The following is a 72,089-nucleotide window of genomic DNA, read 5'->3' as shown; positions in this document are numbered from 1 at the left end:
TTTTTTCCTTTTGTTTCGTTTGTTCATGTTTTGTTTTGAACTTGCTCGACCGTTATTCGTTGAATCGTTGGAGGGCTTGCGTTTTCTGGTCATAGGTTATCATCCAAATTTTCACTAAAAACACATTTACTTCATCATCACACGCTTTATTCCATAAACTTTTAACCTTTCAATGTAGTTTTACTCCGTTCAAATTCTAACCCGCCTTGTTCACGCATGCGCATCATGTTTTTTTCTCACAAAGTATTATGCAATATGTTTTGACTACCTGGTCGGATAAACGGACAAGCGTATATAGGACATACTTAAAGTGCTATTCTGCGAGTCACCGTTGCATCCTTTGCATTGGCAGCTTGAAGGGGGTTTGCGTTTGTTGTTCTTAGTTTAATGACTGTGAATCAGCAACATGCAAGATGTAAAGGTCTTTTCAGTGATGCTAACTTCTTTTCCGGTTTTTTTTTGCCTGATTTTAATGTTTGTGTGTTACACGATACACAAATCAAACAAGGGACAGAGAGGCAACACAAACATCATAACTCTTATATAGAATTGGTACATTGAAGTTTAATAGAGGAGTAAAGGAGCTGTACGTCACTGCCTAAGAAACATCATCAAAGGTATTTTTGAAGTATCATAGCGGAAACTTCGTCGAGTTGAATAAACATGATAAAGCTACAACTACTCAAATTAAGGTTCTTTAAATATCTTCACACACAAATTAAGTATTCTGATTAGATACCATGAGATAATCGGCAAAAGCTTTCAAGTGATATAAAATATAAATAGTGCGTCTTATAGAATGACATAATATTTGGATATCCCCCAACCTCAGAAAATGAAATGTTTTAATAATTTAAGTAAACAATTATGTTTTTTCAAACACTAAGTGAAATCATCGCCCATCCTTAAACAATAATATCCAATGTCACTACAAAACATCAATAAACCAGTCGATGATTATAAGCACGCATAATTCTTTCCTCACGCCAATAAACTACGAAATAAATAAATAGAATGTTGTGGCCAATATTTACAGACACCATTGCAGGATAGTAGCAATGCACTTTGTTCTATTAATGATTTAACAATAATCAGACTTTCAATTCAGTGTTGCCTTGAAGGGGCTTACGACGGAAAAAAACGGGATTGCACCTTTCCAACATTATTAACTAAACGCAAACTGTATAATTTCTCTAATCTTTCGTTATTTATGAAAATAAAAAGTTGTACCTGGTTACCACTTTTTTCTAATGTGATAAAGTGTATAAATGATGTTAACTTGGTGTTAACTTTAATCAATATATTAGATTTGATAAATAAATACATGTTCCATTAAGTTGAATGTGGACTGTTTTATAATGACCTTGTATCTTTATTATAAGAAAAATACGGTTTATAAACGCTTTTTAAATAATTGTTGGTGAAGATAAAATACTTTTTATATTTCTTTAAATGTTAAATGTTACATTTTATAAGCCTGTGTATAATATATAACCTGGAAAATGATAAGTTCTCTTCGAATCACAAACAGCTGTTTTCCGCATAATATTTCTTGAGCAAAACAAACTAAGCTTGGCTGTTTCAACTATCCAAACATTTAATTCGCTAAAAGTTGAACGCGTCAAACTTTTTTGCAAGGATGCATAGTTTAGTACTTATTTTAATTACCATGATCTTGATCTTGGCGTTTCCACAACATAATATTCTACGTCGAATATAGTATCGCCTTAGTGAAAATACATGTCTGTACATGTATGATTATTATATCGCTTATTGGTGCAAACAGGTACCATGTGCCTCCTAATTTCAATGGAACATGGTACATTTTTGCACCAATGGGGCAATATAATGATTTTTTCCCACACTATACAACTTGTTGATTAAATAAAGTCAGTGTTTGCAAAAATGTAAAAATGCACATCTTTTTGACGGATGTTATAGTGAGTAAAGTCGAGATATAGAGCGAATATTACTATGAAATAAAAGCCAGTAACTTTCTGCATAATATGGCTGGAAAATGAGCGGAATAAAAAAAATAATACAAGTAATATAGGGTATAAAACGACGAAAAATACATGCCTCGGCATGGACGGCGCCATCTTGTTTGTCACGTAATCACCCCCTCTGGTTTACTAATATTCAATCTTTGATGACAATAGCTTTCAATTAAGGTGGAAACATCGCTTGAAAGGACAATGTGTGTCCGATTCATACACATACATATGATCGGAAGACAGAAAAAGTGTTCGCATATAGAAGCATAAACAAGCTTATAGAAGTTTTGCTAAGTTACCTTATCCAGGTCACAAAATGTAAAAGGGACCTTTTAATAGATTTAGGCATTTATTGAAGTTTGGCATTAAATGCTTTATAATGATAAATGTAAATATTGTATATAAAAAGCTCCAGTAAAAAACAAGAATATAGTTGAAGAAAAAAAACACCCTGAAATCACAGGTACTTGAAAAAATTGTTTGGTCCTTATATATATATATATAATAAGAGTATAGGTATCAAACGATGATTTCACAGGTGTATTGAATAATACAATGCAAAACATGAAAGATCAAACAATGCACACATATGTCGTTGTGGTTGCCAACAGGAAGCGTCCATCTATGATAAAACACCTTTTATTTGATGAAAATCTACCAAGTATGTCCAAAACAGCTAAACGTTTCACAAATATGACCCCAACATCGTAGTGTGTAATTCCGGACGTCCAGCTGTCAATTTACCAAAACGTGAAAAGGTCCCTTTAAATCGATGTAGATTGTGTTCTTTTTCTTTCGACCGGCAGGTAATGCGGGTATACCCTACTAATGTTTCATTAGATTGGTTGTGAAAAAAACACATCATTTTATGGATTTGTCTTTGAGATGAACTTGATAAAAAGCGTTTGGTTAAGACATAAAACACTATATAATCATACGCTTTTAACGAATCACGCATATTAACCAATTTCTAGATGGATTGCTTAGTTACCTAGTAGAAAGGGTTTATGGACTTTGCAATAAACAAATGAGGGCTTAAGCAGGCTTGAGAAATAATACCTGTTTGACGTAAAGACCGCTCAAAACAATAGCTGTATTGATAAAAATAATGGAGCAATTTATCAGACGGATAATTCATTTTCATGCTGTTTCGTTTTTTTTATTTAACGCGTAGAATTACTTATAATACAGGACATGGTTTGTGTGGTTTAAATTTAATAAAACTGTCACGTCACGTTCAGCAAATAACGTGTCACCATGTTAAGCAGAGGCTTAATGCCTTGCCTCACTTGTCTTTATATCGGCTGAAACAATTTAGTCCACAGTTCATCATTGAACAAATGACTAAATGTACATGGTCGATGTCATTGACGAGAAAACATGGTTTTGCTCCTTAACACACGTGGATATATTTAATGTGTAAATGTCTATATTGTTTTGAGAAATAAAGTTTTTAGTTTTGTAATAACATTATAAAAACGTGTGTTATCAAAAATGAAACAACAAATGTTCTCTAACATTGCACTTTAATAATAATAAAATATTTACACCTTTGGTCGTTAAATTACGTTTACAATTGCTATGGTTGTTATTTTAGCGACAAGGTTCGGGAGCACGACGTAGTTATAACGTCGTTCGTCCGACGCTGCCCAAAACCAGTCTCGCGTTCGCTCGTAAATGTTCGGATATCGTGGCGGGAAATTAACATGGAATATACTGTCGCACAAAAAATAAAAACGAGCATTTTGTATTACGTTTAATCTTTGTTACCATAATACATCAAGCGTTGAAAGTTTGGCTATTGCTATAAGGAAAACTTATTTTTATGTGTTAACTTTTTGTGCGAAATATTTGTTGATTTTGAGTATGTATGTTACTTTAACAGTGCTCCAGCTAGAATTTGAAAAGGGCAGGGTGGCTATTCTGTCAAAAGGGCACTTTCGACGCGCAGTATGTTGTGAAAAGGGCACGTTCGAGCGCGGGTGTTTCTGGAATGCTTTCTATTGCATGTGTTAATTTATATGTTATAAATAATTGTATTATTCCCATTATTATTAAACCATTCAAATATAATGTCTACAATGAGGATTAAACTAATTACAATGTAACAAGAGATTTATGAATTATCATATGTAAAAAAAAAAAAAAAAAAAAAAAAAAAATAATATTTTTTTGAGGGGGGGGGGCAGGGCGGAGGTTCGGGGGGGCAGGGCGGAGGTTCGGGAGGGCAGGGCGCGTCGCCCTTCGATTTAGGCCTAGCTGGAGCACTGCTTTAATATGAATTCTATTTATTGATAACAATTATTATAATTAAACTTATTTTTACGCGTATAACATGCATCGTTTGATGCATTTCAATGTCCGTCCATGAAATGAAATATTTATTTTATAGACAAATGTGAATCACGTTTATTTTATACTCATGTTAGGTTCCAAAATCAAATCAGGTGAAATATCTTGTCTGATGATTTGCTGATATCAATTAAAGAAATAACTTGGGCCTTTTTGTGAGGGAAAGAATACCAATATTACATATGCGATTTACCCATCAAACTAATTAAATGCCACACTTCAGTATTTATTAATAAAGCCAATGACAAATGTTTGAATAAGGCGATATTAACTCAAGAACGCTCCCACAGTGGGAATCGAACCATTGACCGCTCGGTCGCTATGTGTACACCATATACAAGACGCCACGGCGACTTTCTTCTTCTTAGGCTAAAATACAACACGAGAAAATATTCTTTTTAAGTAAAAAGAAATGTCGAAATTTATGTTACTTCGTATGTTTTTCCTGTGTCATTAGCTCGATAGAAGATTTTCATTTACATATGCTAGACAATATAAGTGGTTAATTTAAAATTAACGTCTTTTAATCGAAAGTTTAATTGTAAGTTTATGTAATTTTATGCATAACATAGACATACTAGATCGTCCTTTCGAAGACTGTATTATTATCTATATTTTGAACACTACATTTTGATGCACTATAAACTCAAGTCTTCCAAATAGTATGTTATATCCCTTTAATGTCGTCGGTCATTTAAGAGGTTACACCACAAATATTGTATAACTGCATATAACCGTGAATAATAATATACACAATTATTAACCTTAGGACTTAAGATTTGCTGCTTTTTTCCAAATGATTATCGTCTGTAAACATCAAAGTAATCGAATGTGTTTTTAGTGTCGAACCCCCATCTTGAAGGTAAAGTCCTTCTTGATTCGCGGATTTTGATTGGTCGTTTCAATGCCAGTATTTGCATGCTGAAAACACTAAAAGACAAACATTGCAGGGAAGCTACTTTCTATGATGCGCACACCGCCATTTGTGAAAAATGTAAACATACGCCGTGGCATGGAATATTCTCATAAATAAAGGATTTTTTGTTACTTAGAAACAATATGACGAACAAAAAGTGTTTGTATTTGATAAGAACGTATCAATTATGATGAATTACAATATTTACATCTTTTTAACGCATTTTCGATAGGAAAAACGATGATGCTTGTGTCAAACGTTTTACCGAAACCGGAACGAACTGTATTATGTGCGAACGTTCAGGTCATTTCACGCGTTCTCTATAACCACGACACAAAAAGAACACACGACTGCACAAACAATAGCAATACTAAATATTGAAAACGCGTGTTCAATCTCCATGAAGTTTTGATACAAAGCAACGTTCGTGTTTTAAAGAAGCGTTTCGTACGAACTTTTGCATTGAAAACGAACGTATTTGGGCAATTGGGTTAACAATAGTGGCGGACAGGTAGTACACATACGATGCTTTTAAATAAATTCTAAATGTAATATTGTTGGTGATTAATTTACTAGACAATATAATTGATTGTGTAAACGGATGGCCGGGACGATCACACTTCAGGGCGAGATGTTGAAGAAGGTTTGATTGCACAATTCAACGCCGAATTGCCTGCATGGGAATTTGAATTTCAATTAAACGTTACCACGTTACAAAACACACTCAATACCTGTAACAAGCAGCTGACATATTTGTATTTCAGACCACCTGTCTCATTGGTAACCATATGCAAACACAGTACAGCAACATTTAGAGATGCATTTGTTTTATCTGGATAAAAACGGTCTTATAATCTCTTATGAGTAGAATGTTAAGAAAAGTACATTAGACTTTAGACATATTATAGCCGATCGGTGTGTTGTGGATAGCATCGAAGATAAATATAAAATTATTGAAATACAATTAATACCTTTCTGTCAGGAGAAAGTTAGGTTAAAACAATTTAACCTTTTTTAAACATTAAAAAAGATTTCTTATTTAGCAACCTGGACTGTTAATTGTTGCGATATTCACAAAACACAATCCAAATAGTAATACTATTTGCAGAACTGTTGGCAATGAGACAGCAATAACACCTATTTTGCCTTACACGAGACGTTTGGTGTTTTTTTTAATAGACGCGCATTGGGTGTGTGATTAATTTTGGGTGATTGTGAGGTTTCGTTCGCCTCATACGGCTTGTAATCCCAAATTCATTGACCGTTCCAATGCTGTTTAAATCATTTTATGTTAACAGTTAGTGTTCAGTTATTAAAGAAGTGCACATGAACAAGATTTTCTCTCCTGATACAGATTAGATCTTCGATATTGTCTTATTTCAGTCTTCAGAGGTTGAAAGCAACATATACATTTTATTTAATTGAACCATATTTACAAAAAAGAAAGGTAATAAATATAGTAAAATAAATCCTTTTAATTTTACCAAAAAGCTAGAGTTGCGAATGCGACACGTTTTAATACAAATATTGCGAAAATCTCAGGATTGCCTGAACCAGTTCGCTGCCCCAGCGAGTCTTTCTGCTGGATATTAAAGATGACTAGCCGTTTACCACGTTCTAAAATTAATTTGTAAAACATAAAATGTACATTTCATCACTGACGTAAAAATAGCATAAACTTTGACAATATATAAACAGTGTTCCTGGCGAGATGGATGTAATGGTCTCTAGTCAGGATTTATTCAGAAACAACCTTGAAGGTTCTTGGAAGGAGTCTTGCTGTAGTGCTTTTACAAAATAAGCACATAGTTACAAAACACATTAATAGCATTCATTGTACGTTAACACTATTTTAGTGATTTTTGGAGAGTTTTGTAATTCATGTTTTATACATTATACAACACATTTGATACACAATGCAGGACTATGCTGCCTACATTTAACCATAATTGTGGCGAATATGCTACTTTCACTTCCATATGTCTTTGAAGAATTGCAAACGCACATTGCATTATTGTTTGTCTTTACCCTACCAAATGGTGTTTCTACCAATTGAGAGACTAGCAAATCGAGGGACGTCTTTCCTAGAAGATCTTCGTATGGTCCTTAAGTCGGTCTTAGCTTGACAGATATGAGATTTGTGCAAAAAACTGAAAAGAGAAATAAAAAAACTAACAAATTGCAAAATAATCGGGCGAGACAAAATAAATTACATACAGTAATAGTGTTCATGCATATCCCAAACTTTTAGAGACGACTTTGTTATAGTCTAATTGATACAAGCCATTTCACATATTCTTAGTCTAACTTATCTTTTTTATATTCTCGACCTTTACTTAAATCTGTTGCATATGTTTGAACACGTTATGTTTGCGCAGCCGTTTCGAATTTCGAATAAAATGCACGGACATCAATATCCTATGACGTATTTGCATTGTTGTTTATATGCGCTGTAAATGACACATATCCTTTCAAAGAAGAACGTAGGCATTGAGATATATTTTTCGCAATAGCATTACTATAGATAAACTAGATTTTGTTTAATTTCAGCGTTCCCAAAACATTAATGTATTTAATTTTATTTCATCTGAATCGCTTTTTGTGATTTATTATCGACCAATACTGAAGTTAGGAGTACAGTAAAACCGTATTAAACCTCAAATGCTTTGAATTGACCGTTTCAAACCGGGGTACACATTGGACTTCGATATTTCTGCTTCTAAATTATCAAAATCATTCGTTGTTAATAAGAACCACGTGTATTTAAAGCAAACAATTACAATTATTTTGAAAAATGCAAATTAACTTAAAATATGACACGCGCAATTCATCATAATGTGACATTTAGATTGAATTCGTTTGACACTATTAATCGTCTTGGCATCTTCACTATAATGGTATTTATGTGTGCGATCCAGGGTTAATTTTGCTTAACTAAACTACGTTTCCATCATCGAATTATTGGAGAGTGATATGAGAAAAACGCCACTACATGTATATTAACTTACAGTTTAAGTATTTCTTTTCAATTTAGGCGGAAAAATACGATTTTGTCTAGATGCACTGTTTATTGTAACCTTCACTTAGTTGAGTTCAAATCAAATGAAAAAAATACAAATGCAGAAAATGTAAAGAGTAAACTTTCTAAACATAAAATGACAAAAAGATTTGTAAGTTATACCGGTTATATGATATTTTTCGTATTATTTCGGATGAATTCAGTAATTGGTGATACTTAAACACCGATGTATTTACGTATCTAAAAGCTCTATACATGTTTAATACAGGAGTGTTACTTAATGTATTATACTATTCTTGTTTAAATGTATCTATAAGTCTATTTCTTTAATGGCATATAAAAGAAGTAACTCACACAGAGCTAGGGTTATTAAAAACATATTTATAACCATAATCAGTTAACAATTGTTTAATATGTGAGACCCAATTGATGTGTCCTTTACGACAATCTTCAACATTCAAATTATACACAGTATGGAAAATAATATTATTACTCAATATAATTTTAAACCAATATTTTAACATTCATATAAAACGATTAATGTAAAAGGGGTATCTACCCAACTCTCCATAAGCACATGCGTTTGCAATATTTTACTTTTAGTTCCAGTTTTATACAGTTTAACCACAATGCATTTCTATATATATATACTATTAAAACATTTCATCATGTCTACGTATATAATATAGAGCGTTTTATTTTGATTAATATATTTTGTTTTGTACAAATATAATAATATATATTCTAATATATTTTGACATGAACATGTATATAGCATCGATTGTTGAATAACCCTTACGAAATCCGAATTGTGCACCCAATATTATTATTCTCACAAAAGCATTCGATGCGCTAATTAATTATTGAAGTAAATAGTTGTGCGGAAGAACTAACAAGTGTAATTTATTTTGTAATTATTAACCTTGTTTACAGAGCCCTTTTTGTGTGTAATTTTTCAGGAAAAAAAACAAGATTGTAGTATACAATTAAAAATATGAAATAATTGGTTACACACTATATCGCTACATTCTATAAAATATTAATTTAATATAAAATCAACACCAGCTGACTTATTTCTATTGAGTTTAAGCTGCACATACAACTTCATCAACACTAATAGGCTGGTCGAACACTGGAAACACAACATTATCATCACTAAAATTATAACTAGAACAAAATTGTTCTGCCTCGATATTATTGCAATTTAAAGTCCTGTTGTTATGGTTTTCAAAAAATAATTTAAAATCTTCCAATGAAATGTTATGACTGCTTATTTATTCTTTGATTTGAAGAATTTCCAAAAATCGCGAGTTTTTTTTCTTTAAGTTTTCAATATCAGACAATTTAGTACGTTATGCACATCCGTTCTTTTTCCGTATTAAATCTTAATATAGTTTCTTATAATGACATAGCCTTTATCTATTAGCAATGCATTTTTCAAATTTAAACACTTTAAGGCATCTATATATAAATGAAGTCAGATTCACAATCACTATCGAACCAGTCAGCATTATCTAAACTACCGTATTCTTCGTACATGTACTTCGGTTTATTACTAAACGTGTATGTATAGGAAAATAATGGGTCCGCTTCACTACGGATAATATCAGTAAACTTATTTATGGCATTATTTGCTGACAATCTATTAACATAATCAATAGTATGAACAATATGATTAAATTAAGGAAATTTAGCAAATATTTCTGTTCGAAATCAATCTTTGAGGGAACTGTCCCATTTGTATTTTACATCATTAAATTTCTCTTTTTTAGGCGTAAAGTTATTACAACAGAGAGAAAGGTTAACGGGAATGATCGCTCAATTTATTAAATTCGCCTATTGTAAAAGCGACATTACATGAGAAATTTCGTTCGCTGAAAAGACTTAATCAATCATGGATGTCCCGATATGGTCATAGAATGTATGTTTACTACTATCACCTATTCTACCATTGACAATACGTGTACATGTTGACTTTCACAATTCAAGCAAATTACTACCATTGCTATTATGTACATTATCGACCGAGGCCCTATCGAATACGTATAAGAAGCACAGATAAGTGAGTAATGTGCGTTTTATGAACAGTTCGCAATTGTTTAACAAAATAAGCTTGTCTTATTGAAACACACATTATTGCAATAGACCTTTATACATAGATAAGACCGGAATATAAACATTTGTTGACAAAAGAGGAAGAAACATATTTACCATGATTAGTTAGTTTTCTTAAGAGAGTTACACACCAAGTATTTGAAGATGATTTTGCATGTAGAAATAATAAGGGCTAAAGAAGTGCATCTGCCAGTGAACCAGATATAGTTAAGGGGGTCGTTGCCAACAGAAATAAAAAGTACTGAAGTTTTGCATCGGCCTGGGAACCATATACAGTGAATTCATCACTTGCGATTAGAAAAAAGGCAAAGTAAAATAATGATCAAAATTATATAAGAAATTAATTTTGAATTTAAAAGTATTAATAACTATATATACGATAGCTAGTCATCTATTTTGAATGAATATAATTTAATATGTACAATTAAAAGTTAACACAAAAGCTTGTGATCACTGGCGTGATCATTTAAACATGATCATATACATATTATTTATAACGGCTTCGAATTACCGATGAAGAGTATTGTAGTGTGTAGTGTTGTAACTACAGTCTAAGTGCTTTGCAGCATACCGGGTACAATATTAAATAAGCTTATAAGTAATTGCACTTATCAAAGTACATGTATTCACACTAAGTTTTGTATTATTCAAACGCAACATATTATCGAAAACAAGTAAAAATGACCAACGTAGCGTATGTAAATCGTCATCTTATTGATCGACAATACGAGTTCTAAATATGCATCACTGTCCTTTATCACTGCCGCATTCCAGACAAGTCGAGTGTGCCCTTGGGTAATAGTCCCGTACATAGAGGTAAATTGGATAATACATTATGAAGAAACAATAATTATTCTTTGGCCTTTGTCTAAACATTAAAACGTATGTCCAATCAGTCAGTCATTGCATGGGCGCGGATACGAATTGGATACATATAACTTGTATAAAGGAATTTAACGTCGTCTTTAACATGTTCCGTGACATCTCGGGATAGGGCTTTCTTATAAATTTAGCCTTCGCGGATGTTAATAAAGCCCATGACATATGCAATCTCGCTAATTTTTCATCCGAGTGTACTAGCCCTCTCAAAATATGCCGTTCTTTGTGTCCATGGTTCAGTCAAGATATAAATGAATTAATAACAATTAATTGACACTCATTCACATGCAAAGAGTCCACAATACAATAATTGGTATCTTGACAATTGACACTTGTTTTTAATAACATGTGGATTCTTGTTGAAGTCATCATTTTCCAATTTCCAATATCGTATTTTAAGACTTGTTGGCTTATTTCGAAACAAATAAAACATATTCGCTTTGTTCAACGAACTGTTTTTTTTCTTTTTCCAAACCCTGAGGCATCAATTTGCATTAAGTGTTTTTAATAATACTCGTATTATTATATTATTCAGACATGTATTATACAAATAGAGACATATCCGTTTTTTAATTATAACTTCTTTATGATAATTTAATATATCGAATCTGCGATAAATGAATAATGTAATATTGCAGGCATTATTTAATGTAACCATAATGCTTTCTATATACTTCTTTAGTTATTTGTGATTTAATTTGCGCTATATTTTTTATACCACTTCGCATGTGCTAATTTATTTGTGTTGCCATATTTGTGATAATTTGCTATCATTCAAAGCAAATGCATTCAAAGCATTCTAAGAAGGATGATATTAAGTGATTTGAAGGCATGCATTGTTGACGTCCCTTTTGTTCACTGTAATAAATTGGGAACCAGTAAATATAGTTTACACGTTTATAACAATAAGCCTAAAACAATTTTCATATTTTCACCTTATTTTTTAATTATAAAAATCATAAAAAATGTCGGTTAGTAATATTTTTTTTAAACCCCCCCCCAACTTTTTTGAAACTACTGAACTGTGTTCGTGTGTGTTGCTAAAGATGTACATGCACACCCAAGCCTTATAATTTAGCCCTTTACAATCTTATTATTACTTCTTACTGCAGTGCACGACGGTCATCTAAATATAATTGTGCTATATGGTGCTCTGTCTCGTAACCGTTTTAATAAAGACGAGATGTAGTAAATATTCGTTTTGGTTTCATCGTGCCTCAGAAAGTTATGGTTCTTGTGCTCTGGTCTGTATTTAACTGTTGAGAAGCTAAAGCGTGATTAAATTGAAATATTGTTCTATTAAATTTGAAATGTGATGCTATGAGGTATGCTCATTTAAATGTTTAATGAATCATTCTTGACCAAGTGTGAAGGTTGGAGCTCCTGCAGCTAGGGTATCGTTGTATGTGTAATTAAATATGTTAGTATTGTAGTTTATTGCATTTTATTGAATTTTATTTCATTTTGTTTTATTAATTCATGCTTATGAATCATTACCAATTTAAGGCTATACTGTTTCGTGTCCGTGGTATTCACACTGAAACCATTATACTGTCAAAGGGGCCGTCCAACAGATTGGTGAATTGAACAAAAAAAAAATGTTTTAAATTCGCAAATTTTCGTTTTTGTTATATTTTTGAGGAAATAGTAATACTGACCAGTAACCATGCTCTTAAATATCCATTTTAGGCATCTTTTGACGATTTGAAAATCTGATAATTATATAACGCGAAACGGTTGATTAATTTGGAAAGTTCTGTTGTTGTCGTTTTATTTTGGGATACTACGAGGATTGCGTATATAGGTAAAAAATACACCCGCTCTAAGCACGAGCATGGATTGTCGAGTGGTCTAGGCGGAATACTTTTTACTCCAGGACTTCAGTATATTGCATTTTAATTGAACATGCACACACAATGTATGGTTGCAACATTTACTAGAAGTGTTAATGACTAAGTGTCTATGGTTATTAAACATATTGGTGACTTTTGTTTCCAAATTTAAATGCAGAAATAATTTTTTACACCCGATATTCTTCATTCAATATTAAAATTCGTAAATACTCTAGACACTCGAAATGTGTTTTAATTTGAAAGATCAGCTCTATTATTTTTTTATTTCGAGCAATAGCAAATATGTTACACATTTAGTCTGGGTAGCCACACTGTTTTGTGTATTTTTTTTTTTTTTTGTTTCATGGTAATGTATGTTTTTAAGATATTTGATATTGAAACTACCCACATTGTCAGACGGACAGAAAAACAGAGAATACATTGACAGCGATACAGATGACCTTTATCCCATTTTATCCACATTCCCATAAACATTACCTTTTAAAGTTGAACCGTTCTTTTTGTTTTTTTATTTATGTTATCGTGATCTGATATTTTACATAGGTAACACACAAAAAGTAAAGCTTGAAAGGTAATCATCGCAGTGTTAATTATAAGTATCACAAGTTTCATTTAGCTATCTACATACAGTTTTTTTTACTTCCTGAATGGATAAACGGACACGCAAACATAAGGCACATCAAAAGTCTCTTTCGTCGATACACCTTGTATGCTTTGCATTGAACGATTTAAGGACATTTTCATTTCATTATATTCTTGTTTGTTGAATGTTGTTTTTAGTTTAATGACTGTAAATCGGCAACTTGCCATAAGTATATTTATTTTTAGTGTTGATAAATTATTTTCCGGTTTTATTTGGCCTGGTTTTATGTTTGTATATGTAACACGCAACACGAATCAAAAACGTACAGAGAGCAACACAAACTCATGACATTAACCAAACAATTGGTACATAGAAGTTTAATAGATGAGTCAAGGAGTTGTACGCCACTGATAATGACCTACGAAACATTAACAAAGATATAAGTATCCTAGCGGAAACTTAACCTTGATAAATTGAATCAACACGAACAGCGCCACAACTTCTCAAAGTTAGGTTCTTCATAGGGATAATACACGTTTTCGAGGGCATGATCATCTGCGGGCGCTCAAAAAATCCGTTCCTTCCCGAGTGCGCAGCACGAGGGCAAGAGCGGATTGAGAGCGCCCGCAGATGATAATGTAAGAGAAAATGTGTAGTTTCGCTCTTATTGGATAAACAAATCACACAATACCAAAATAAATTAAAATAACATTGAAAACAATATGTCTTGTTCATTCGACATCGACAACATAGTTTGATTATTTCATATGACGTAATACAGTTCAAGGTTGTGATTTACATATGCTTCACTCGTTCATCATTAGAAAAGAGGAGGCTTTACCTTCGGATAGGCAGTTTTCGATTTAAAATGTGTTTAAAAAGTGGATTAATGCAAAGTTGAAATGCAGCCGTGCAACGTAAAAAATGAGGAATTATTTTGGAATTTACTGGTCGTGACGGATAAATATATCGTCAGAATAAGTCATTGTTTTCACAGATGTTTCTTTCGTACAGGTCTATCTTGTTTCGTTCCAACTAAATTTTATAAAACTCAATACTGCCAACATATTGTTACTGAAATATTTCAAGCATACAGCGCAGGAACGTTGAAGGTACATAAACACTTACAATTACATCATAGTCTTTTGAAAGTGTTGAGTAAATAACCTTAACTTTATTGACTTTGCCAATAGATAAAGCAGTTGTCAAGAGAGTGCAGATGGCATTTTTTGAAAAGTGGATTGAAATATTCATTGCCTTTATCCCTGCCTGCATGAGGAAACTGGTGCTTATTCAGTTTCCCATTTATGCTTGGAAAGTCGTCGAAGGCTGGAGTTATTAACAAAGTTCATAATAACTTCATTGAATCCAATGAAAAATGGGTAGTAACTGCGCTTGGACCAGTTTGTGGATATGAAAAACACATAACAGGGCTTGAACGGCACGTGAATCGCATTGTTAATACACGATTTATCCCGTTCAAGCCCTCCTTTTTCCAAGTTTCTGCGCTCCTCGCGAGGGAATTATAGATAGAGTTTATGCAATAATAAATAAAATCACACAGAAATTGAGTATGCAAATAACATACACGGAGATAATCGTTGTTTAAATCGTTCATGTATCATTTAATTTCTATCACAGCTTTCAAATGATATTTAATATAAAATTTGCGTCCTATCGAATGTCATAATAATTGCATGTCCAAGCCCTTTTAAAAAATGCAATATCTGAATGCTGTAAGTGAACAATCGATTATTCCAAACACTGAGTGAAGCATTCGTTAATCCTTAAAAATATTATCAAATAGCACTTCAAACACCAATATATCAGGCGATGAGTTTTAGCACGCATTACAGTTTCAAGTTCAAATTACCATAATTATCTATGAAATAAATGGACATGTTTGGGCACTATTTACAGACCCATATTCCATGATTGTAGCAATATTTATTATTCTGTTATTCAGTTTAAAATTGCAAGAATTTAAACTCAGTGTTGCCTATAAGGGGATTATCGACGGAAAATACAGGATTGCACATTGCCGATTAAACATTATCAACTTAATGCAAACGGCACCATTTCTCTAAAATTTCAGTCATTAATATTGAAAAAAAATTCTTTCCGAGTATCACTTTTTTAATGTGATGAGCTGTATAAATGGTGTAAACGTGGTATTATCTTAATCAATATATTATATTCTATAGATAAATACATGCTTCATTAAGAAAACTTTGGCCTTTTTAATATGACGTTTTATTTATTTTATTCGAAAATATACGGTTTATATACGCTTTTCGAATACTTGTTTTTTGTAGATAACACACTACTTTATATTTCAACAAACCTTTATTTAAAGTTCATTTTAAGGGTTACATTTCATTAGACTTTACACGTCAAAACATGTAAAATTCTTTTTAAATCACATACAACTGTTCTCCGCTTAATATTCCCAGAGCAAAACACACTAAGCTCGGTTGTCTCAACTATCCAAACATTAAGTTTGCTCAAAGTTTAATTCACAAGCTTTTTTGCATGAACAACATACATTACTTAATAACCATGTCATTGACAAAATGTTACATCAGGTTAAGTATCGCCTTATTGAAAATACATCTCTGTACATATATTCCTACATGTAATAAATTTTCCCTCACACTAAAAATCCTGTAAGTAAAATTTTTAAGTGTAAAAATGCAAACGTTTGACGCATGTTAACGTTAGTTTATCGCAAATTAAGTATGGGTTGTTTCAAGTAAGGAATTACGTATAGTCATTTTGAAAGTCATCTGGGATTATATTAGTGTTCAATTAGGGAGGGAACATCGCTTGAATGGACAGTGTGTGTAAGATGTATATACACGGAAGACCAAACAAGATGTTAGATCTTCTGCTAAATTACATTATTGTGGTCATAAAATGTTGGATAAGTGTTGTAAGAAGGTTTATTGATTAGTTTTCGATCGGCAGGTAATACGATAATCACTAACTATATTTTATCATATGTGCTCGGTCAAAATAAAGCATGGTATGGATTTCTATTCGAAACAGATCAGCAGTGTGTTTTCGACAAAAATACTAAATAAAACATACGCTTGTGACGAAACACGCACATAATTCAATTGCTAAGTATATTGTTTGGTTTTTGGTTGACTTGTGGAAAGGGTTTATCAGTCCAGCATTAAACAAACAAGTCTATCGTAAGAATTAGAGCAGGCTTGAAAAATAATACCACGTTGACGTAAAATGCACTTATTACGAAAGCTAGATAATCTCAAGGCATCCCGCCACACACATTGTTCTATCAATGTAATACGGCAATTTATTAAACGGATAAGCATTTTAAGTCTTTTTTCGTGGGAATTTAAAAGCGGACTACCTTTTAATATAAGGCATGGTTCGTTTGGTTCAAACTTGCTAATCCTGTTACCAACAGCAAATATCAGGATAACAACGCTAAGCCGAGCCTATGAATGCATTGATTTGCTTGCCTTTATATAAGCATATTTTTTTAGCCCAGAGTCCATCAGTGCATACATGACTAAATGTTTGATGTCATCGATGAGACGTTATCTTTGAAGACAATAGTAGTTTTGCTCCACATAACATGCTCACATGGATTAATTTAATGTCCTTTATATATTTGTTTTTAAAGATATGGCGTCTTAAGTTTTGTATTAATCTAATAAAACAGATATGATATCAAAATAATAACAAAAACAGTTCTTATAACAAAGCACGTTTATTATAATTAAATATTCACATTTCGTCGTAAAAGTATATGATTTGCAAATATTCCGATTGACGTTTCAAAATACTATGGTTGTTACATCAACGTCAAGACTTAACATATGTTAATATGATATGATTTAATCAATCGAATAGATTGGTAACAGCCAGCTTTAGTACACACTTCATTTAATGATTTACACACAAAATGAATTATTCGAGTTTCAATATCAATTTGAAGGGACATAACACCAGTTTCGCCGTTTTATAATACATGATGCAGTAATTTCTTTGACCTCTATAATTATATTTAAAAGCGTCATCTGATATCTAGTTTCGTTTTAAGAACGACGCCATAAAAATGAAAGTTAAAGCATATAATTATCTAAAAAATATAAATGTTTTTTAATAAGTAAAGACACACAACTACACGTTTTTGAGATGCATTAATAAATGATCCAATACAACTTTCGAGATGGCGCTCAGGCCCGGATATTTTGAAATTGAACGGATAATTTGACAGGGTGATTAGGTTTAATATGTTTTTAACACATTTCGCAATATTTTTAACAAATCGGCCAATGTAGTGCGATTCAGCAATTATAAATTCATCTAAAGATATACAGAAACATAAAATCACAACCCATTTGGAAAAGTGAGGACCTTTATAAGTTGTGGCATGGAATAATTCGTAAAAGCAAATCGATGTCGTTTGCCTGTGTGATGAGCAAATTCCCTGCCAGTTAAATCGCTCATTACATAAAACGATTGCTTTGAATCTGTACATGTTAATGCGTGCACAAAAACATCGGCTTCTTGCCGATCTAATAGATACATTTGCATTTTTCAAAAGAGATGGAGCCAATGCAAAGGAGGTGGCGCTCAGATTAGGAGGGGGCGCCAATGCACATTTATATCTATTTTAAATTGAAATATTTTATGTAATGATTTCTATTATGTTTACGGGATTTACATTATTTTTTGTAAGTTGACTACGTCAGCATATTTGAGTCGCGTGCGTTTTTAATCAGAAAAAAAGTAGTTTTCTAATAGTGTATTGATGGATTTAAACGTTCGTCTTTGTAAGATATCAACATTTAACATGTATTATACAAATATGGTAACGGAACAAGACCGAGCTATCTTCATTTTTTGGAGTTGATGGGAAAAACAACATTAATGAGCCTAATAAAGATTCGTTGACCTTGGCCTTTTAGTAAATTAAGCATTTGGAGTAACGGCCACAAATCATAGTTTCAACAAGAAGTGTTATCTTATACTTATTTCGTGAATTATCATACTGTATACAACTATTGATTTCGATGAATTATTTTGATCATGTTGAACATTAAGTTATTGGTTTGATTGAGTTATCAACATTTTTGGTATACATCGTACATGTTTTATTCATGTTGGTGACTACTTAATTGAGTTGATGACTTATATATTTAAAAAACTTCATCTTATTTATTAAAGATTGTGTTTATGTTCTGTAAAGATTTGGGCCTTTATAAGTACGTTAAAAAATAAATTTAATATAACAAATAAGATTATCCATCAAATCTACGTCATGTGATTATGTCATTGCGATACGACTTTTAATTGATACATCCTGTACTGGCGCCACCTCCTTTCATTAGCGCCAGCTCCTAAGCATTGGCTTCATCTCTTTTGGAAAAATGCAAAATAATCAACTACGTCGGCAAGAAGCCAATATTTTTGTGCATGCAGCATCTAATGTATGTTGTACACAATCGTTTGATGCCGTCAGCGATTTAATTGGGTGGACATTTTCTCGTAACACAGGTAAAACTCATCGATATGTTTTTCAAAACTCCACCATGCAACAACTTATAAAGGTTCTCGCGTTTTCAAATGGGCTGAGAATAAACGTGTCTGTACATTTTTGGACGAATCAATCTTCGCTGAATCGCACTACATTGCTCGATTTTAAAAATAATGCGAATAATGTTGAAAAACATATAAAACCTAATCACACTGTGAAATTATCCATGACATTTCAAAACATCCGGCCTGAGCCCCTCCTCGGAAGTTGCATTGTCTCATTTATTAATGCATCGCAAAAAGAGATGGCGCCCGTGATTAATGGGAACATTCGTTTCTTGTCCTCAAATCGTTTATTTAACAAACAATTGACAATGTTTGAAAATCTGATCTTTATTATTCCATACCTGATTTTGTTAACAGACAGACACATATAAGCTCTCTAAACATCTATGCAAGTTCACGTATGCTCCATCTAAGTAAACCAACAGAACCAATAAATAAGATCACTATGGCTAATATCTTTGTTCCTTGGGAACTTTGAGAGTTCGGGAATCCCTCCATTGTTTGTTTATGGAAACAAAATCGGTCGGTTTTGCTTAACATTTTCAGAATGGCTTGTGTGATGCCCATCACTATGCAGAGCAGCTTCTAAAAAAAATAAAACAAACAACAATCTTAAAATTTGATAAATGATGCAGATGATACGTAAATGTCATTTTTTGTTGATTTTGAACAGTCTGGAAAATTTTGGTACGAAAATCCAACGGTTTTGCGATCAGACAAAGTATTAACAAGTTGAAAATAAGCTAAAATATAGAGAAGTTAATTCGGAATATTGATACATTTTGTTAATTTACGTGATTCTGATGTATTTAAACCACAACTTGCTACAAAATCGCCCATGATCACATTCAAGCTGCTTCTTATAGCGAATGAAATTTTTGTCACATAATCTGACATGTCCACAGTTGGGTGGAGCAATTGCAAAACGGCAGTGCAATACCGCAAGAATACAGATGGCGACCTCAATGTTTTTTTTTCAAATCATTTTTTAGAACAAGCGTTAACTGATTTACGAAGATAATAATAAAAAAAAGATATTGAATATATTTTAGCAAATAAATTCAAAATAATTTGGTGTTCATGTTATACATTTTAGGCGGGTTATATTTACCAAAATTGTATTTGAATAAGTTATCGCGATTTGCGGTAAACCAGTCTGGGACTATGGCTTTTTCTCTTTAGGCCGGGAAACATAAAACATGAAGCAAATCAAATGACAGTAAAAAGTCGTATTTTGGCGGTGAAAAACCTATAATTCAAGAAGAAAGAGAACAATGCGCTTCAAAACAATGACTTCCGGGCGTATTTTATCTTGAGGTATGCATATACGGGTGGTTTTTTGGAGTGTCTTTGTAGCTAAATGACATATGAATTGCATCGCGAACATATATGACGTGGGCAGAAATAAATTGATTCTGATCCACTTATACATATGGCTATAAAGTTGTATTCAGAAAACTGATACAAATGTACTTCAACAGTGATGATTTGTTCATACTTCTTTTGCTGATTCACTTTGCGTTATATTTTCTTTACCATGTTGCATGATCTTAATCATTTGTGTCGCTTTATTTTTGAAAATGTGCCGTTATTTATAGCGTTATAAAGTTATAAACTGAGAATGATGACATTTTAAGGCATATATCGTTGGCATTGCATATTACTATTATTCTAATATATTACTTTTTAATTTGAATTATGATGCTATGCGATTAATATGTATGCAAACTGAAAAGTTTAATTAATAATATTGGAACAAGGGTTAATGAACCTCCTAAAATCGGGTTTAAAATCATTGACAGTTCTAAAGGCAATGGCCCCAGAATGCTTCATGTACGTGTCTTATGTACACGTGTGTCATGTCGAGTGCATTTGTTTTTTTGTCGTAATGTTTTGCAATTGTTTTGTTGTCATTAGTAAGGGCAGTTTGTATACTAAGCATTTTCTCACCTGCTGGTGCAGCTGAAATATCATTGTATATGTATTAAAATGTATTAGTATTGTAGTATATTGCATTTTATTGGATGAATTTTATTTTGTTTTATCAATTGATACTCATTTACGGTCAATTTATCGAGGGGTAAGGGCCAGAACGTGATAAGTGCACTTTTCACACTTTTGAGAAAATCAAATATATGGTTTCGAGTAATAATATTTTTTATTTGAAATACGATACGTATATGATCAATTGATTATGTAGTAGCAAATACTCATAAGATAATACACTAAAATTTAGAATAAGCAGAGTTGAATACATAATGGTGTTTTGAAAACAATTTTACTTATATCTTATTGGCATGAAACTATTGTGTCGAGCCATTTAGTGTATAAACGCACTAAGTGCACTTATTTATAAATATACGTAAACTTATGACTGATTATCTGTGTTTATAAAGTAATAAGTGCACTCAATGAAAACTAGCAGAAAACACTGTGCACATGTGCATGCTATAAACATGGTTGAAGTGTACTAAGAACAAGAATTTCACTGATTGTATACTGGGTAAAAACTGAAAACGTCACAAGTAACATTTTTTATCAAACAAAACTTTCATTTTAGTCCTCTCTGTAAATCTTGTTTATGTAGAGACCTCTGTCACTATACATTTTACTGTTTTGTACCATTTTAACCGTTTATTGATTTCAACTGTCCACTCAATACAACATCTACGCATGTATTGTAACAAATCTCTATCAAGCTGATCCTTACTCTGGGTCGGAGACTCTATTACTTTCCAGTGCGTCAGGGTATGGTTAGCAGTCTCTCACAGTTTTGTCATCTGGTATGTCTTCATAGTATTTGTGATACTCTGAGGGTATTGTTCCACTTCTACAAAAAGAAATTTTGTCTTTCTTTTAAGCAGTTGCTTTAGGCAGTTTCTCAGTATAAAGTCGTCAAAATCATGCTTGCCATAAATATTGATTATCTCTGTTTTTCGAAACAAGAGCCACTTAACCTAAATCCATTGAATTCTTCTTCCTTTAAGATCAATGATATTTTGTGGAAATACAGACTTTGCCAGACACTTTAAATCAGGGAAGTCATAGTGTTTCATGGACACAACTGTATACTTTTTTTTTCTTCCAAGCCAATCTAACGATTGTGTCCAATTCGCTTGGAACAAACACTGAAGTACGCTTCTTTGCATTTTCTACTGCTGCATGCACCGACTCACTCTCCATCTGAGTGGGTCCTGTTTCTATAAACTTTTGATCGATTGTTTCTAAACTAGGACTTTTACTGATGGCTTGTAGTGAAGCTGATGCAATGAACCTGATTTGATTCTGTCCCGAACAACAATCTGAGTAAAGGCACAGATGTTTTGTTGTCAATGGCAATGCCTGTATGTAAGTCTGTATACAAGTTCCTATCTCACACGATCCCCTGTTGCCTTCTGTTTCATTGCACAGGTAGCAAGTCACACTTGCATCGTCAAAAGAATAGAACGACAAATTGTAACAACTTAGTTTCCGCTTATAGTAGACTTGACTGACAAGTAAACACTGTACTGGCAACATGGCTTCCAAGTCAAAAGTAACAACCCAGTATGATTTATCTTCTTTGGCTTTAGTTTTGTCGTTTTCTTTCTCAGCTCTTGCTTTTAACCTTCTTTTAATGTTATCTTCGTAGTCCTGTTTGATGGCTTCTGTTTATTCACCATCTGTCTCTTTCTGGTCTCTTTCTCTTTCAATATGCTGTCTTAACTGGTTAATTACTGCTTCTGGGGTCTTATTGTGTGGTGTATGTTTCCCTCTTTTGTCGAATGCAGCAAATATTCCAGTGGACGAGGACTTCAAAGCCGTTCCTACCACCCTATTGTCAATATTTAACGTTCTAAGAAAAAAGTCTTTACAGACTCGCTTATTGTCAAGAAAAAAGCTTCTTGAAAACACACCTCTCTTCTTTGCACTTGAACGAACTCTTTCAGGAGTGTTTTCCTTCACATTTGATGATCCAATATTCCAATGTTTTGAAAAAATGCATCTTTTTGCTCTTTGTGAAATAATTTAATAAACGGTTATCATTTTAAGTGTTACTTATATATCCCAAATTTCACATAAGCTAATGCAATATGTTTTGACTTCCTGTTCGGATAAACGGAAAAGCGTACTTATGACAAACTTAAAGTTCTATTCGGCAAGTCGCGGTTGCATTGACACCTTTAATGGTGTTTGCGTTTTGTGTTCTTAGTTTCATGATCGTGAATCGGCAACATATAATATGTATACGTCTTTCCAGTGATGATCACTTCTTTTCCGTGTGTTTTGTCTGGTTAAATGTTTACAGTATGTATTACACGATACGTAAAGTAGTTGTACGTCACTGATCATGACATACGAAACATCGTCAACAGTATTTTTAAAGTATCCTTGCGGAAACTAAACGTTGTCAAGCTGAATAAAAATAGGATAGCACCACAATTCAAATTAGGGTTCTTTAAATACATTCACACAAATTGAGTATGCTGATTAAATACAAGGAGATAATCGTCAAAAGCTTTCAAAAGATATTGGATATACATTTTGCGTCTTATAGTCTTCATAATATTTGCACATCTAATCCCCACCCCTAAAAATTAAATGCTTAATAGTTTAATCAAGCAATTATGTTTTTCAGACACTAAGTGAAATCATCACCAATCCCTAAAAACTTACACACAATTGCACTTCAAAACATCAATAAATCAGTCGATGATTTTGAGCACGCATATTTTTTTCCAGTTAACATCTCAATAATAAAATTTGAAATAAATCAAGAGAATTATGTGGGCAGTTTTTACAGGAAAGTATCTATGCACTTTGTTCTATTAATTAGTTAACAATATTTAGACTTTTAAGGAAGTGTTAACTTGAAGGGGCTTACGACGGAAAAAACGGGATTGCACCTTTCCGATTAAATATTATAAACTTAATGCAAACTGAATCATTTCTCTAATCTTTCATTTTTCATGAACATAATAAGTTTTCCCTTGGTACCACTTTTTTATGTGATAAACCGTATAAATAATATTAATTTGGTGTTAACTTTAATCAATATATTAGATTTGATAAATACATACATGTTTCATAAAGGTAAATGTTGACTGTTTTATTATGATCTTGCATCTATATTATTCGAAAAATACTGTTTATATATACTTTTCGAATTATTGTCATTGTAGATACTTTTTAAAATTACAATAAAACTTAAAAAAAAGGTAATGTTAATTGAGAGATTTATTTAGACTGAATATAATGTAAGTTATCTTCAAATCACAATCAACTGTCGAATAAAGTATCGCCTAAGTGAAAAATATGTCTGTACATGTATGACTAGTATATAATGAATTTTCCCCCACACTATACATCTTGTTGTTAAAATTAAGTCAGTGTTTGCAAAAATGACAAAAATGCAAATCTTTTTGACGGATGTTATAGTGAGTTTATCGCAATATAAGTGGGATTTCTTTAAATTAATAAATACCGTTTATTCCTTTTTAAAGTCATCTTTGATTACAAAAGCTTTCAATTTAGGAGGAAACATCGCTTGAAAGGACAATGTGTGTCCGAACATGATCGGAAGACCGAAAAAGTGTTCGCATAAACAAGCATAAACAAGCTTATAGAAGTTTTGCTAAGTTACCTAATCGTGGTCACAAAATGAAAAAGGGACCTTTTCACAGATTTCAGCATGTATTGAAGTTTGACATTAAATGCTTTATATTGATAAATGTAAATATTGGCTATAAAAAGATACATTAAAAAAGAATATAATTGAAGAAAAAAGTAACCCTGAACTGGGCTCGAACCACTGATCCCTGGAGTAAAAGCCTAACGCTTAGACCACTTTGCCATTTGTGCTAATACAATGAATGATTTTATTCTTTATATAAGCAGTCCTCGTAACGTCACAAATTATAACGACAATAACAGAACTCTCGTCTTAATGCCGAGCTAAGCCTTTATTTGTCAGTCAGCATTCCGCTGAAACATGACTGGCATGTATGTGCCCCGACCCGGGATCGAACCCGGAACCTCTTGATTTCAACTTAAGCGCCTTATCCACTGAGCTAAGGAGGCAACAATTATTCAATAGTTTCGCGTTGCAACGCTTTATAACTTTCAGGTTTTTGAAGCGTCAAAAGATGCATATAATGGATATTTTAGAGCAAGATAACTATTCAGCATTACTGTTTCCTTACAACTACAACAAAATTTGCGAATCTGAAACATTTTTTTTTTAATTTTGTGAATATACCAAAACGTGACAGGGCCCCTTTAAATCGGTGTCGATAGTGTTCTTTTCCTTTCGACCGGCAGGCAATGCGGGTATTCTCTACTTGTTATATTAGATGGGCTATGTAAAAAAACACATCATGTTATGGATTTCTCTTTGAGATCAACTAGATCAACAGCGTTTGTCTAGACATAAACCACTATGTAAACATAAGCTTTTAACGAACCACGCATATTAATCAATTTCTAGATGGATTGTTTAGTTATCTGGTCGAAAGGGTTTATAGATTCAGAAATAAACAAATACATTTTAAGTTAGGTTAGGGATATAGCATACTTGAGAAATGATACCTCGCTGACTTTAAGACCGCTCCATACGATAGCTGTATAAATATAATGGGGCAATTTATCAGACGGATAAATCATTTTAATGCTGTTTCGTTTTTGTGATTTAGAATTACGTATGAATATAGGACATGGTTTGCGTGGTTTAAACTTTAAAAAATTGTCACATACGAAAAAATAATATGTTACCATGAGTATACTAATGCCTTGCCTCATGTAGACGTCTTTATATCGGCATAAACCATTTAGTCCACATTTCATCATTACACAAATGACTAAATGTACATGGTCATTGACTTGTCATGGAAAAGTTTGAAGACTATAGTGGTTTTGCTCCATAACACACTCATGTGGATATATTTAATTGTTATATGTCGATATTGTTTTGAGAAATAAAGTATTTAGTTTTAGAAAAACCTAATAAAACATGTGTGTTATCAAAAATGTATCAACAAATGTTGTTTTCACATTACACGATGATTATAATTAAACATTTACACCCTTTGTCGTAAAACAATGCTTTACACATTTTTCGAGTAACGTTTAAAATTGCTCTGGTTGTTATTTTAGCGACAAGTTAGTTCTAACCTCGTTCTTCCGACGCTGTCCAAAACCCGTCTCGCGTTCGCTCGTAAATTTTGTGATATCGTTGCGGGAAATTAACATGGAATATATTGTCACACAAAAAATAAGAACGAGCATTTTGTATCTCGTTAAATCTAGGATACCATACCGCATCACGCGTTGAAATGTTGGCTATTGCAATAAGAAACTCTGATATTTTTTCGGGTATTTTTTTGCGAATATATTTGTTGTTTTTGACTATTTATGTAACTTTAAAACCAATTATATTTATTAATAACAATTATTAAAATTAAAATTATTTCTACGCGTAAGCGTATGACATCCATCGTTTGATGCATTTCAATGTTCGACTATGAAAGGTTACATTATTTTATTGACACATGTGAATCACTTTTATTTTACACTAATTTTAGGTTCAAACATCGAATCAGGTAGAATATCGTGTCTGATGATTTGCTGAGCACATACTTTGGGCCTTTTTTTACAGGGAAAGAAGACCCGTATTTACCTAAAAGATTAAACCATCAAACTAATTAAATGTCACACAATGATTAATGATTTGAAGAAGGCGATATGAACTTTAAGCCAAGGCAATTAATTACAACCTAAGAGCTTATTCAGGAAGTTAAAGTGACGCCAAGTGCAATTGATAACCCCAATATACACAAAACGTCAAAAAGTGGAGATATGCATTTCAAGGCCATTTTACAAAAAAACATCGGCGATTTGGCACTGAAAACAATAAAATTAGAAAATTCCAACTTTTTGACACTTCAATTCATTGAAACACGGGCAATTATAATAACCGTCTTTAATGCAATTTTACTTTGGGACTCATTTCCTTCTTCTTCATGTCGTTAAAACGTATTTATTTTAGCTCAATCGGTTTAAAAGAGTACTTGGTTTGTTTGGTGTGGAGGATCTCAAGACACTCCCACAGTGGGGATCGAACCATTGACCACTCGGTCGCTAGGCTTACACCATATACACGAAGCGACGGCGACCTTCTTCTTCTTAAGCTAACATACTATTAGAGAAAGTATTCTTTTTAAGTAAAAAGGAATGTCGAATGTTATGTTACTTCGAATATAACTTTCCTGTGCCATGAGCCCGATAGAAGGTAGCGATTTTCATTTACATAGGCTAGAAAATATAAGTGGTTAATTTAAAATTACCGTCTTTTAATTGAAAGTTTAATTGTAAGTTTATTTATAACATAGAACTACTTGATCGTCCTTTCAAAGACTGTTTTATAATCTATACTTGGAACAGTATATTTTGATGCATTATAAACCCACGTCTTCCAAAAAGTATGTTTAATCCCTTTAATGTCGTGGGTAAATTTAATAAAGAGGTTACACTTTAAACATTTTATAACTGCGTTTAAGGACGTGAATGATATTATACACAAGTATTAACCTTAGGTATTTAGATTTGCTGCTTTTTTTCAAATGATTATCGTCTGTAAACATCAAAATGATCGATTGTGTTGATAATATCAGCCCTCATCTTGAAAGTAAAGTCCTTCTTGTTTTGTGGATTCTGATTGAACCTTCCAGTGATAAGTATTTTCTCGCATATACACAAAAAATAGGACGAACGCAGGTCTTCAATTAAGTCTGGTTATTTTCGTCTTTCAAACACAAGCTGTATGATTGTATGATCGTCTTCAAGAATTGAATACTAGTTAAATAGTCGTTCATTCACGTTTAAAATGTAAACCTCTTTAGTTCAATTTCATAGAATAAGTTATGTTTATTGAGACTTGAGACATTCTCGGGTCTTTTCTGCGAGGGGTTGGGATGGGGTCAGTCCTTGGTGTTATATGATAATGTTTTTTTAATCTGTTAAAGTATGTTTATGATTTATCTTTTGATTAAACAATTAAAGATTTTGCACATTAAACAGAATTTGCGCATTGTTTTATATTTATTTTAACAAAAGCCTACACGATTCTAAAATTTGGAATAATTATGTTTTATATACCGAAAAATGGGAGGTATTATGAATTGCACCAGTCTGTCAGTTTATGATATACGTATATGTTTATCCATGTGAACGTGCGTAACTAAATACGCCTCACAAAAAGTTTAGCTAATAACTTTTTTCAATGTACATGTATATGTTAATTACGCTAAAACCTAAACCTTTACAGATGAGTATTTGAATGTAGTGATTATATTTAAGAGAGATTTTTGAATGGGAACACATTTGATAGAATTGAGTAAATTGTGTTTATTTCTTTATAATATATTGTTCCCGAAACGATGCGGATTGTGTTCAAATTTGTCATTTGACAAATCTACTTCCTTAAAGTGCATGTACTCAAATCCTCATGAAGTGCTCGGATTTTGTTCATTCTTCACAAATGAAGAACAACACACAGACGAATGATGAATCTGCAAGTGATCATGCAAACATGTAATACGTCATACAGCATAATAAATTGCGCTTTGCAATTACAAGGTCTTTTAAACAATACTTATTTTGTTTTAAAACGGAGGGGTCGCAGTAGTATAATAAACCTAATACAGTATCCTATTGCTATATATCTTGGTCGGCACGCATATGTGTGAAATGTCACTTAACAATGGACAGTAACATCTAAAACTATAAGTATCATCCATAGTGTATACACGATTTCTTTGTGACATAGATAATGTGTGGACAACATCAACACACAAACATAGCATGACTTTATAAATTTCTTTGAAAACTGCAGTTCTGATGTGAGTGTCTACGTACACGTGTATATACAAAAAGATTAACTTTAAATACCTTATCAAATGTAAAATATACAACTATCTGGAAGTCAAAATGTAAACATAACCTGTATATTTTGTTAATTTACATGTACAATGTTTAAAAGGAACGAATATATTTTAGAAATTGATAAAGAAATAGCTGTGCAATGTAGATGAGTTGTGAAATGTATAATATACACGAAACCCCCTGTGTTTTGTATGTTCTACAGAATGTACTCAAGAACTTCTCTATCTAACGAACGCGTTGGTGAATTGATGTTTCATAAAAGACAACATTTATAACGTGTAGTCCACGCGTCATATGTGTAAGAAAGATGATATTTTTCCAATCTTGATTAGGACATGTGATCATCCGCACACACGCACAGACTTCATTTTAGATTAATTATTCGCAATGCAATACTTTACATTATTTGGCTTTGGGATGCTAGCGTAGAATAACGGATTTTTAGCAATAATACAGATTGAAAAAACAACAACAGCATACACATTCAAAAAATAGTCTACGATAACACTTGAGAACTTAAACTGTATATATTAGAGGAATATGAAACGAACAAGTTATGCATTAACAGATATAAAAACAATAACATGTACTCAAATACAAACATGCATGGAAATATGTTTATGATGCAGTTCAATGTCGGTTTGTTAAATGTATGTGAACCTGGTGCACGTTAACATTATACGAGTGGTTTCGTATAGATTTTTGCACACAGCATTGCTTAAGTGCCGAATGAAGACTTTGCATAGAAAGTTACAAAACTAGCACTGTTACTGAAACGTAATACATGATATTACATAATTCATAAGGTGTTGATAATCTTAATGCAAAATGGATATTGAACGTGTCCGGCAATTTCATGGCAGACACTAATGTAAAAAGTCCATTCATATACAAATTCGTGTACACCTGATTCTAAAAGCACAACGTTTTACACAATGTGCTAATAAAATAAATGCTATTTACTAATCATTACGCATACTACTATCATTTTGTAAACATGTGCACATACGTTGTAAATGTATCATTATTATTTGAAAATAATTGTGTTATTAAAAAAAATACCCCTCATACTAAATCCATGTTTTGGTAACGTTTTAAGTAAACCCAAATACACAAATACATGTATAATCGCCATGCACACATTTATAACAACAAAATATACGTTAAGATATATTTAACATACTAAGTTTAACGCCAAATCTGTATTAATTGAAATTCGTTGATATTTACCTCATTACAAATATTGAAGGACTTAGTCTAATTAAATGAATACAGATATATGAACGTTTTAAGTAAGTAACGCATATACACAATACATGAACCTTGTAAAAAGCGATTAACGTATTTTTGAAATTCTAAATATACATTTGGCATGGCGTACACGGCCTATGATGACCTGTGGTGAGCGACTTCACATCATTCTCACCGCCTGAGCTACGCCTATCTCCTCTTTCATTTGGATCTGCAGGGATTGAAACATAACATTGCTGAGCTACACATTTATACGTTTAACGAAATCCGATAAACATAAGATTTAAACCTTATTGTCACATTAAAACGTCAACAAAATACTCCCACTATTAAATATGTCTGGTAAAACAACAACAAACGTCTGCACTTTAGGGCTATCGGCCATAGTAGGCTCCAACGAATAAAAGCTTTCTACATGTACATATATTTCTAAATGGAACACAGCCCGGACTAGTCATGCCACAAAGTGAACTAATGGTGACGCAGGTCTGTATGATCTTCATATACAATCGCGAACAAAAGCATAAATAGTGGAAATGCTGTACAAACAACAATATATTATATACAAAAAACCTTATATTAAATATATTACAACTTATCGTGCATAGCTAATTATTTCACTTGTTATGAACGTACACATTTCAAATATATATGGGATTAACCAGAGAAAGGTAGCAAACTTCTTCCAGTTATTGAAAACAAACATTACCATTTAAGTGTTGAAAATAACACAAATAACACAAATTAAACACCTCGCCTCGAAGTGTTTAATATGTTAAAAAGCTTGTGTTTTCAAAGAGAATGATGTATTGTTTAAAAGATTCCGGTCCCCAGTACATTCATTCTTGCAACTAATAATAGCAATAATAGGTAAAAGGTCGTATGATCGGTTAAAAAAAAACAAAAATACGAAACAAAACAGGAATGCCATTTTTAACGCTTTAAGATTATATATAATTTTTTTATACGTTTCATTATTTTATAAATGTATATTGTATATTTAAGCTTCTATTATTCAAAGGTATGTATGTGTTATTTCATTCAAGACGCATATACAAAAGACAAACGAAACACAAAAAATAATAAATAGCTAAAAGATAATGGTGAAACAACTCATATGCAAGCAACTAAAACGAGTCATCATATTCCAAAGAGTACCGAATGATTAGTCTCACAAAGTCGACATTGGTTTTTCACCAATAGATTTTGTGTGGGGATTGGCAAAAACGTAATTCTAAAAAGGATAAAAATTTCGCTTGAGTTCTATTGTATACAGCGTCATGATATAAATCTTGGTAAAACCATGCAATACGAAATATTTGTATGTTGAAAAAACATGTTAGACAATAAAAATCGCACTTGACTTTGATCTTTAGAAATATGTATATGGATAACAAAAATGAAAATTAAAGCGCTCTAATTGGTATATGAACAGCAACTTGAAGCAATTCAAAATTATACGAGGGTTTTATATGGAGAAGATGTTTTACTTGCATACAAACTAAGTCAAACACTTTCTCTGAAATTTGCAATAATATAAATACTAATATTGAGTGTTAATAATACTATAATGTGTGTATATCTACATGAATTTATTGAGATCATGATTGCATTTGCGTAAACACGCAACTGTTGTTTGCATGGGAAATTTGATAGACTTCTGATCTAGTATTAAACAATGATCAATTCAATATATCAATACAGAAACTTCAGGTACAAACGCAGGAAAACAATATTTTAATAATTGATAATTGTCAATTTATTGCGCATAAGAGAATTTCTGAACAATACTGACAAATCACACAATTAAAATACACACATATTACCATTTACTGAATGTTCAATGCACAATGTAATACATGTATATATTTCCTTCAATATTCGTTGAAACACCGGAACTGCACCGTTCTGAGCATCGACGAAATATATTTTGAATATGAGTCATAAGTATGCCAACTCAAACCATACATATACATATTCAAGCAAATACATTCGTAAGCATGACGATACCTGAAACAAACTTAGATATCATTTCCAGACGTATTTAATAATGTTTTCAAGAGGATCCGTGATTAAAACATTTTTATATTGATAATTAAAACAACAGCATTGCTACCGTTCTTTGGCTAAGTCTCTAAGTCTAAGCGTTTATTTTTACAAGACACGAATTTTTAAAACCACACACAATTATCCCCCAAAGGACGATACCTGCATACATAAACACGACTCCGTGGTTGTACCTCTCAACTGTATCAACTGTTGTCAAGAAATATGTATGGTTTTAAATTAAGTTTATGCCTCATTTTACACGTCAGGCTGCGGCCAGGGAAATGACACGTGATTTTAGAAATATCTAATGATGAACATAATTAAAGAACAATTAGTTTCGAAAAAGTAACTTTTTCAATCTTTATATGATTTATTATAAGTATCCCATTTTATATAAATGACGAAAATCCAGTATTAAGCAATACAAATACGCTGGTAAATATTGCAGAAAGAGTCATAAAAGAAAACATTACATGGATTGTCATTTCTTTTCCTATATAAGTAAAAACAACGAAATGATTCATCTTATACTTGTACAAGCACAGCTACATTGTCGACACGAGTAATAGATCGTCTATGGCGCGCATCTAATAATTGCTTTTAATCATAACATGAAGCATATTTTGAACCCATCATAAATTCGAGTTTTTCATCACACACAACTCAGAACGGGCGAAAAGTCTGTTCATGCGTAAATCCAATTAACATTTCACATAACAATCTATTGAAAGTAAATATTTGACTATTTATCCCGCTTCTGTTATAAGAAATGGAATTAGCTAAAGCAGTTTTACAGGTTTTACGCAGTTAAGTTTATTTCTGTTATGTGGATAAAACATATAACGATGTTGTGGACATCTACATTGTTTGAAAATGTGCTGTAAATACATCGCTTTCTTGATAGATGGTCCACATTCCTTAATAACCTTATAATTGTAAAATACATGTGTATATACCTTACTCCTGTCGATATTTATTGACCCACTTAGCTTAACATAACATAAATACTGAGGGTGCGGCACCAATCAAACAGCGACCAAGACCTGTACCTTTATTATTCGCTAATGCGGAGAAACAAGCTATTGATGTTCTGCTGAAAAAAGGTTGTCATAAGGAAAAGTACCTCCCCCTGGGCAAGTCATATCGTACTAGTACGAAAGAAGAACGGATCAATCAGACCGTGTGTTGACTACAGACGGCGGAATGCCCTTGTCAAGCCGGATGGTTTTCCCGTGCCCAGAGTACAAGATAGTCTTGATGCAGTCGCAGGAGCAACATATTTCAGTAGCCTCGACCTCACATCCGGGTTTTTCCAGATACCGCTAAACGATGAAGACATACCAAAAAGCGCCTTTGTATGTAAATTTGGCCAATACGAAATGACGCGAATGGCATTTGGGCTTAATAATGCAGCCAGTACTCTCCAAAGAATAATCGAGCTGGTTCTTCAAGGTCTTCAGTGGGAAACATGCCTTGTATACCTTGACGACATCGTGGTCTATGCTTCCGACCTGGAGCAACATATGCAACGACTAGAAGAGAAGAGGCACTGACACGCATCAAAGAAGCCGGACTGAAATTGAAGCCGGATAAATGCAACATGCTTCAAGAGGAAGTGGTCTTCCTGGGTCAAAAAGTTAGCAGCAATGGGGTATGCCCTGAAAGCTCCAATACAGCCAAAATAGTAGAGTGGCCCTGACCTTCCACACCAAAACAGGTAAAGTAGTTTGTGGCAACCGGGTCGTATTACATACGCTTTGTAAAAGACTTTGCCAAGATTGCAAGGCCCATTACGAACATGACCAAGGCTGACAGTACCTTCCATTGGACAACATAATGCGTGGAAGCATTTAATGCGTTGAAGCAAGCCTTAATTGGTCCAGATGTGATGGGCTACCCATTGAATGAAGCAGGCAACTTTTACCTCGATACGGACGCCTTTGGGATAGGACTCGGCGCGGTGCTCTCTCAAATGCAGGATGGTCGGGAGCGCGTGATAGCCTACGCCAGCAGGGCAACCAATAAGGCTGAACGGAACAACTGTATCACAGAACAAGAACTCCTAGCAGTGGTCTACTTCATACAGTACTTCCGCCAGTACCTATTAGGAAGGCACTTTGTAGTAAGAACCGACCATCAGGCACTTGTATGGTTGTTCAATTTGAAATAGCCGAGCAGCAAGATCGCGAGATTGATCGATATATTGTCGAGGTGTGACTTTACAATAGAGTACTGGGCAGGTAAAAGAATGGGGCATTGTGACGCATTGTCCAGATGTACCAATCCCAAAGACTGTAATTGTCCAGACGTAGACATGATGAAACTACTCAAGTGTGTACCTTGCAAGAAATGCCTTAAGCGATCCGAAACAATGTCCCTGGACAGAATGGTAAGTGACAAAACTGAGGACCAAAAGCGCGTTGGTCATGACATGGTCAAGGTCGAAGAAGATGAAACAAATATTTAGCCGTGAAGAGCCGTTTCAAATGGTAATCGAAGCACACCCGGCACTTCGAGAGATCGAACGGTACCCAAAAGCAGTAAACCATGGGCAGCTATCTTCAGCACAGCAGAAATGAGTCAGAAACAGCAAGAAGATGCACAGTTCAGACCAATCGTCGAAGCGAAGTTTGCAGGAGTCAAACCTAAGCAAGATGATATGCTCAACACAAGTCCAGAAACCCGGCACTATTGGATCATATGAGACACACTGGTAATACACTCTGGTACGTTGTATCGAAGGTTTCAGAAAACAGATACCGGTAATGATCGTCTTCAGCTGGTGGTCTCACAAGCGCTACGTACAGATGTGACGAAACAGGCACATGACCCAGTAAATGCTGGACACATGGACATCAAGAGAACCAAACATCGATACCTGGAAAATTACTTCTGGTTCGGTCTTTAAAGTGATGTCTCGCTATATGTCCACCCTTTGCGATATCTGCGAAGCCGAATAGAAGCCGTAAAGAAAGCCAAAAGCTCCACTAGGACAAATCAGGAATGGAGTTCCATTGGATAAGCATAAGCTTGCACTGGACTTCACAGGTCCCTTTCCTATAACAGCAAGAAAAAACAGGTCTGTCTTAGTTCTAACAGACATTTTTTCTAAATATGTGGAAGTAGTAGCCGTACCAGACGAGGCAGCTGAGACATGTGGAAAAGTCATTCTGGACAAAATCGTAAGCAGATAGGGGACACCATTTCGATACACAGTGACCAAGTAAGTTAATAATGGAGTTATGTGAACTGCTAGAAATCAAGAAAACCAGAACGAGAGCCAGAAACCCAAGAGGGAATGGACAAGTAGAAAGGTTTGACCGGACAATATTGAGAATGATAAGGTGTTACCCAGCAGACGAACAAAACGAATGGGAGTACCTTGAAGCTCTAGCAGGAGCGTACAGAGTGACACCACATGAAAGCACGAAGTTATCACCGAATATGGTGATGTTTGGGACAGAGATGAGACTTTAATGTTTGGACATGTGAACCCCGCACAGAACCATGCTATTTCAGATGTGGATTTTGTTATAGAAACTAAGGCGAGGCTTCATCGGACGCATGACCTGGTCCGGAAACAATTACAGAAGTCGGCCGAAAGAAGCAAGGAGATACACGACGCCAAGTTGTATTTCCTGCAATACCAGATGGGTGACTAAGTTTGGTTCTTGCATGAAGGCCGACAGGTAGGTATAAACCCAAAGTTAGAGAAAGCGTATGATGGTCCGTTTCCAGTGAAAGAAAAGAGGTCTCCAGTCATTTTTACTATTTAGATGGGTAAGAATGGTCCCATTCGCAACACACATCACAACAGGCTGAACCCTACCGGGGCCAGAACGCGCCGAAATGGGCAAAAGTCCTGGTCAATAATCTGAAACAGAAACAAAAGAGAATTAAAACCGAGCCGTAACATACATTAAAACAAGTCTGTTTTTTTCGCGCCGAATTCAGAAGGTAAAGAAATCATTTACAGTTAAAAAACGAAAACAAAACAGAACCAACAGTTATAACACAGGAGTCACCACAGGTTTACAAATTGTATCGCTCCATATTAAACGTTTCTTTAAAATGCAATGTTTTTAGATGAACAGGTTTGTCAACGGGGGACTCGCATATCGTTTTAGCCATTGCGGCAAAGTGGAAAGAAAGGGGAGACTGGTGGCCCACATATTGAGAGACCATGTACCCGAGAAGCAAGTTCCCTTCTTCTGCACCCTATGCAAGTTCGTGTGTGAAACCAAGGATGATTTATCAAAACACCTCACCAAATACTCAGGCCACGTGAGGGCAGCTGGCATCAGTCACAACATTGACCTGAAACAGACACTGATCAAGTCAAACGTTCCTTGGTTTGTGTCAGCCAACGATATGACACCGATTAGGGAAGAAGAAGACGACATGTTTAAGGAACCAGCACTTCCACCATGGCTTCTAGATCTCAGGACATTGAAGAGAAAGGCGGACTTCTCACCATCAACCATGTCGCTTCCATTAAGTCCCCTGGACACAGATCAGAGGTACGTGGTACCCAGATCATTTGTAGAATCCCAGGAAACATTCTCTGACCAGTCATCTGCTCTTCTAAACCCAGCGCTGTACACGGCCCCTAGCTTTGATGAGGATCCATTGACAGCACTGGTCCAAACTTTGAAGACACCACAGCCATCGCCTAAGGCCTCTGTTGCCACACCTCTCCAGGACGAACCAGTGGACATTCTGCCTACAGAACAAGATAAGGCGGATCCACTTCTCTATGAGGTAATAACAACATCAGAAAAGGTGTCTCAAACAGAGAAAGGGCAATTCAGCGTCGAACTGCATGCTACCCAGAGAGCATCTGAGACAACTGCTCAAGCCTGTCAAGCCACCGCCAGGAACACCGAGCAATTACTGGACGAGCTTCGTAGTTTGGAACGCCGAGTAACTTCCATAGAGAGAACAATTGATAGACGACGGCGGGACAAGGAAACATAAGGCAGCGCAAAATATAACTGTATGTCTTGGAAATGATCGCCTTCTGCTTGAATTGCAGGGGCCCACTAAGTGCTTGTAATCCACGCGGGCACTTTGTGGGTATTCGTCGCGCCTGCTGGGAAGCGGGCCCACGTAGTACCAGTTTGGTGCTATCTGGGTATTCGCTGATCACGGCGTGGATGGTCAGTCCGTACTGTGCATTGGTCGCTTATGGGGGCATGGTACGGGTATTTCCCCCTCCATTTGTGGACTCTTCTTGAAGATCTTAACCTGTGAAAATATATATGAACATGTTATTTATACATCATGAACAGTTAACTTACCAACTAAAACAAAGTGTCATGACAATTAAAAACAAAGATATCTGTGATACACAAGAGTGCTTAATTTTATTTAATAATATTGTGTTTAACCTCAAGAGACATTCTTGTGTGTGGGAACCTCAAGTGACATTCTTAAGTGTGTGAATACACTGTGTAAGATTTATGTGATACATAAGAGTGCTTAATTTTATTTAATTATATTGTGCTTATCCTCAAGTGACATTTGTGTGTGTGGGAACCTCAAGTGACATTCTTTTGTGTGTGAATACACTGAGGAAGACGACATTTTCAAAGTGAACAATGATTTTGTGATCTAAAAGTAATTGATCTCAATTATTATATATTGTTTGTTCTTGTTAACAGTTCAATAGTTATATCATTGTTGGTACCTCATTGTTTGTTAAGGCTACAGGAGCTTAGCCTTCCTGCAGGAGGGGGTTATGATGCGCCCCACCTTTTGTTCAATGATATTCTGAATATTAATATTTATGTTAAAACATTATACTATTTATGTGGTAAATGAACATTTACCTTTTAATACATGTATTAACATTCCAAGAGTTGTGATGATCACCAGTGAGGGAAATTTATACAAATACATGACTGCATATTTATAATGTCTATACAGAATGAATTTTGTAATTAAAACCACCCTCACTGTATGTTAAGTTTCCTTAAACGTATACTAGTAATTATCTTATTGTTGCTTAACACTTGTAAGGAGCGAAGCAGTTTCTTGGTTTAATGGCGTCCTGCTAGGCAAATTCTCCATTTTCTTGTAAAATGTATTCATTATAACTCACCACAGAATTGTAATAGTTATTTTCCTCTATGTCATATATTATATCTCATAAGTTTTACTAACAATCGCTCATGGTAAGTCCTCATCTGAGCTTTGTTTACATTCGCAACGGCGGCCATCTTAAATTCTTAGAACTTTTCGACCCGGGTCGATTTGCCTTAGTTGGTCGTTCGATCATAGGTCGGGTCGACCGAGTGCTTAATCGACCAAGGAAGATCAGCGTTCTTTTAGAGTCATTCCGGTTCGAGCCTCCACGAAGAAAGGTCGCGTTTTGATCAAGATCATTTAACTTTTAAGTTGCCATTCGGTGGATCAGAGACGTAGAGGAGGACAGTTGAAAAGCCGATCCAGATTCCAGTTTGCAGTCGATAAGGTTTTCTACATTCTTCCTTATATAAGTCTGCTTGAAAGTTAAATCGGTTCATCTTCATGAATTGTCTCATGTTTTGATACTTGTTTGTTTACATCCTGTGGTAAATCATCCACGACATAGATTCTTCATCTTTATTTTTATAAGTAGGTTGAACTTTTTTTCCGAACAAAATAACTGCTCAGCTCCACGAAACAGATTTACATAGATATTACAAAGTTTTATATATCCTCCTCTGTTGTAATCCGGACAGTATTATATTGCAATATCAAGAATTTGATAATTGTTGGTATTTAGCTAGAACCATCTGTTGTGGATAGAACAATAAAATACAAATCATGGGTCACCGGTGTTGTTCTTTTCTTTTATTCGCACTTGAACAACAAGCCTATTTCAGCACATGAACAATTCAACAATAAGGTAATAACATAAAAACTTGAGTAAATTAATGAGAAAAGTGTTGACAACAACCTCTATTTCTCACAAAATGTATTATACTGATTTAATTTGACTGCAAATTAATTAGTGTTAAAACATGAATCGATTGATTCATGTTGTTAATCAATTTTTATACAAAAACAAAAACAACAGAATTTCACATATGACAATAAATAAAATGGATCAAAGTCATTTTTTTTTTTACATGCCTTCCTGTGCCTAGATTTTTTCCAAATTTACCTAATTTTTTAATTAGTTATAACTTTATACAAAAATAAAAAGTAAACAATAGGTCACCGGGGTCGTTTGTTCACAAATGCAATTTTACTGCATGTATTAAAATACAATATAAAAACACAGTCGAAACCAAGTACATGGTGCAGGTCTAAACACATACTAGTACAGGTAATGCTGTATGCCAATAAAAAAGTAGATATAATTTTAAATGAAAACACAAGTTATTTGTAACAAGATAAGCAAAAGTAGGAAAATACAGCATCCAACTTAAAAAGATGTATACAGAACATTTAAAGGGGCATTTCGACGGTATTAGTTGTATTCTTGACATGACTTGACCAATATTTTTAATGTACGCCAATGCAAATGTAGATTTTAATTGAAGTGAAAACACAAATCATGTGTAGCAAGATCAAACAAATATTAGTTTATACTGAACCAAACAAAAACAAGATAATTGAATACATTCAAAAGGGCATACCACAATATTTTTTTTGAAATTCTTGACATGACTTTACCAATTTCTTGTATGCAAATATAGATTTTAATATAATGACAATACAAATTATAAATTATGTGTATCAAGATCATTACATTAGGTTAATTAAGTATTCAATTAAAAACAATGCGTATACAATTCACTTAAAGGGGCATATCAACGGTATTAATTGTGATTCTTGATGTGACTCCACCAAATCACTGCATATCATTTGTATGCATTAATATATATAAACGCAGTACCATATTATTGGAATTGCTAGGAAAATATATATGAAAAACAATTTTATCTTCACAGTTCGTGTACGATACAAATCTAATCCCACACAAGAATTGCATTTTTACGAAAACGTTTACATACGGTACTACAAACAAGTTTGCATTTAAATAGAGATACTACAGAAGGCAACTATGGCGTATATGTAAAGCAATTATTCACTACCTATATGAACTTCGTTATCTATAATGAGTTTTTTAAGTTATGATAATCTATTAGTTTTTTATACGCCAATGTAATGTAATAATACTGAAATCAGTTTTTTGTTTTTAAATCTACAATTTTAAAGTACAGAATACATTTTAAGAACGTACGCGGTAGTAAAAAATATTTTTTAATTACATATGTCATAATGTTTTATAGATCCATCTTTTGCAGATATTAAAATAAAATAAAAATCGAGGGGTTGACTTGTGTTATTATTTGTTTACTGAGCTCTGAGTTAAACGACTATTTCAACGTGTGAGTTAACCTCGCAAATATGCCTTTAAGAACAAAACTGAGCACACAAGTGAAAAAAACTGTTGAAAATAATGTAATACTCTTTGTCCATTTATAATTATGATTACAATTTTATTTAATATAATAAAACATCAAATGGATATTAACAAAGTTAATCGGACAATTAAACAATATATAATTACTTACTTTCAACTGTTGATACCTTCCCGCATATAAATTTCATTCCAATTTACCCGAATGGCTCGTGGGTTATCAAAAAGAAATACGAAACCAGATAAACATTGTTTGTGACAGACGGGCGGACGAACTGACGTACCGACGGACAAGGTCAATTTAATATCCCTCCGCCTGTAGAGGGGAATATTTACTAAGTCACTTGGCTCTTTTGCTAACAATAACAATTCAAAATACAACTCGCAGTCAAACAATAAATGCTAAGTTCCAACACATCACGACTGAAAATGCACTAAATAAATAAATATCCGATCCTATTTGCTCAATATAATGCGGGTCATTGTTCTGTCAAATATTTGAATAATGTATCTTACTGAGATTCCATTATATACTTGTATTTTAAAGGATGTTGTTTTCCCATTTCAGAATACGGGCCTTATTCCCCTATGGTACACGTGATTGTCTTAAGTATTTCAGCGTGTCACAAAAATAGAAAAAAAGGATTTTACTATATTTATGTAGAAAGATTAAGATTTCGTTTCATTCGTGTAATATGATGTTATGTGTGTATTATAAATGGGTTGCAGGTGCGGTACCGGCGGACGTTCAAATACTTTGCTTAACGATTGACCAGCCTGTAAATGCCTTAATGTACATCAATGTTTATTTTTAATCAATTGCTTACCAAATAAGCACAATGTTAGTTTTTTTCGAACCAAATTGGTCAGAGAGAAATAAATTAAGCGAACAAATAAAATATAGACGTGCTGCAAGATGCACCAACATCCGCACATGGTGCAGAAGTATCGGAGCGTCGTGAACGAATAACTTAAATTCATCAGATATACTATGTAGCACATCTCAAACAACACAACACTAAATAAAAGTTGATATCTTAAGCCGTTGTTTGAGAAATAAAAGTTTTCCGATTTAGTTTTAAGCATAACACGAAACGTACATAACGATTTTGATTATATTTTATATATTACACATATACTTTGATGACATGTTTTAAATATATGATGATTCAATGACGAATTGCTTAATTTGAAGGAAAGCTATCCGTTTTGAACAAGTCGTACTTGCGACACAATTATTTTCAGTCATAAGGAGTATTGACTGTTTTCCGTAATGAGATTCTTGCTTGTTGTTACAAACATGAGATTATTTTTTTTTGTAGTCGCAGGAATGATGGTCGATTGTTACTGTGTTATTTAGGGGCTACACTTTGTTTATCAATTTTTTAAACTTCATAATACTTTATTTCTTTGTATCATTCTCTTATTGAATATGCATCCAATTTTTATTCGAATATCCGAAACATTACACACTTATTGCGCAACCGGTGTTACAGTCAAAACGAATTTACGTAAAACTAAACTACCGCGCACGTCCTTAATTACAATTAACTGTGCATTGAACTCGCATGCAAGCAGTTCAAATAAAATAATATTTATTTAAATGTATAATTTAAAACTACTTTTTTGAGGATACATATTCAAAAATATTTTTTTGAATTATCACATCCTTAATAATATAGCTGTTTTAAATTGCAATAAGGTGGGCAAGAGTCTGTGCTTACAAGTTAAGGGAGTGGCATAAGTTTAGGAGGCCATATATCCGCGTAACATCTGTCCATGTGCATAGAGGCAATTGACACGCTCCTTAACCACATTATCAAGAGATGTTATTATTCCTCAACCATTATTCTAATGATGTTATTCTCAACGTTGTGTTCATATCAAACAATAAATAAAAAATATGTTTGCTTTTATAAAAAACTTCAAGCCATGATAGTTTATATTAAATTAATTAACCTATTTTGCAAAGCCTTATAATCCAACCGGTAACAAATAAAACCGACCGTGTTTTATACCGGCCAAGAAAACGTCAAACAAGTCACATACATCACATCGAGGTAAGACATGCATTCTTCATAAAGACCACACTCACGTTTCACAATATTCTGCATAAAACACGACAGTATTACACTTAACCACACACTCTAATGAAACAGCATGATTTTACTCTTTTGACGGTTTTGCAGAATTACATATCAGTAACTTGTATGTACGCTTAAAACTGACGTATCATTGCAATTATAACTTTTAAATTGTTGTTTAAACTGGACATATCCAGACGACAATAGAACTTGTTAAAATATGTTAAAAACAGCACCCGTTTACATAACTATATAAATACACGCACGCATGTTTGTAATGATGTTGTTTCATGCGAAGTCAAGAAATATAAAAAATTGCTAACTTTCACACAATTTAACTTGACCAGTATTGATATGTTTGTTCTCTGTTATTTCTAGTAAAGTGGACATGTAAGATTTTCAAATATACTATTAAAATACAGGAAAACGTATTTAAGCTTAAATAAGTCCTCTTTTTTTTTTTAAATAACCACAGCAAATGCTTAATAACTTACTTTGATTTTAATCAATACCTTTATATTAGAAAAACAATTGACAACGTCTCTATGATATTTAAAAAAAATTGAATTAAATATAGCTTACGACAAAACATATAAAGTCCACGATTAAAAATATGAAAGTATGTGACGGGTTTGATTTTTTGTGGTCGGTTTATCATTATTTTGCAGAGAATGAGGAAAGAAAATAGGGCAGCTTTGAAATTATTTTGTGGTCTGTTTGACTTTTTTATGGTTGGTGAAACATTTCTCATTTTTTTGCCAGTTTGACTTGCTTCCGTTAAAAAAAAATCTAGACAAATTTCAAATTATATTTATAAAATATTTTCTGTATTTCTCATTTTCGCAGCTTTTTCTGTCGCTCTCACCGAGGTAAGCAAGTATAATTGGATATTCATTCTTAAGCCGAGTTACAATCAGGCATACTATTTGTATCAGTACTGACGTCTAGCGATTTTCTTCGTCAAGGACAATATTTAGCGTGTAAAAGCGCGTCAATTTAAGTGGCTGGTTATTAGTTTATAACCACAATGTATGGCTGTAACGTTTTTCGGTGGCACCAATCTCCAGAATACTTCCGATGAAGAGTTGACATGCTATTTTATATTGCAAATAAATAAGAAATATTTATTTGAATGATACAATAATAAGAATAATAATATAACAATGAAATCATCTTTGACACGAGACAAACATCAGTAAATCTCCAAAACCATGAACATTTTCGATTGACAACAATTTACTGCAATCGAATGAAAACAATCTAAATTACCTTGTTTAATACGAATATTGCTCTCTTACACCTGGCAATGTGTGGTCAAGTATTTTAGCGACCATTAGGTTTATCTTTTGGTATAATGGATGTGTTTAGCTATAGATATCTTACATGTTATAAAACCTACTTTTCAACAACAACAACAACAACATAACCATTATTAAGCTCAAATCACAAATATAGTGACACGTGAGTATACAGTGACAATGCATCTTTTACAAAAGTTATTAACAATTGTCACATGGTGTTAAACTTTACATAGAAAATAGAATAGAGAAAGAGAAGTGGAGATGAAATAAGATATGAGACATAAATTTGAATTGAGTGGGGGAATGATGATGTTGACCTGAGAAATAAACATTTTTTCCTTTGGCCTGAATAACCTGTTTGTTTACATGGATTACTACAGACTATAGTTATGGTTTTTCCATTCGGTTCTATTTAACACCCGGTGAATTTGGTTGGTTATTTCATTTTTTCTGCGGCGCTTCGCTGATCTGTGTGTAAACCCTGGAATTAGGTCAGAAATGTGCGTTTTGTGAGTGTTTTCACTGTTTCCTCTTTAGAATAATCGTGGAGAGTGTTTCATTCATAGATCGCATATTAACTAAACTTTCAAGAGTGATGTATAGATTTACATTTTGTGGACTGTAATTGTCTGTTTAAGGGAGTTCTACTTGGGATTAATTGGTGTGTTTAAATGAAATAATGATCAAATGTGAAGTGACCCATTCACGTTACATTGACCGATGTTGTATCAGGCCAGATTTACCATGCCCATGTTTGACCTGTGTCAGTCACCATGTGATTCGTAAGTAAAGGACTTGATGTTATTGTTTCAGCAAGTAGCTTTATATAATAATGTACTAAATTGTGTCAATTTGACTTGCAGTAGTGAAATTGCATGACAAAAAGTACTTTACTGTACATGTACTTGTGTAAGTTAACACATGGCACAGGAAATCTTATTTAGTTCAATGGTGAAAGGCATGGATGGGTGATGGAGAGGGGGGATGAGTAGAAGTGCTGCAATAAGTAAGAAGTGTCAAGTGTCATTGATTAAAAAACATATTATAAAGTATTTCTGCAAGGTTAACAATAAGCTTGAGATACAAACATGTACATTTCATATACTTTGGCTAGTGCAAGGTTTAAAATATAAATCACAATTTATGAGTAAATAAGTAATTTGTGACATTGATATTGGTTGCCAGATTGAAAAAATATGCATAAAAATATTTTAAACATGCATAGTGAATGAAGTTAGGTATTGAACATTTATGAGTAAATAAGTAATTTGTGACATTGATATTGGTTGCCAGATTGAAAAAATATGCATAAAAATCAGTTACATGAGAAAAATGGGGAGTTATGAGTTCCATTAGAGTTACATGAGAAAATTGGGGAGTTTTGAGTTCTAACCGAGACGCAGGATTTTATATTAGAGTACATATTCCTTATTAACCTGTAAAATTAACCATTTATGTTGTAATTAATAATTTTGTCCATAAACCACCACGCCAAACAGAATCAAATCTTTTGAAAAGTCTATGAAACATACAAAGATTTTCTTTTTGTAGTGCCTTAGTATTTCTACTAATGAATTTAAGGTGAAGATGTGATCAGTTGTAGAATATTTTTTTCTAAAGCCAGCCTGGTTTTCAGAGAGTACTTCATTATCTTCAAGAAATTTACCAAGTCTTTCATTTAAAATCGCTGTGAGAAGTTTACTTACACAACTTAAAAGAGTAATTGGGCGATAATTTTCTGATGCTCCAGTATCGCCCTTATTTTTATACAGTGGGATTATGGCCCCTTCACCCCATTGGTCTGGTAATATACCTGTTTCCAGTATTACATTAAATAAGGATACATATAAAGGTAACATCTTTTCTTTTGAGTGTTGAATGTATTCATTTACAATGCCATCCAAGCCTGGTGCTTTATTAGTCTGACGTTTATTTATACATTTACCTATTTCTTCAGCTGTTATGTTTACATTTAATATATTATTATCATTTTCTATATCAATGCTATTTATTATATGTGACTCATCAGTATCATGGTCCTGGTTGCTAGCTTTTTCAAAATAGTTATGTAATAAGTCTAGAGGTGGCATATCATCATTTTTATTTTTTGCTTTAACTTTATTTAAGTACTTTCAGAATTCTTTTAGCTGGTTTGTTTGCATGGTTCTAAGGACACTTTCCCTTATTGTGTTATATTTATTAATGTGAGTATTTTTTATTTTCTTTTTATTTACATGCTAGATTTGCACTAATTTTATTGTATTCTGTTGGATGTTTATTATATTTTTTTCTTGCTTTTACATATATTTTCCTAGCCTTTTCACACTGTATGCCAAACCAGGGTTTTAAATTTTTTGCCTTTTCGTTTAGCACTATTTAGAAGAATATTTTACATTTCATGGGTTATTCTATTTATATTATTTTGGTTTGCAATAAAGTGGTCAGATTCAATTTCTCTCACTATGCTATTTATAGCCTCTACATTTACATTTGACATGAATGTTTCACAAAGGGATTCTTTCCATTTTGGTCTGTAAGTTTTTGTTTCAAGAGTGTTATTGTTAATGCGGGCCTCGACTTTTATTTTATCCACATTCATAATTTCAAATTCCTTAAGAATGAAAAGGCTTTAATTGTAGATATTAAATAGTCAATAACGGATATGTTTCTAAATGTCATTTTGCCAATAAATCTATCTTTACCAAACCTACCATTGATAATATTACTGTTGTTATTTTAACATAAGTCTAAGAAGCGATATCCATGGTTATTTTTCTTTTTATAATGAGAAACCCTTCTTAATGGTATGTTACAATTTTCCATTTGGGCCCTTTGATCGAAAAAAGTAATAGTCTCATTATCAAGATTGAAAAAATCTGTCAAAAATTCATCATTTTCTGTATAATCAGATAAGTCTGCAGTTTGTGCGTTCATATCGCCGCAGATGTATACATGTTCAACGCTGCTGCATGTTATAGCTACTTCGTTTTCAAAAAATTCGTACTCATCATCATTATAGAACCTCGAATGCAATGTGGTATGTAAACAATACCTATAACAATGTCGCTACCAATTTGAGTATAATCATTTCTAATTTTCAACCATAAAACATATTCTGACTGACTGTCTATTACATCAACAAGTTTGTAAATACTATTTTATATCAAAGCGCCTATACCACCAGATTTTCGTTTGTAGCTTTGTTTTCTGGTTTTACTAATGAAAGAGTAATTATCAATTTCAATTATGTCATTGTCGTCAAGTTTTGTCTCAGTTGCAAAAAACATGTCATAACTATTTACTAATGAATCAAATTCAGGGTATATTGCACACCTTTTAAGGCCACAGACGTTAAGCATAGCAATATTTACCGAGTCAAAGTTTGTTTCTGGTCCGCTTTTTGGTTCACAGTTCTTCACATTGTTGGTATTGTTAACACTCCCCCAATTGTCCTAGCGATTAAGGGGTACAACAGTATTTGGGGTCCCATCGGTTGCCCCTTGGGCATCATCCGGTTTGTGATGTCTGCGGTTCAAGTGGGCCTCCATCTGGATCATAGACTGACTATACTCGTCTATCGCCTGCGTGTCGTCTGTTGAGTCGCTGTCGTCGCCGGTGTCGGATTCGTCCGATTCCGTGGGTAGGCTAGCATATCTATTGCTAGTAGAGATTGGGTTGGACGGTGTCTTATGCACGGGAGATTAAGTTACAGTTTCAGATGTTTTTGGTTGTTCCGTTCGGTGCGATTGCGTAATGATTTACCAGTCTGGGAATTCGTCTTGCACTACAGTTTTGTGTACTATTAATTTGGCAGGGTAACCAATGTAGACACTACCCTTGGGATTGTTCGCTCTTTCTTGTTTGAAATGAGCCTAGCACGCGCTTGGGTTATTTCCTTATGGTATTCTATATTTATCCCGTATTTAGTGCCCCTCAACTTGTATGCATTAGCCAGTATGTCTTCGATGTCTTCATTTTGGAACGGACTATAATTGGCCGAGTTTGTTTGTCATTGAATGACCCGATACGGTGTATTTTCTCGATATACATGTTTGATGTGTCAAGTTCGAGTTGGTCATTTATGAACGATGCTATAACATCTTCTAAGTTTTCCCATTTACTTTCGGGGAAGTTACGAAATATTAGATTATTTTTTTCTGCTTTTTGCTTCATTGTCAATGATTTTATATTCCAGTATTTTTAGCCTGGTGCACGTGCTCTCGCTTTCCATTTTAAATGACATGACTTCATGTTTTATACTGTCAATCTTCTCCGATAACGAGTTCGTATTGTGTAACAAATCGAAAATTGTAACTAATTTCTCATCAGTATTCATTCGCATAAAGTCATCTTTGGACACAGTATTTTTATTGATAGTATTTTCAGATATAGTATCAAATGTTCCACGTGTGGATCTCCGTTTTCTTTTTGAGTTTTGATTTTCTTGACACGTTTGACCATTTTGGCCGCCATTGTCCTTGCCACGTCCTTTATTGTCGTGCATTACCTGACTAGTTTGGCCTTTTTTACGCTGATTTCCCCTCATTTTGTATAAGCACTGCCAATAAAAATCCTTTGTCTAGAGTTTAGAACACTTTTAGTCACTAAAATGTCCAGATAAATAGCAAAAGAAACCAAAATATCGGAGCACGAATATCCGTGCACGTTTACACCATGTCACGTGTCCAGTATCAGTCATACTCCGGCGTCGACATAATGATAAAGTGGTGCTTGACACATGTTCCGCGTGAGATTTCGAATTCATTTACACAATGTCTATACCCAACCATTTTTGCAGCACAAAATAAAACGTAGGCTTCATGGAAACCTCGCTTTAAGAATGAAACATGTAGCGTTAGTTAATTAAGTTATTTATGTTAGTGTTAGTGTTTTGCTACTTCTGCTCACCTTACAATAGTACTGCCTTAATACGTAAATTAATTCCAATACTACTACCTGTACTTAATTTCTTCCGAGACTACTTCTTATTGATCAACGTATTCAACCACTTCTACTTTTACTATTCCTATAGTAATCCAACAACTTCCAATACTATCTCTAATATAATATCCTCACTTTATTTAACAAAAACGTATACTACTACTTCTAATACAACAACAAGAACAACAGCATTATCGTCATCAGACACATCAACAACAGTAACTTCTACTACAAATATTGCTTTTTATACTACAACTACTACAGTGACTATAATGTAGTATATACAGTCTGAGAAAATACTTGTAAGTACATATTTAGCTTGTTTGAAAAATGTGCCCTTTTATTTTGTATTCAGGCTTCTATTAAGGAAACAAAGGCATGTTTGGGAAAAGATCGAATTTGTCAAGTGTTCTCGCAGTGCAAGATAAAATAAGCAGACATATGCAGTGAGAAATGGAAGTCTTGTCCGATTAGAATAGCAACTTTGGGTGCATCTGGAACGGGGAAATCCTCCTTTATAAAAGCATTGCCGGATATTAAAGATGGGATATTAATGCCGCGGCAGTTGGGACTGTCGAAACAATGGATCCTACAATATATCGGCACCAAGGATATCCAAATCTTGAGTTATGGGATCTTCCCTGGGTCGGAACATCGTCGAGTATGACTTCTTTTTGTATATGACTTGCATGAGATTCTATGAAAATGACCTTTGGTTGGCCAGATAAATCAATTTCAGGAAAAAAATAGTTTATTTTAATATCAAAGATTGATTTTGAATTAGGTTAAGCCAACGTTGACAATAAGGCACACAATCCTGTAATATGGCTTGCAAACACCAGAGCAAGATGTTTTTAAAATCTGCAAGCAGGCGGCATTAAAATCCCGGTGTTTCTTCTCATAAACCATGCCTTACCATCGAAAAAAGAACCCTGATGTATGGTAGAATCAATCGCCACTTCATGATTAGTATTTGATTGAGTGCTTGCTGCTTAGTCAGATATTTCTTTGACAGAGTAAATAACTGAAAATCATACAGACCATATACTAACTTGTTAAATAATCCGTTTTTTGTTTTTATCTTTTATATACTTTTGATGACATTTGGATTGAAACTTTGATCAGTATAACACAAACGAATGTCGGTAGCTGTGCATATTTATTAACCAGAGCTAATTATACGAAAATGTATAATTTTAGACAATTTTCTGTTTACTTTGTACAAACACTTTCCTGAGACTTGTTTTCTAAGTTCATGTGGAGATTTGTTGAGGCCATTACTTTCCCATTTAAGATAGACAGTTGTAGACTGGAAAGCTAATTTTGAAACAAATGAAGCATAACCGCTTTGTTTAGCGAACAGATTGTTTTTTGCAAACACGGACTTTCTGTTTTAAGCATTGCTAATTATACTCGTATAATTGTATTATTCAGAAATAAGTAATGAAAATAGTATTATACCTGTGTGGTTAATATAAAATGTATAAGTTTCTGTATCGATTTTGAAATTATAATAGAGTCTTATTTTGCAGACAGTATGCACTTCAACTGCCCTTTGTGATTTACTTTGCGTTATATTTTCTATACAATGATGCATGCTTTTAATCAGATGTGTTGCTATATTTTGAATAATGTACCGTAATTCATTTTTTTTCAAAGTGTAAAGGTTGCACCTTATACAGTCGGTTTAAACCTCATAGACCGTTCCAAAGGCAGTGGACCAAGATTGCCTCATTTGTTTGTGTTTCTTATGTAGACGTGTGTCGTGTCGAGTGTATTGCTTTTGTGTCGCGCTGTTTGGCAATTTGTTCTTTGTCATAAATAAGGGCAGATTGTTTAATAAGCATTTTCCCACTTGCTGGTGCAGCTGAAGTATCATTGTATGAGTATTTAAATATGTTATTATTGTAGCATATCGTATTTTATTGGATGCATTTCATTTTGATAATTCAATTGATGCTAAATCATGATCAATTTTTATGTGTCAGTAGTATCCACACTAAAACCATTATAATGGTCATGCGTGTAATTTGACATAGTGAATGTGTTATTTTGCAGAATTAGTTTTCCGTATAAAAGATGTATACTATCCTTTGAAATGTGCTTTAAAATTAACTAGTCAATCAAATAAAATCAGCATGTTGAGTTAGAATATTTATACAATTGTTTAATAAGTTCAAACAACTGAGTGTCATTCTTTAATAAACAGATCAGTGACTTTTGTTTCCGATTTTCAATCAGACGCGTGCAGATTGGAAAATACTATCATAGCCAGATAGTATTCATTCGAAATTAACACAACCGGGTACAGGCAATTACGAAATTTAATTGGTAAGTTAACCCCTATTTTTTCTAACATTTCGGGCAACAGCAAATATGTTAAACCCTTAGTATGCTGAGATGCACTGCGTTGCGTAATTTGGTGTTGTTTTAGTGTATATTTGTTCATGTCAGTGTTAGATCGTTTGTTATTTCACGAGTTATCATAGTGACGCAGCCACTCGTGAAAATATTATTTTCTATGATCACTCGTGAAGTAACAAACGATCTTACACTGACATAAACACATTTTCTGTTTCATTCATTCCCCTTTTTCAAGAAAATTATTAACAGCTGTTTTCCTTTCGCTGAAAAGTTACCCTTTCTCCCGTGGCGTGCCTCAATACATTTCAATACACAAAATGACGTCATAAGTGTTTGCATCATTTTCCGCCGATAGAAAAAGTTCAATATGTGATTTAACTAAGCTGAAAGGTTTTAACATTTTTTTGCTCTTGCTAAAATAAGAAAACAGAGTCAGTCATAAAATACTGCTAGTGTAACAACATTTACTAAACAGTACATGTCCGTGATGTCGTAGGATATATATATAATAATCTAAAAATAGAAAAAGTAGTTACGAAAATTTGTTATTTTCATCGGTGAATATAATATTTGTGTATTTTCACTGCTGTTATTTCACTGCAGAAAGGTACCTCACCGATCATCACCTAAGACACATCATCAAAGGTATTTTAAAAATATCCGAACGAAAACTAAACCTTGTCGAGCTGAATAAAAAACAAAATTATAGCGCCACAACTGCTCAAATTAAGGTTCTTTAAATTAATTCACACACACATTGAGTATGCTGATTAGATACAATGCAATACTCTAAAAAAGCTTTCAATAGATATTAAATGTATACATTTTGCGTCGTATAGAATGTCATAATATTTACATATCCAACCCATTAAAATAAAATGTTTTAATAGTTTAAGTAAACTCTTATGTTTGTTAACACTAAATGAAATCATCGCCAATTCTTAAACAATAGTATCCAATGGCATTTCTAAACATCAATACATCTGTCGATGATTTTAAGCATGCATAATTATTTCCAGTTAACATCACAACAATAAACTATTAAATAAATAAACGGGATGTGGTCAATATTTACATACACCTTTTCAGGATAGTAGCAATTCACTTTGTTCTATTTATTAGTTTAAAATATCCAGACTTTTAATTCAGTGTTGCCTTGAAGGGGCTAACGACGGAAAATGCTGGATTGCACCTTTCCAATAGTATTAACTTAATGCAAACTGTATAATTTCTCTAATCTTTCGTTATTCATGAGAATAAAAAGTTGTCCCCGGGTACCACTTTTTCTAATGTGATTAACTGTATAAATGATGTTAACTTGGTGTTAACTTCAATCAATATATTAGATTTGATAAATAAATACATGTTCCATTAAGATGAATGGAAACTGTTTTAGTATGACCTTGTATCTGTATTTTAAGAAAAATACGGTTTATAAACGCTTTTCAAATAATTGTTGTTGTAGATAACACTTTTTATATTTCAATAAAACTTAATTAAAATGTACTGTTAAAAGCTGAAACATGATAAGTTCTCTTCAAATCGCAAACAACTGTTTCCGCATTATATTTCTAGAGCACAAGAAACTAAGCTTTGTTGTTTCAACTATCGAAGCATTTAATTTGCTCAAAGTTGAATGCGTCAGACTTTTTTTGCAAGGATGCATAGTTTCGTTAATGTACTTATTTTAATCACCATGATCTTAATCTTGGCGTTTCCACAACATAATAAGCTACGTCGAGTAAAGTATCGCCTTAGTGAAAATACATGTCTGTACATATGTATTATATAATTTTTATTTCCCCACACTATACATCTTGCTAGTAAAATAAAGTCAGTTTTAGGAAAAAACGTAAAAATGCAAATCTTTTTTTACAGATGTTATAGTAAGTTTATCGCAAAATAGGTAGGATTTCTAATAAATGAATACCGTTTACTAATGTTCAATCTTTGATTTCAATAGCTTTCAATTAAAGCCTCTATAATGCTCAAAATTAACGAAAATTTCCTAAAGAATTTCGTAAAATAAAGTTAACACCTAAAAAATCGGTGTTCCTTATATCAAAAGACACAATTTCAACGCTAGATGTGGTATGATTACATAAATGTTTGTAGATACAAAATGCTTGTTTTTATTTATTTTTGACACAATTAATTCCATTTTAAATTCCCGTGAATATATCCATTCAAACGACACACGAACACTAAAATGGTACAATGTTAGCGTTTATGTGTCGTATGAATAGATATCGTTGCGGTTAATTAAATGGAATGAAATCTGCAAAACAATAATAAAAACGAGCATTTTTTATCTACAAACATCTATTTTACCAGACCACATCTGGCGTTGAAATTTCGGCAATTGCCATAATTAACAATTATTTTAAACTGTTTAGCTTTATTTTACTAAATATTGTACGAAATTTTCGTTGAAGTTAAGTTGTAATGTTAACTTAAGATGGAAACATCGCTTGAAAGGACAATGTGTGTCCGATTCACACGCATACAAATGATCGAAAGACCAAACAAGTGTTCGCATAACAAGCATAACCAAGCGTATAGAAGTTTTGCTAAGTTATTTTATCGTGGTCACGAAATGTTAACATATTTTGGCATGTATTGAAGTTGGACATGAAATACTTTATATTGATTGATGTAAAAATGGATATAAAAAGCTCCAGTAAAAAACAAAAATATCATTGAAGAAAGAAAAAACAGTAACCCTGAACTTGGCTCGAACCATTGACCCCTGAAGTAAAAGTCAAACGCTTAGACCATTTGGCCATCCGTGCTCATACAATGAATGATGTTTGCTAAACTTTATATGAGCAATCCTCGTAGAGTCATAAATAATAACGACAACAACAGAACTCTCCAAATTATTCAATCGTTTCGCGTTGCAACACTTTATAATTTGCAGGTTTTTAAATCATCAAAAGATGCATCTAAATGAAGAGTAAGTTAGTTCTTCTTTCCTAGTTCCTTATTCCTTATTTGAATAAGGAACTGTTCGTTATTCCTTATTCAAGCTTTACATAATTGATAAAGGCTTTTAAAGAAAAAATAATGCATGCAATTGTTAAGTAAATCATAACAAAATAACACGAATACGTTTGCTTTATGTATTTCGTGATATATTCATGTTTCTTCCGCGCGCTTGCATAGGATTTCTTGTTTAAACCGAGCCGATATTTTCTAATTCGAATACTTACTTCACATCCACAAAACTTAAAGCATATAACATTATTGTATATGTATGGAATATAAATTTGCAATCTTGAACATTTCAACATTTTTGTTTTTATTTATAATCCAGTTCCTTTTTCGCGGCAGAATAAAGAACCAGTTTTTTTTATTCCTTATTCACGCCGACTAAGGCACTGGAATTTTCCCCCTTAATCATGAACGATATTGATCCAAAGTTGATCACATATAAATAAAGATCATCATATATAGGTTGTATATTTAAAATATGAATTGCAGTACATTTCTACTTAGTTTTAAATAATGATAATTCAGTTCCTTATTCAGTTTGAATAAGGAACTGGCATGTTTTTTCTATAATTTATATATCAAATGAATTATGAAACAACGAGACGAATAAATCAACGAAAATTGTTGTAAATGTAGGTTGGGTATACACATATTAATTGCAGTGCATTTTTACTTTGTTGTATTCAATTATAACATAGTTCCTTGTTCAAATCGAATAAGGAACTGGTATTTTCTTACTTAAAAATGGGAATAAAAAATATGTATTTATTACAGTACACTTATTCTTAGTTCACTTTTGTAATGATAACCCAGTGCCTTTTTCGCGGCTGAATAAGGTAAACGTAACCAGTTGCACTATCTAAGATATGACTTAAAACCACCGAGAACAGTGCAATTTTGTTGGTTCCCATGACTTTTAATGGATTGTTTAGTTACCTGATCGAATGGGTTTATGGACTTAGCTATAAACAAACGCGTCTTTATTTAGGGATAAAGCAGACTTAAGAAATAATACCTTGTTGACGTTAAGACCGCTCAATACAATAGCTGTATTGATATAAATTATGGGGCAATTTATCAGACGGATAAGTCATTTTCATGCTGTTTCGTTTGTTGTGACTTAACGCGTAGGATTACTTCTAATATAGGACATTGTTCGTGTGGTTTAAATTTGATTAAACTGTATCGTTCAGCAAATAACGTGTCACCATGTTAAGCAGAGGCTATTAATGCCTTTCCTCAATTGTCTTTATACCGGCATAAACAATTTAGTCCACAGTTCAAAATTGCACAAATGCCTAAATGCACATGGTCGATGTCATGGACGAGAAAAATGTTTGAAGACTACAGTGGTTTTGCTCCATAACAGACGTGGATATATTGCATTTGTTTATGTATATAATGTTCTGAGAAATAAAGTCTTTAGTTTTGTAATTACCTAATAAAAACATGTGTGCTATCAAAAATGTAACAACAAATGTTCTCTTAATTGATTCACTTTGATTATAATTAAATATTTACACCTTTTATCGTCAAAAATGCTTTGTAATTTTGTAAGTAACGTTTACAATTGCTATGGTTGTTATTTTAGCGACAAGACTCGGGAGCACGACGTAGTTCTAACGTCGATCTTCTAACGCTGCCCAAAACCAGTCTCGCGTTCGCTCGTATATGTTTTGATATCGTTGCGGGAAATTAACATATAATATATTGTCGCATAGAAAATAAAAACGCGCATTTTGTATCACGTTACATCCACGTTACCATACCACATCAAGCGTTGAAAGTTTGGCTATTGCTATATATAGAGAGAGATATAAATCTCTCTCTCTCTCTCTCTCTCTCTCTCTCTCTCTCTCTCTCCTCTCTCTCTCTCTCTCTCTCTCTCTCTCTCTCTCTCTCTCTCTCTCTCTCGCTCTCTTTCCTCTCTCTCTCTCTCTCTCTCTCTCTCTCTCTCTCTCTCTCTGTATATATATATATATATATATATATATATATATATATATATATATATATATATATATATATATTACGACGAAGGTGCATTTTGGGTAATAAACAAAGAAGATGGGCCGCTTTAACACCGTGTGTGTGATATGTTATTGGCCAACACCGTATCAAATGCTAATTCATTTCATTATGTTAGTGTTGCTTATGGTCATGAACGGACTATGTAGGCAAAATTCTTTTTTTTGCTCACAACACAACATATCTTAAAGATAGACTACCATCGTTTTTTTCACTTTGAAACGAACCTTGAAGTGATAAATATTTCCTAGCATATCCACGAAAAAAGGACGAAAGCAGGTATTCAATAAAATAAAATAAAATAAATATTTTCGTCATTTAAACACAAGCTGTACGATTGTATGATTGTCTACAAGAATTGAATACTTATTCAAGTTTCGTTCGTTCACGTTTAAAGTGTAAACCTCTTTAGTTCAATTTTATCGAAAAATCCCGGATCTTTTTTGCGAGGGTGTGGGTGAGGTCAGTCCGTGGTGCCATATGGGAACGTTTATTTTGTTCTGTTAAAGTATGTATGTGATGTATCGTTTGATTATAAAGTAACTTTTTTCACAGTATGATATTTATTTTAACAAAAGCTTACACGATTATAAAATTTGGAATAATTATGTTTTATACATCGAAAAAATGGGAGGTATTAAGGATTACACCAGTCTGTCAGTTTATGAATTATGTATATGTTTATCCATGTGTATTTACGTCCATACGTACGCCTCACTTAAAGTTTAGTTCATAACTCTTTTTCAATTTGTATGTAAATTTCACCTTAATCCTAGAACCATTACAGCTGAGTCACTTTAATGTAGTGATTATATTAAAGAGAGAAATGTTTAGAATGGCAACACATCTAGTAGAATTGAAAAAAATGTGTTAATTTCTTTAACATATATTTTTTCCGAAACGTTTGGAAAACCACTCATATTCATCTGGATGCGGATTGTGTTCCAATTTGACGAATTCACTTCTTTAATGTGTGTGTACTCAATTCTTCATGAAGTATTCGGAGGATTTTGTTCATTCTTCACACATGAAGAGCCTACTTGTGAAAGTGATTGTAATTACAAAAATCTTTGCTACAACGAATTTCGACAAAATTATGGAACTTTGAAATTTTGCTCGAGTATTATTTATTATTTATATTAACATTTTTTAACAACGCTCCAACAGTGGCGATCAATTCCGAGATCTTCCGATTGCTAGACGGACACCTAATTAATTACGCTAATGTGACTGTTATATACTTATTGTTAATATTAAAAATGTATCATTGCTTTTGTAATTTAAAGAAGTAACCTCCAGGATACAGTGTTATTTTGCAAATTAAATAGCATGATGAAATATTAGGTCCCTTTTTATTTTTACACCAATTGTGTAATTGTTGCTGCATTTTTAATATAAAATGTAGAGGATATACCTTTTTCGATATAAAATGTAGCGGCCATCGTGAGATTATGCTTCACACTTAAGACAAATGTATATAATATTGTCGAATAGCACACATAATATAAGTACTTTGAAATCAGAGCAAACATGTTTTATTTGCATACTATCAAACGTTTGCAAATTTTAAGATTCAGCTGTGTGCTCTGTTCTGTGTGTGTGAATACTTATTACGAAGTTGAACGTGTTCATGTGAGACTACTGTTGACACTCACGTCATAGACGTCAGCCTGGACGGGGATTGGAATTTAAAACCGTAACCATATTTGTCTCCATTAAAGTGTTTATGAAAAAACATGTGGAAATATCAACATCACTTTCATCAATTTCAACTCTCATGATTATTTTGTATTGATATTGCGGAGGAGTTCAGATTGTTGATGCAATTTGAAATACAATAAATACCTTTCTGTCAGTGGAAAGTAAGGTTAAAACATTAAAACCTTTTTAAACATTTCAAAAGATTTCTTATTTAGCAACCTGGACTGTTAATTTTGCGATATTCACAAAACAAAATCCAAATATTACTACTATTTGCATAACTGTTGGCAATAAGACAGCAGTAACACCTATTTTTCCTTACACGAGACGTTTGGTGCTTTTTTTAATAGACGCGCATTTGGAGTGTGATTAATTATGGGGTAATTGGGAGGTTTGGCTCGCCTCATACGGCTTGGAATTCTCAATTCATTGACCGTTCCAATACTGTTTAAATCATATAATGTGTACACTTAGTGTTAGTTATTAAAGAAGTGGTCATGAACAAGAATTTCTCTCCTGATACAATCTTTTATGTTTCATTGTTTGATAGATTAAACACTACAATAGTGTGATTTCTGCTATACGGATGCATTAGTATTCCCGTTTAGATGTTTAATATCGTCATATTTCAGTCTTCAGAGGCTGTAAGCGATAGATAAATTGTATTTGGTTGAAACATATTCACATGAAAGAAAAGTAATAAATATAGTAAAATAAATCCTTTTATTTTATCAAAAAGCTAGAGTAAAATAAATTCTTTTTATTTTACCTTTAATCAAATGTCTATTAGTTCAATGAAATTCATAACAAACAGGTTTACGCCTATATCGTCACGTTTATTAATAATTGTTGCAGAACCAAAAATGTCTACGTATGCACAACCGAATGGAGATTTCCCAACAGTGTCTTTGGTACATGTATAAGTTTCTGACAGTAAAAAAAGTACATTATTATTTGCAACCCTAATGTCTTTGACATTCTTATACTACCAGTTCTGACTGTTAAGTCTAGCTTTTTATTTACCAACGTTTCATCTTGTTTTGAAACAAGAACGTACATATTCGAATAATTACTCACATACTGCCTACGAGTCGTAATGAACTTACTGCTTTATATGTCGTATTTGTTTATGATTGGTAACTCACTTACTGGCTGACTATTCTTGTAAGAGTGAACTGTCTGTTAAATTTGTAGCCTATCTTGAAAGCGGTTGGTGCGACTACGACAAGTTTAAATAAAAACATTGCGAAAATTTATTCGGATATGTGCGCTCTTTTTTCAAAATGTATTTTGATATTAATAATTGAAAATATAAGTGTGTAACTCACATAGAGCACGTATTTAGAACGTGTATGAAAATTGTTATTATCAGGATTGCCCACTTTGGTACCAGAACCCGTTTGATGTCCAGTTCAGAGAGCGAGCTTTCTGCTGGATATTAAAGATGACAAGCCGTTTACCACGTTCTAAAATTAATTTGGAAATTATCAAATGTACAGATTATCACTGACGTAAAAAATAGCATAAGCTTTGACAATTTATAAACAATATTCCTGGCGAGTTTGATGTAATGGTCGCTGGTCCGGATTTATTCAGAAACAACCTTTAAGGTTCTTGGAAGGAGTCTTGGTGTAGTGCTTTTACAAAATAAGCACATAATTACAAAACACACTCATAGTCTTCATTGTAATATAACAATATATTAGTGATTTTTGCAGAGTTTCGTAATTCATGTTATATATATTATACAACAAAATTGATCCTTAATGCAGGACTATGCTGCCTACATATAACCATAATTGTAACGGATATGCTACTTTCACTTCCATATGTCTTTGAAGAATTGCAAACGCATATTTCATTATTGTTTGTTTTTACCCTACCAAATGGTGTATCTTCTAATTGAGACTGGCCAAACGAGAGACGTTTTTCCTAGAAAATCCTCTTTATCGTTCTTAGCTTGATAGATATGAGATTTGTACAAAAAACTGAAAAGTGAAATAAAAAAAGAAACCAATTGCAAAGAAATTCAGTCGAGACAAAATAAATTACATACACATCCATTTGAAAAAGAATTCATGCATATCCCGAACTTTGAGAAATATTTTTTTATATTCCAATTGATACAATGCCATTTCACATATTCTTAGTCTAACTTTTATATACACGACTTAAATGTTAAGTTGCATATGTTTGAACATGTTTTGTTTGCGCAGCCATTTCGAATTTCGAATAAAATGCACGGACAACAATATCCCGTGAAGTATTTACATTTATGGTTATATGCGCTTTAAATGACAAATATCCTTTACAAGAAGAACGTTGGCTTCGAGATCTAATTTTTCGTACTAGCATAACTATAGATATACTAGTTTATGTTTATTTTCATCTTGCCCTAAACATAAATGTATTTTATTTTATTTCATATGAATCGCTTTTTGTGATTTATTATCGACCAATATTGAAGTTAGGGGCACACTAAAACCGTATAAAACCTCAAATGCTTTGAATTTTACCTTTTCAAGTCAGGGCACACATTGTACTTCGATATTTATGTTCCTAAAATATCAAAATCATTCGTTTATATTAAGAACCGTGTGTATTTAAAGCAAACTAATAAAATAACTAATGTTGAATGCAAAGCAACTTAATATATGGCACGCGCTATTCATCATAATGTGGCATTTAGATTACATTCGTATGACACTGTGGCATCTTCACGATAATGTTATTTATATGTGCGATCCAGGGTTAAATTTGCTCAACTAAACTACGTTTCTATCATCGAATTATTGGGGAGTGATATGAGAATAACGCCATTAATTTTACTTACAGTTAAGGCATTTATTGTCAATTCAGACGGAAAATACGACTTTGTCTAGATGCACTGTTGAATGTAACCTTCACTTACTTGAGCTAAATACAAATGAAAAAAAATACAACAAAATAAAAATGCAGAAAATGTTTAGAGTAATCTTTCTAAACATATAATGACAGAAAGATTTGTAAGTTATACCGGTAATATGGTATTATTCGTTTTTTTCGGATGAAGTCAGTAATTGGTGATACTTAAACACAGATATTTCAACATATCTAAAAGCTCTATACATGTCTAATACAGGACTGTTACTTAATGTACAATACTATTCTTGTTTAAATGTATCTATAAGTTTATTATTTAACTGGCATATACACAGAGCTAGGGTTATTAACAACATATCCATAACCATAATCGGTTAACACTAGTTTAATATGTGAGACCCAACTCTTCAACATTCAATTATACACAGTATGAAGAATAATATTATTACTCAATCTAATTTTAAACCAATATTTTAACATTCTTATAAAACGATTAATGTAAAGTGAGTATCTACCCAACTCTCCATAACCACATGCGTTACAATTGTTGAGTCTTACTTGTAACATTCGTTTACAGAACTTTAAATAAATACTTTCTATTTCTTCAGACTTTGTAAAAAAACATATTTCGGAGGCATAGTTAAGAATCGAACCCATAAATGCATCAAATAACTGACAAAGTATTTTAGGTTTTAGATCATACATTTTACACTTGTATAGCAAAGTTTTCATAGCCTTTAGGGCTTTGCCTACTAAATGTTCTTGGTTTTATGTGAAACTTCCTGTATAACGTATAAAAGTACCTAAGTTTTTAAAGTTATTTACTGTTTTGATGTTATGGCAATCGTATGCGCATGCCTCATTTAGGCGTAAACGGAGAAACATAATTTTAGTTTTTGAAGTGTTTACTTTAAGGCCCCGAGTATTACAATATAAAAGCAGATTATCAAAATAGGTTTGGGGCTCTTCAGAAAGTTTTACCCAAGATGAACAAATCATCGGCGAAAAGGAGTAATATAAGTGAAACATCGTATATAGTTAAACCAGATTCTATAGTATGTTGTAAAAATATCTATTTGTCCTCTACAAACAGAGGAAATAGCAAAAGGGACATTACCTCCCCTTGGCGTAGACCAACCGAGTAACGGAAGTATGCAGAATAAGAAGAACATGATTGAACACACGAGTTCATATTTGCATACATATCTATAATGATTTACAATATTTTACTTCTGATGCCAGTTTAATACAGTTTTAATCACAATGCCTTTTTGCATACTAGTATACTATTAAAACATTTAATCATGTCTACGTATATTACACAGAGCCTTTTATTATGATTAATAAATTTTGTTTTGTACAAATATAATAATAATACTAATATATATTAATTTATTTTTGACATTAACATGTATATAGCATCGGTTATTGAATAACCCTTACAAATCCGAATTGTGCATCCGAAATTATTGTTCTTACAAAAGCATTCGATGCGCTTATTCATTATTAAAGCAAATAGTTTCGAGAAACAACTCACAAGTGTAATTCCTATGTAATTATAAACCTCGTTTACAGAGCCCTTTAAGTGTAATGGGATTATATTTTCCTGTGTCAATTGTTCAGGAAAAAAAACAAGATTGTGGTATACATTTAAAAATATCACATAAATGGTTACACACTATATCGCTTCATTCTATAAAATATTCATTTAATATAAAATCAACACCAGCTGTCTTATTCTTATTTAGTTTTAACTGCACATATAACTTCATCAACACTAATAGGCCGGTCGATTACTGGAAACACAACATTATCATCACTAAAATTAAAATTATAACTAGAACAAAATTGTTCGCCTCGATATTTGTGCAATTTAAAGTACTGTTGCTATGGTTAAAAAAATAATAATTCAAAATCTTCCAATGAAATGTTATGACTGCATAATTTATTCTGATTTTAAGAATTTCCAAAAATCGCGAGTTTAGTTTTCTTTAAGTTGTCAATATCAGACATTTTTATATAGTATGCACATCCATATTTTTCCATATCAAATTTTGATATAGTTTCTTATAATGACAAAGCCCTGATCTATTAGCAATGCTTTATTCAAATTAAAACACTTTAAGGCATCAAATACATAAATGAAGTCAGACTCACAATCCCTATCGAACCAGTCAGCATTATCTAAACTACCGTATTATTCGTATATGTACTTCGGTTTATTACTAAACGTATATGTATGGGATAATAATGGGTCCGCTACACCGCTTACTAAACGTATATGTATGGGAAAATAATGGGTCCGCTACACCGCGGATAGTATCAGTAAACTCATGTATGGCATTACTTACTTACAATCTATTTACATAATCAATATTATGTACAATATGATTAAAACAGGTAATTTAGCAATGATTTCTGTTCGAAACCGATCTTTGAGGGAACTCTCCCATTTGTATTTTACATCATTAAATTTCTCTTCTTAATGTGAAAAGAACAGAGAGAAAGGTGTAACGGGGCATGATCGCTCCATTCATTTAATTCGCCTATTGTAAAATCGACAATACATGACAAATGCACCCAATATTGTGACAGATTGACTTAATATAAGAATGGTTTGACATAATTTATTGACAAATGCACCTCGCATATTGACGTATTGACATAATATAATGTCACATTATAAGGTCATATGGGTTCGTTGAATCAATATAAGGACGACTTGACATAATATATTGACACAAGCACACACTAAAATGGCATATTGACTTAATATATTGACAAAGTGACTAAATATATTTCTATTTGGACACAAGAATGTTCATTTTGTACGTATAATACAGGCACGGCTTTCCATAAAAATCTTAACTCATTACTGAAATATTCAAGTTTGAAAAGGGTTGCGTTAGAAAAGTCTCCAAGTGTAGTTTATAGGTTTATAACCAAAGGCCTAATACAATTTTCACATTTTCAGCTTTATTTTTTATTATTAAAGTCATAAAAAAATGTCGTTAAATTGTAGCCTGCAGTAATATTTTTTTTGAAACAATTAAACTTTTTTGAAACTGTATTCGTGTGTGTTTGCTAAAGATGTACATTCACACCCAAGCTTTATAATTTCGCCCTTTACATTCGTATAATTGCTTCTTACTACAGTGCACGACGATCATCTGAATATAAGTGGTACATGGAGCTATGTCTCGAAACCGTTTTAATAAAGACGAGATGTAGTTGATATTGGTTTTGGTTTTCGTTTCATCATGCCTCATGAAGTTATGGTTCGTGTGCTCTGGTCTTTATATAACTATTGAGTAGTTAAAGAGTGATTTAGTTGAAATGTATTATATTTTATTGCTATTTAATTTCAATTGTGATGCTATGCGGTTTATTTGTATGCATACTAACATGTTTAAAGAATCATTCTTTACCAAGTGTGAAGGTTAGAGCTCCTTCCTTAAAACCTGTTTAAACCGAAGTTACCGTCCTTGCCGTGTACCCAGGATTTGTCATGTGTGTGCGTTTGTTTTGTATATGTTTGTGTATTTGTTTTGTGTCGCACTGATTGGCAATCGGTTTATTGTCATTAATAACGACACTTCGTTTAATGAGGAGTTTCTCTCCAGCTGGTGCAGCTTAAGTATTGTTGTATGTGTATTTAAATAGGTATTTTTTTATTCATTTAAAGCATATATTGTATGCATACATGTCTTTCATTTGCAATCAATGGTTTTTTAAACAAATTAGACAGAAATATGCCTTATAATGTTTTTTTAGTTGTTAAAGGAGCAAGGATTGTTAGTGCAAAAATAAGTTGCGTCATCGGCGAATAATGACTGTTTGATTTCTTCGTCTGGTTTAACGAATATACCGTTTATGTTTGGGTTAGATTGTATATAATGAAATAGGAATTCTATACATATAATAAATAGCGACGATGAGATAGTTAAATATGTTAGTATTGTAGTATTATGCATTTATTTTTAAATTGTATTTTATTTTGTTTGATAATTTCATGCTTATGAATCATGACCAATTTAAGGCTATATTGTTTCGTGTCCGTGGTGTTCAAACTGAAACCATTATACTGTTAATGCGCGATGCAAGCAGTTCGACTTCCATCTGGTATTCCTCATCTGCAAGCCACATTAGTTTTGTTCACTACAATATACAAAGTCTAATGCACAAAATAGATCTTCTTTACTCAGGTTTACGCGACTTTGATATAATTGGCTTTACTGAAACATGGCTCAAAAGCTCTATCTCATCTACTGATCTCCTATTTGATGGCTTCCACCAACCAATTCGTAAGGATCTCCCATCAGATTCTCATGGTGGCGTTGCTATCTATGTTAGTGATGTTTTGTTTTCAAACGCAGACACGATCTTGAAGTAAATAACGTAGAATGTATATGGATTGAAGTTTTTCCCTCAAAACATAAATCCATTCTTTTTGGAGTGTTCTATAGGCCGCCTAGTGCGGATAGATCATATATGATTTCCATTGAAGATTGTATAGGGCTAGCAAGAGACACACGAATAAATGATATTATTATAACAGGTGATTTCAACATTAGTGCTCTCGCTGACTCGTCGGCACAAAAAATAAATGATTTATGTCAACAACATGACTTAACGCAACTTATAAACGAACCAACACATTATACTGAATACACATCGTCTATAATTGATTTAATTTTTGTAAGTAACCGGAATAGTGTACTTATTTTTGGAACAGGCGATCCCTTTTTAGATCAAACTGTTCGATACCACTGCCCGGTTTTCATAACATTAAAATTTACTAAACCAAGATGTAAAACGTTCTATCGACACATCTGGCGTTACGATATTGGAGATTTTCCGAAACTACGACAATGAATGACGGATACTTATTGGGGTCTTCTAAAATGCGAAAATGTCGATTTCTACGCAGAAAATATTACTAAAACAGTATTAAACATTTCAAGCACAGTCATTCCGAACAAAAATGTTTGTATCCGTTCTCGTGATATTCCATGGATAAACAATAACATAAAGAAAAAAATTCGAAAACGGGAACGCCTATACCAAAAAGCAAAACAATCCAATAGTGATATACACTGGTCAAATTTCCGTCATGTTAGGAATGAGGTTGTATTACTTTTACGCAATTCGAAATTAGAATATTTCAACAATATTTCACAGAAACTAAAGTCATCCGACCTTTGCGCTTAAGACTGGGGGAAAACACTTCGAACATTCATTCCTACGAAATCAAATAACACTATTCCACCTCTTTACGATGACCAAACTAACATCTTTGTAGTGGATGACATTAGTAAAGCTAATATGCTAAACCAGTATTTTGCTGGCCAGTGTTCAATTCATGAAAGCAACCACGAACTTCCAACTATGCACAATACAAACGTAAACAGTCTTCAGTCTATAAATGTAACACAGGAGGAGAGTATTGATTCAATTAAATGTCTTAGGATAGGAAAAGCGTCCGGTCCTGATGAAATAGACAATCGTATCCTCAAAGAGGCAATGCATCAATTAAGTTACCCTTTGTGTGATTTGTTTAATTCTTGTCTTACTTCTTGCAAAATGCATTCTTGTTGGAAAATCGCAAATGTGTGTCCGATCTTAAAAAAAGGAGACCCATCCTTAAAGTCCAATTATCGACCCATATCACTTCTTAACACTATCGAGAAGGTCTTTGAGAGGATATTACATAAACACATATTTAATTTTCTTCGTTTGAACTCATTCTTTGCACCAACTCAATCTGGATTTTTGCCAGGTGACTCGACTGCCAATCAATTAACTTATATTTATTATACATTTTGCAGAGCCTTAGACAATGGCCTTGAAGTCAGAGTTTTTTTTATATTAGTAAAGCTTTTGATAAAGTATGGCATAAAGGTGTATTGTTTAAACTACAACAAGCAGGAATTCGAGGAAATCTATTATCTTTGCTGGCTAATTATCTCTCTGATCGTAAACAAAAAGTAATATTACCGGGAGCGCATTCAGCCCCTATCGAGATTATCGCCGGTGTCCCTCAAGGCTCTATCTTAGGGCCTCTTATGTTTCTTGTGTATATTAATGACATCATCGCTGACATACAAGCACACATTCATTTGTTCGCTGATGATACCAGCCTATTTATGGTGGTTAACTCGCCAAACGAAACTGCAGCCGTACTGCAGTCAGACATTGATAAAATATCCAGCTGGGCTGATAAATGGTTGGTATGTTTCAACCCATCAAAATCGGAATCAATGCTCATATCCCGCAAAATAAATCAATCATCCCATCCCCCATTGACTATGCAGAACATAAATATACCCACTGTTGATGTCCATAAGCATTTAGGTGTCTTTATTTCAAATGACTGTACCTGGCATGCGCATATATCTTTCATAAAGGAAAAGGCTTGGACACGAATTCATATAATGCGTAAATTAAAAATAATGCTTGATAGAAAGACTCTGGAGAAAATATATGTGTCGTTTATAAGACCAATATTGGAATACTCAGATGCTGTATTCGATAATTGTACGCAATATGAAAAAGATGAACTTGACAAAATCCAAACCGAAGCAGCGCGAATAGTATCTGGTTGCACGCGTTTAGTCTTATTAGAAGATCTGTATAATGAGTTAGGATGGGAAACTATTAGTCAACAAAGACGCAAACATAAATTAATATTAATGTATAAAATGTACTCTGGCAATGTACCAAACTACTTACAATCCCTTTTACCCGCAACAGTTGGATCGCGTAGCAATTACTCATTAAGAAATGCGTCTAATCTCCAAACAATTCAAGCGCGAACATCACTGTTTTCGAATTCGTTCTTACAATCTACTGTATCTGAATGGAATAATCTTCCCGATGACGTTAAGAACGCTGAATCGATCCATTCCTTCAAAAGGCTTATTAACACAGATCGACCGATTTTAAATCCATTATTTTCCTACGGTGAAAGACGCCCTCACATGTTACACACGCGCTTAAGAACAAAGTGTAGCGCCTTAAATGACCATCTCTTCAGACGCAATATTATTTCCTCTTCGTTATGTATATGCGGACTTCATGAAACGACGTCGCATTACTTTCTGTAATGCACTCAGTATGAACATATTCGCGGTGAACTTATAAACTCAATATCGATGTATTCCTTCCCCTCCATTACAACTTTATTATATGGAGACACCACTCGTGACTACTAAATCAATACTAAAATAGCTGATGCAGTTTATAAATTCATTTTCATGGTTAAGCGATTTGATTCGTAATATGCTGCAGAACGACTCTAAACCCTTCTTCTCCCCTTTCACACAAGAAGCCTTTCAAAACATCTCCTTTCTTTTCAAACCTCTGCTACTTTCTCTCCTACATTGTTCACGTGTCAATCCGTTATCTGTGTTGCACACTTGAAACTATACATACGGGGTCTTTCTTTTTTACCGTTATGTTATTATTGTTTAAATCATGTACATCCAATTATGTTCGCTTGACAACATGAAACTATTATTGTATAGGGAGAAGAACTCTAAAAGACTTTGTCTTTCGTTCCTATCCGATTCGAACATGTACGTATTATAAACATTGTTGTAATTATATGTAAACAAAAGTGCATTGTTTTAAATAAATATGTTTAAATTAGTGCGCGTTGTATGACAAAGTAAATGTGTTCTTGTTTGAAGAAAGTGTAGTTTGTTCAGTTAACTTGCGCGAAATGTGTTAATAGATGGTTATCATTTTTAAGAATACCTATTCTATCAATTCTTCGATCCAATGTTATGCCCCTACATATCTAAAAGTGAGGAAATAGACTATGGAGAAATAAAAATATGCCTTAAGATTCATTATGGTTGTTTAGGAAACATAAAACAGATGTATAATGTCCGTCGAAATAGGTTAAAAATATAATTAGCTAACCTGATGGAATTTGATAATTGTCATGTTTAGGAATATTAGTGATACAATTGTTAAGGATAAAATTAAGTAAATAAGATATACTCATCATGTCGCCAATCTCAATATATCATTAGAACTGTAAGTTCAATTTTACTTGAACATGCATACAAAATGTATGGTTGCAATATTTACTAGTAGTGGTAATGACTTAGTGTCTTTGGCTAATAAACATATTGGTGACTGTTATTTTCAAATTTAAATGAAAAAGTTCGGAAAGGAAAATACTTTTACACCAGATTATCATCATTCAACATTAAAATTCGTATATACTCTAGACACGCGAAATGTGGTTAAATTTGAAAGTTCAGGTCTATTATTTTCTTATATTTCGAGCAACAACAAATATTTAACACAGTTAGTGTGCGTAGCCACAATGTTTTACGTATTTGGTTGTTGTTTTGTTTATGTTTCATGGTAACATATGTTTTCAAGATATTTGATATTCATGTTGAAACTACCCAAAATGTCAGACGGACAGAAAAACAGAGAATACATTGACAGCGAAACAGATGACCTTTATCCCATTTTATCCACATTCCCATAAACATTACCTTTTAAAGTTGAACCGTTCTTTCTGTTTTTTTTTAAATTATTTAATCATGATCTGATATTTTACATAGGTGACACACAAAAAGTAAAGCTTGAAAGGTAATCATCAGAGTGTTAATTATAAGTATCACAAGTTTCATTTTGCTATCTACATACAGTTTTTTACTTCCTGAATGGATAAACGGACAAGCATACATAAGGCACATCAAAAGTCTCCTTCGTCGATACACCTTGTTTGCTTTGCATTGAACGATTTAAGGACAGTTTCATTTCATTATATTTTTGTTTGTTGAATGTTGTTGTTTTAAGTTGAATGACTGTAAATCGGCAACTTGCCATAAGTATATTTATTTTTAGTGATGATAAATTATTTTCCGGTTTTATTTGGCCTGGTTTTATGTTTGTATTTGTAACACGATACACGAATCAAAAACGTACAGCAAGCAACACAAACTCACGACATTAACCTAGAAATTGGTATATAGAAGTTTAATAAAGGAGTCAAGGAGTTGTACGCCACTGATCATGACCTACGAAACATTAAAAAAGATATAAGTATCCTAGCGGAAACTTAACCTTGATAAATTGAATCAACGCGAACAGCGCTACAACTTCTAAAAGTTAGGTTCTTCATAGGGATAATTATACACGTTTTCGAGGGCATGATCATCTGCGGGCGCTCGAAAAATCCGTTCCTTCCCGAGTGCGCAGCACAAGGGCAGGAGCAGATTTTGAGAGCGCCCGCAGATGATCATGTAAGATGAAAATGTGTAGTTTCGCTATTATTGGATAAACAAATCACATATACCAAAATAACTTTGAATTACATTGAAAACAAAATGTCTTGTTCATTCGACATCGACAAAATAATTTGATTATTTCATATGACATCATACAGTTCAAGGTTGTGTTTTACATATGCCTCACTCGGTCATCATCAGAAATAAAGAGGCTTTACCTTTGGATAGGCAGTTTTTGATTTAAAATGTGTTTAAACAGTGGATTAATGCAAAGTTGAAATGCAGCCGTGCAAAGTAATGAAATGGGGAATCATTTTGGAATTTACTGATCGTGACGGATAAATATATCGTCAGAATAAGTCATTGTTTTCAGTAAAAATGCAAGGGATGCAAGAGGTTAATCGGTTAACCGGTTAACCTACCGAACGACCAGTTAACCGGTTACATTTTCGGCAAAAGGTTAACCTGGGAAAAAATTGATTGTGTTTTTTTTCATCGAATAGCTTGTACGTTTTTACTTTTTCGCTTGACATACTGCCAAATTTCGCTGGCGACTAGTTAAAACAACACGCCGCACAGTCGGCGGTAATAAATAACGTGTCAACAAACACAGCAATAAAGCAATAAATCAATACCTTTATGATAACAAATAGAGGTTAGTTTTGATAATTTGCACCATTGTTTTGTTTGACTCGCGAAAATTTAACTAGCGAACTGCGGGGAGTGGGGGCTATTAGCGAAGGCGTAATTGACACATTTATCGAACTCGCGATAAAAAACAGTTTAGACTATGCACGTTTTTTTATGTTTTGTTAACCAATATCCAACATTGATTGCTCGCGAAAATACTGTGTTTTATAAGTCATTTTTTTTATCAGGAATGCATTCGTAGTTAAAATCTTGTCGTATTTGTTTCTGAGAAAGTGTTACCATTATTGTAATTTACGTCACCAACGATACCACCATTACCGTCCGAGGTATGGAAACACTTCAGAAAATCGGCAGACAAGAGCACTGCATCTTGTCTGTAATGCAGTGCAACAATTCAACTGCATGGCGGCACCTCAAATCTGCGAAGTCATATAAAATTTAAGCATCCGTCCGTTGATCACAACAAGGCCAGTCCGGATGTGGCAAAGCAACAGACGTTACACCAGGATTTTGGTCCCCGTCCTTCGTCGAGCGAGGCGATCAATCAGGCCCTTGCAAATTTCTTGGTCCAGGAATACGTGCCCATGAAAATCGTGGAACACGAGATTTCGTCATCTGATGCAACTTCTGAATCCGCAGTACGAGGTGCCTTCTAGAACAACCGTCATGGCGCGCATTGACCAGCAGTATGATGACGCAAAGAAGTCTCTGCTGTCCAGTCTTCAGGGAAGCACGTCAGTCGCCCTCACAACTGACTCCTGGACATCCAATGCCACAGAGGCATACCTCACAGTAACCGTACACTTCATCAAAGAAGACTGGTCAATGGAGTCGCGCATACTAATGACCCGCGCCATGCCAGAGCGACACACCGGCGAAAACCTTGCTATTCGCCTTAAGGACTGTGTGGATGAGTTTGGTCTGAAGGGACGTGTTGTAGCATGTGTTCACGACAATGCCAGAAATATAGACTTAGCCGGCCGTCTT

This window comes from Dreissena polymorpha, chromosome 12 (assembly GCF_020536995.1).
Source record: "Dreissena polymorpha isolate Duluth1 chromosome 12, UMN_Dpol_1.0, whole genome shotgun sequence".
Lineage (NCBI taxonomy): Eukaryota > Metazoa > Mollusca > Bivalvia > Myida > Dreissenidae > Dreissena > Dreissena polymorpha.
This window is presented reverse-complemented; position numbering follows the sequence as displayed.